General features: G+C 35.7%; 3 protein-coding genes across 6 annotated transcripts; 2 read left to right on the top strand and 1 right to left on the bottom strand.

The window, feature by feature from the left end:
* The first annotated feature begins 872 nt into the window (after positions 1 to 872).
* nms (neuromedin S) lies at positions 873 to 5,984 on the top strand. 4 transcript variants are annotated; one of them, XM_039683363.2, is made up of 8 exons: positions 890 to 1,137; positions 1,773 to 1,825; positions 2,439 to 2,492; positions 2,570 to 2,596; positions 2,681 to 2,734; positions 4,157 to 4,222; positions 4,349 to 4,388; positions 5,692 to 5,982. In XM_039683363.2, exons 1-8 carry the CDS (start codon positions 1,059 to 1,061, stop codon positions 5,730 to 5,732), a joined length of 414 nt encoding a protein of 137 aa, XP_039539297.2. In that variant the 5' UTR covers positions 890 to 1,058; the 3' UTR covers positions 5,733 to 5,982. The 4 variants fall into 4 exon arrangements, 3 of the variants coding, with proteins under 3 accessions (XP_039539296.2, XP_039539297.2, XP_039539298.1); XM_039683364.2 differs by having other exon boundaries at positions 894 to 1,137; positions 4,344 to 4,388; positions 5,692 to 5,984; XR_016169360.1 differs by having other exon boundaries at positions 873 to 1,137; positions 4,157 to 4,388; positions 5,692 to 5,744.
* A 41-nt stretch (positions 5,985 to 6,025) lies between these two features.
* On the bottom strand, positions 6,026 to 12,508 carry pdcl3 (phosducin-like 3). Its single transcript, XM_039683361.2, has 6 exons — positions 12,419 to 12,508; positions 11,337 to 11,457; positions 10,952 to 11,042; positions 9,787 to 9,930; positions 8,184 to 8,392; positions 6,026 to 6,510 (listed from the first exon to the last, which is right to left on the bottom strand). The coding sequence occupies exons 1-6, from the start codon at positions 12,422 to 12,424 to the stop codon at positions 6,362 to 6,364; spliced, it is 720 nt and encodes a 239-aa protein (XP_039539295.2). The 5' UTR covers positions 12,425 to 12,508; the 3' UTR covers positions 6,026 to 6,361.
* Positions 12,509 to 14,740: 2,232 nt separating this feature from the next.
* tbc1d8 (TBC1 domain family member 8) lies at positions 14,741 to 53,187 on the top strand. Its single transcript, XM_039683360.2, has 20 exons — positions 14,741 to 15,234; positions 21,777 to 21,887; positions 21,977 to 22,095; positions 23,362 to 23,590; positions 25,675 to 25,915; positions 31,245 to 31,452; positions 32,649 to 32,846; positions 34,221 to 34,385; positions 36,603 to 36,753; positions 39,214 to 39,428; positions 40,821 to 40,938; positions 42,142 to 42,427; positions 43,758 to 43,863; positions 45,153 to 45,251; positions 45,347 to 45,415; positions 46,577 to 46,820; positions 50,980 to 51,045; positions 51,441 to 51,524; positions 51,601 to 51,701; positions 52,629 to 53,187. The coding sequence occupies exons 1-20, from the start codon at positions 15,108 to 15,110 to the stop codon at positions 52,956 to 52,958; spliced, it is 3,267 nt and encodes a 1,088-aa protein (XP_039539294.2). The 5' UTR covers positions 14,741 to 15,107; the 3' UTR covers positions 52,959 to 53,187.
* The last annotated feature ends 1,485 nt before the right edge of the window (positions 53,188 to 54,672 follow it).

Genomic DNA, 54,672 nt, shown 5'->3' with positions numbered 1-54,672 from the left:
TGTATTATTGTTATATATATTAACAACTCATCAATTAAATATTTATCATTGCATATTCTGCATTATTGGATGTTTTTAAATAAACACTGACCAAAAAAAAAAAAACTATAAAGTTTTAGGGCTGGACGATATATTGGCTATGAAAATATTATAAACTGCGAGAAAACAAACTGATTAGTAACCAATATTTGTTTTACTGAGCAAAAATATCATGCTGTAAAAACATATACACTAAGTCTGCTAACTTGTTGTATTGGGGTTGTACATTTTCACTGATGCTTGTGGATCTTTGGGGATGGCCATTCAAGGTAGAAATACTCAAAACTCTTTTGTGTCTTGTAATTTTAATAAAATAACAATGATAGAATAAAATATAGGCACATTTAGGAAAAGTTAGGGTCCTATATTTGGGTTTTATTTCAACAAAATCATTAGCCTACCGTAGCCTACATTGCAAAATTTTAAAACAGTCAAAATGGCTGCCTTGGGAGTTGTAGTGTGAAACGTAATGGGGATCACCTATGAGGTTTCTAATGGATACAATAATTGAGAAGAACTTTAAAGAAGATTTACAAGGTTACATCGGTCAAAAACAACGAAAACATGAACTTTTTGTGCATTTTGAGAATTCTTAAGATTTGCTCATATCATTCCCGATGTATAGAGCATTGTTACATTTTTTTTTTATATTAATAGGATAAGATAGGAATACAAATGTAAAGTTTGGTGGATGTAAAGATGCTGAAGTAATATACTAATTAAGAAGGTAAGCCCACATGATTGAATGTGGTGTCCCTGTGACGCGTGTCTCTCGATCCGTGATTATTTCCACGTGTGTGTGTGTGTGTGTGTGTGTGTGTGTGTGTGTGTGTGTGACGCGCCCAGGTCCAGAGCGCGCTCTGGTAATGGGTAATGGTGCGCGCGGGACTCAATCTCGGTGTTGATTGGTCGCCTGCTATGAGAGACTTACACCCTTGATCAGCATTCAGCATCAGCAGGACTTCAGTTCTCCAGAACCAGAACATCCTTCAGGGCTCAACCCAACACACACGGATATAATGGGGAGCGCGTGCTATCGGCACTTGTCGGTGTTTTGCTGTTTAGTTTGGTTTATCAGCAGCTTTTATTCCGCTGTGGGTGAGTAACTTCAGCACAATTTCAATTGACATTACATTTCTAAATATTGTGTGTATCGACTAATGACAGGACGTCTCATTTTATAAAGTTAATTAATTATCAGCTTTACGTGGTGTTTGAATTTCTAATGTAATTTGTTCAGGATTACTATTGATCATTTGAAATCAATAATAACGGAATCAAATAAGATGGATACAAATTTAATTAATATTTGATTCACTTTCATGTTTTATCATTATAAATCTATTCCATTAGTTAGTGTTAGTTAACGCATGAACTATGAGAAATAGGTTTATTACAGTAACTATGCATGTTTATTAATGCTAGTTAATAGACATAAAACGTTTAATGTAACTCAGACACATTAAATATTAACAGGTACAACTTCTAATTTTAAAAAATGTAACTGAGATTAATAAATGCTGTAAGTATGTTCTTAGTGTATGGAATATAATGTAATTAACTAATGCTTTTATATTGTAAAGTGTTACCAACAATTTTTGGGGGGCATTTAGTTGAAATCCTGTTATAATAATTATAAAAAGGTTGTTTCAAATGATGATAATCATCAGGATTTTAGAGTGGGATATCTCTGTCTGTTATCAATAACACACATTGTCTTTGTATGATTGCAGAAGGCTATCCTAGACCACAGACAGATTGTGATGATTATGGAGATTATATTCAGGTATGAATTTATTCGTATTGTCTAATAATTGACTCCATAAATAATCGCATCCATCCATCCATCCATCCATCCATCCATCCATCCATCCATCCATCCATCCATCCATCCATCCATCCATCCATCTATCTATCTATCTATCTATCTATCTATCTATCTATCTATCTATCTATCTATCTATCTATCCAAATGTACAAGTTAATTTTAAAGGTGCAGTGTGTAATATTTAGGAGGATCTGTTGACAGAAATGCAATATTATCCATAACTATGTCTTCAGTGGTGTATAAAGAGCTTACATAATGAACCGTTATGTTTTTATTACCTTAGAATGAGCCATTTCTATCTACACACATACACCGGGTCTCCTTACATTGATGTGTTTCTACGGTGGCCCTAAGCGGACAAACGCGTTTCGTCACTATGTTGTTCTTCGTGCAAAGAAGCGAGCTAAAGTAACAATAACATTCGCAATAATGTTTGCAAAGTAAACCAAATTATCTCATTGATTTTTTACTGTTGGTTGCAATTCCTAACCTCGCCACTATGAGCTGCTAAAACTTACACACTGCACCTTTAACTCATAGCTAATCACACTGTACATGTCTGTGTGTTTAGGCTTCGGCTTTACTAAGTTCTCTGTGTGGTGTGGAGTGGAGGAATCAGGACCAGGTGAGTGTGTGAGTGAGTTCATCATCATGACCTTTGACCCCGTGACCCTGTGTCTGAACTCTCATGTGTTCCCACAGGAGCAGATTCAGAATGTTTTTAAGAGGGTAAGTCCATATACTGTAGATCAGCTTCTGCTTTCTGTCCTGTTTCTGATGATGCCAGACTGATGTTTTTCTTCCGCTCTTCAGTTCCTGTTTCATTACTCCAAAGCACACAACTCAGTCGGCGAAGTGGAGAGAGAGGTATCGACATCTCACCTTACTGTATTCAAACATGCTCTCTATATAATACATATATTCCCTGATAACATATAGTAGTGGCTAAAAATCCATCCAATGAAAATTGACCATTTATTGAAATATTCTTGTTGAAATATATTCTTATTGAAATATTGATTGTTTTATTAGTCGTAATGATGCAAATTGTGCAACGTCATTTTTATCCAGACTGTCATGCAAAGAAATTATGAACACATGCAAGAACAATTAACAAACCAACTAAATATGAATATCTGATTATGTTTGCAATGCATTATCCTGTTTTGCATGGTTTAAAAAAACCCTGTAACTGTAGATTGCACAGAAAAAATTATAATTGCATAAGTTTAGTGTTTTGTTCTTCCCTCGTATTTAAAATATTTATCACTGTAAAAAGTGATCAGTTGACTTAACTTTAAAAATTGAAGAAACCTGTTGCTTAAAAAAATTAAGTTATGTGGAATTGTCAAGTTCACATAACTTATTTTTTTTCCAATTAAGTATTACATTTACTTAAAGGAGTAGTTCACTTTAAAAAAAATCTTTTGCTGTTAATTTACGCACCCCCATGTCATCCAAGATGTCCATGTCTTTCTTCAGTCGAAAATAAATGAAGGTTTTTGATGAAAACATTCCAGGATTTTCTCCATATAATGGACTTCAATGGGGTCCAAACAGTTCAAGGTCTGAAAGACAGTTTCAGTGCAGCTTCAAAGGGCTTTAAACGGCACCAGACGATGAATAAGGGTCTTATCAAGCGAAACGATCGCTCATTTAATAAATAAATAACAAAGTTTAAGTTTTATAAGCTCAAATGGTTGCGTTCGAGACTCTCCTGTTCGAACCCGTTCATCAAAATGAACGAATCGTTTTCCGAGTCATTTGGTTGATTCAACGAACGAAATGAACGAATTGACTCGGAAAAAGATTTGTTCATTTTGATGAAGGAGTTCGAACAGGAGAGTCGCGAACGCGGCCATTTGAGCTTATAAAACTTACATATTGATATTTATTTATTAAATAACCGATCGTTTTGCTCGATAAGACCCTTATTCATCGTCTGGTGCCGTTTAAAGCCCTTTGAAGCTGCACTGAAGCTGCTGTCCCCATTGAAGTCCATTATATGGAGAAAATCCTGGAATGATTTCATCAAAAACCTTAATTTCTTTTCCGCTGAAGAAAGAAAGACAAGGACATCTTGAATGACATGGGGGTGAGTAAATTATCAGCAAAAGTCTTTTTAAAAAGTGAACTACTCCTTTAATAATTTTAAGGCAATGGATTTACTAAAAAAATGTAAGTGAACACTTTTTACATTGCATTTTGATGGTTTGATAGAATTTGTAGGGTCATTAAAATGACTTTTGGCCGCTACTGTGTATATGAATGTTTTCTCCTCGTCTTCAGTCTCACTCGGTTCATCCGCTGATGCGTCTCTCGCCGAAACTCTCTCTGCGCAGGAAGAAACAGCAGGTGCGCAGGCCGTCTTCACGCTCGCCGGAGAGCAACCGTGGCATTGTGATTATGAAAGCCCTGTTTAATATGTGCTTTAATTTCCCGTGTCTTTTTTGAGTAACGTGTGTCTTTTTCTTAGAGAAGCTGAAGAACGTTTGCAGCACTTCAGGAAGAAACACGCGAGGTTAGACGCACAATTCAGGGTTAAATTGCATTACGTTTATCAAGAACTTTTAAGGATCTTTCTAAAATATATATTTTTACAATCGCTAGGACACATTTCTCGATACTTTGGTCATTTTTCCAACTTTCAGTTTGACACAGCAGTTCAAAATACACTAAACACTAAAACAGAACACAAGCAAAGTTTGGTAACACTTTATTATTTAACGCATCTGTAAACACCGAATTAACATATTTAAACATTTACCTTGAAAAAAACGTTCATGTCTTAAAATATCTTGACTGTAACTCGACACCATTGCCTCATTTAGAATACGCAATTCTATAAATATCCAAATGAGCCCCGCCTCCACTCAATCACACGTTGATCTGATTGGTTGCAACTTACATGATAGTTTTTAAAATCCAGTTTTTAATGTTGTTTATGTGTGTATGTGGTGTTTTTAATCCGCTTTAACACACACCGTGTGTAAGTTGATAAGTGGACGGCATTGCTGAGTATTTCCTCCTTAAAACTGCAGTGAACCAAAGACAGTCTCAAAAACACGCTTCGTCACAAACCACCTTGTAACCAATCAGATCAACGTGTGATCGTCAACCAGTGGATCTCTGAGGAGAGTGGAGGCGGGGCTCATTTGCCTATTCATAGAACTACAGAACTACGAATATTAAATGAGACGAGGGTGTCGAGTTACATTCAAGATATTTCATGAAGAAAGAAGGAAAAATGTTTAAATATGTAATTTTGGTGATCAAAGATGAGTTTTAAGGGATTAAATTATTAAGACTTTAAGTCTAACAGTTTTTGAAAGAGTATGTAAATGTGCAATGTTTGTTGTTGTATTTTTGTGTGCATTGAATCCATTTTGTGCACATGCAGTGATAAATGACCCCGTTCATCTCACATAAACTGATGTTGTGATGATCACTGTGTGTATTGAGGATTAAAAGTTGTTTTAATGATTGTAAAAACAGTAGGTTTGTATGTAAACGTGCAAATTGGCCTGTAGGTACATTGAGTTTTTGTGGCGTTTTTCATGTAAAATGAATATATTTTGTGCCAAACCAACGATAACTGACCCCTAGTTTAGCTCATGGAGAAAAAGTGACCCAAGTATTGAGAAATGTGTCCTGGTGATTGTGAAAACTGTGACAGAGCACTGCAAAACATTATTTTGCTGTTATTTATGGGACGTGACCGAGAAGGAAATGAGACACAATAGTGAGCATGAGCGACTGTTTAAAGATTTGATTAATTTCCATGTAAATTGCTGGATTTAATAATGATCCTCTCCTCTTTGCAGACGTCCTCTGCTCTTATCTGGGATTCTCTCGGACACCGTAACGCCTATAATGTGTTAAAGCTGCATTATTGATGCTGTCAAGTAGCAGATTTCATTAAAACCTCTTTTAATAAATGTAACCTCATGCTTGCTGATGGTTTACGTATTATTGCTAATACACCAAGCAGACATGAAGCTTTTCAGTGTGTGCAAATCAGAAAGCCTGGGTAATGGCAAAATGCAAAAAGGAAATTGATGGGAAATAGCCTGAAATTGTTCATGACATATCCCTAAATATCACAGCTTGTCCTTAAGCTCGGTTTAGAGGGATGTGGGTACACAAAAGACACTCAAGTCAAATCAATAAACGTTTTTTTTTATATAATAAATGGTGACAAGCGTTGAACTGACGAAGGTTGCGTTATTAGAAATCCAATATAAAACAAAACAATGCACATTTTGAGTGAAAATGATGGCTGGTTTAAAAATGTTTTCGAGTGCAAGATAAGCAGGAGTCGTTCTCTGTGGCAAACCAGAGAGCGGATGTCTTTTAATATGGCAAATATTAGAGTCTGCCCGGCAACGGCTTAAACAGTCTTTTCTGATGTGTTCGAGTCGCCACAAAACGACTGGAGTTTGTGAGACTGGCACCATAGCAGTCCAGCTGTGTGCGTGTGTGTGTGATCTAGTGTCAGTCCTCGTCTGAGTCCTCATCACCGTTTCTGCGGATCGGCGCCGAGCAGCGAATGGACGTCATCATCTGATCCTGGATCTGTTTTCTGGGGTTTTCCTCCAGGTCAGTCTTCACAGCGCCGGTCTCGGATAAACGCCACTCCAGCTCTGAAACACACAGAACGACTCGTTCACACACACATCTCTGGTAAGGAAACGTGAAAAAATTAAAACACAAAAAAATAGGCAAGGCAAGTTTATTCGTACGGCACATTTCATACACTACGGCAAAGTGTGGTTAAAATAACCACACAATAAAAGTTAACAGTTATAAAAGGAATTAAAAGATTAATCGCATCCAAAATAAAAGTCTGTGTTTACATAATATATTTGTGTGTGCTGTATATGATTATTTTGTATATATAAATACACACACATGCATGTATATATTGAAGAAAATGTGTTATTCATATATAAAATATTTATATTTATATAATTTAGATTATGTATTTATATATATACAGAATTTAAGCGCAAATAATTCTTAAATATATACATGCATGCATAGGTATTATACAGCACACACAAAAATATTATGTAAACACAGACTTTTATTTTAGATGTGATTAATCGCAATTCATTTTTGCACAGCCCTAATATACATATATATATATATATATATATATATATAGGGCAACGATTAATCACGATCCATCCAAAATATAAGTTTGTGTATACTTTATCTTTATTAATACATAATATTTTATATATAAATATTTTATATATTAATTTATTAAATGTATACATGCATGTGTGTATTTATATATATATATATATATATATATATATATATATATACACACACAAAATAATTATACACAGTTCACACATTATGTAAACACAAACTTATATTTTGGATGGATCATGATTAATCGTTGCCCTATATATAGGGCTGTCAAACAATTAATCGCATCCAAAATATAAGTTTGTGTTTACATAATATATGTGGGTGCACTGTGAATAATTATTTTGTATATATATATATATATATAAATAAATACACACACATGCATGTTTGAGAATAAAATATTATTTATACATAAATATTTATATTTATATAAAATAAATTATATATAAATCTATGTACAGTATATACATGAAAATATTTCTTAAATGTATACAAGCATGTGTGTGTATTTATATAAATAATTAAACACAGCACACACACATATATTATGTAAACACAAACTTTTATTTTGGATGCGATTAATCGTTTGACAGCCCTAATTTAAACTCATTTAATTATAAGTGAATAATTAGTATACCAATTAGTTATTTACTGTTATTTACTAAAATGAGTAAAAGTAGGTTTTGTGGTGATCATTTGGATTTGTGGATAAGTCATTAAATTTGTTATTATGTAATATTTATATGTATAAATCTTTTCCATGCATGCTGACTATCCAGCACCAAAAATTTTGATTAAAAAGTAAACTAGGAGTTGTGAAAAATATGATACACCAGTATTAACACACTTTTATTTTGGATGCGATTCATCTCAATTAATCGTTGCCCAGCCCTTTAATAACAAAATATATAAATACCAATTTATTTATATTAAATTAATAATAAATGTATTAATTTAGACTCTGCTATAACTAAGCTATAGTTTTTACTACAAAAAGACAGTCAGTTAATTTTATGTGATCAACATTTATTTGTTTATGATTTAACACCATATCAGCACCAATGATATCGTGACCTTTAAAAAAATAATTATGATTACAATCAACAAATAGCATGTGTGTTCATGAGTGTGTGTTAGTTTCAATCCCTCTCACCGTCACACTTCAGGTTCATGCCTCCGAACACCAGCGGGCCGATGAACTGGGCCTTCATCTCGCCCTCGTGGTAGACGAACAGCGTGGGCAGGTTGCGGTCGGGGTAGTTGGGAATGCAGGTGGTGGAAATAGACTTGATGAACTTGGTTTGAGGAAACTTGTGTGCCAGAAGTGACAAATGCTGGTTTATCAGCGTACACAACGGGATCCTGCGGGATAACAACCACATTTATCAGTCAAGATACTGTACGACTCTTTCATTTATATAGTGCACATAATCACTTAAAGGGGCTATATGTAGAATTCAGAAACCCTTGTTATTATTAGCAACACCAATGGCTGTTAATGAACAGTAGTTGCTTATACACTACCGGTCAAAAGTTTTAGATCGGTAAGATTTTTTATGTTTTTAAAAGAAATCTCTTCTGATCACCAAGGCTGCAATTATTTGATAAAAAAATGCAAAAAAAAAAAAAACAGTAATATTGTGAAATATTATTACAATTTAAAACAGCGGTTTTCTATGTGAATATATAGTGAAGTGTAATTTATTCCTGTGATCAAAGCTGAATTTACAGCATCATTACTCCAGTCTTCAGTGTCACATGATCCTACAGAAATTATTATAATATGAGGCTCAAGAAACATTTATGATTATTATCCATGTTGAAAACAGTTTTTACATTTTTATTTCAGGATTCTTTGATGAATAGAAAGTTCAAAAGAACAGAATTGATCTGAAATGGAAATTAAGCTTTTGTAACATTAATCACTACCATTCAAAAGTTTGGGGTCAGTCAGAATTTATTTTTTATTTTTGGGGGAAAGAAATTAGAAAATACTTTTATTCATCAAGGATGAGTTAAACTGATCAAAAGTTACAGTAAAGATTATATTTTAAATAAATGCTGTTCTTTTGAACTTTCTATTCATCATAGAATTTTGGGGTGAAAAAATGGTACACGACTGTTTTCAACATTGAAAATAATAATTGATGTTTTTTGAGCATAAAATCAGCATATTAGAATGATTTCTGAAGGATCATGTGACCCTGAAAACTGATGTGTAATCAGCAACAGTAATGATGTGGAAAATTCAGCTTTCAAATTACAATTTAAAATAGAAAACAGTCATTTTAAATTGTCATAATATTTCACAATATTACTGTTTGTCATTTTTTTCTCATCAAATAATTGCAGCCTTGGTGAGCAGAAGAGACTTTATTTAAAAACATAAAAAATCTTACTGATCTAAAACTTTTGACCGGTAGTGAATGTGTGGAAGTATACTACCGATATACTCACGGCCAAGTTATTTTTTTGTTCTTTGCTTAGTTGTAAAGAAAAAAAGTTGGACATTTCTTGACTCATGATGAAAATGCCAGTGAAACAGACGTTCAGAAAGATCTGATCATAGAGATGTGGATGTTTAGTCATTAAAAGTACACGTATTTGAGACTATATAGATGTGACTATAGTTTGAGTGAATCGATTCCCTATTTTGGTTTTCGAAACTTGTGTTGGTCGGTCCGATCGCTTTTTCGAATGTACAGGGTCAGCCCTAATATAAATGACTGTGTTCAGAGGTGGATGTGTAAAATCACCCCGGTTTGTAGAGATGAAGCACCACCCAGATTCCGGCTCCAGCTTCGTTCACTTCCTTCACGTAATCCTGACCCGAGATCTCGTTCAACTCCCCAAACGCGTTCTTTATCTGGTTCGCTTTCCACTCGGCAAGCCTCTTCTGTCTGTCAGAGAGAGACCGTGCACAATTAGTAACACACAATTAGAGACAATGCACAATAATAAACTCTCATGACTTGAATAGAATAGTGTTTGTGCAGCAACAGTGTAATAGTTGTCAATAGTCACTTATTTGTATGTCAATTTTGGGTTTATCGCATTAAAAATAAAATAAAAAACTGGATGGAAATTCTAAAAATGCTTATTGGACTCATTGAGTCTGTTAAACTTTTAAATTTTAAACGAAAAACTTAAAAAGTACTTGTGACACATCAACACTTATATTATTCATAAGTATGCAGTGTCATAACTACATCTCAGATATTTATAACAAACCAAAACCGTTTGAAAATCAGTAGAAAATTGAGCAAGTTATGGTTATTTAAAAAGTACATGCACCATTAAAACACAATGTTACGAGTGAGCGAGCTGACTGTGGCAAGATGGCCGCCACATGGACATCTAGCCTTTATTATGGATATCTATGGAATCAACCGTTTAAATGAATCGGTTCAATCTAAATGACTCACTCATTACCAGCGACTCGCTGCCACCTACTGGCGGCTTTTATTACTCATGTAAATTGAGTGGAGGTTTGAATATCAATGCATTGCTGTGCAAAAACACTAGGGATGGGCAACGATTAATCGCATCCAAAATAAAAGTTTGTGTTTACATAATATATGTGTGTGTAGTGTGTATAATTAATTTGTATATATAAATACCCACACATGTATGTGTATATTTAAGAAAAATGTGCTATTAATATATCAAATGTTTATATTTTATATAATATAAATTATGTATAAAGTATATACATGCAAATATTTCTTAAATATATACATGCATGTGTGTGTTTTTATATATACAAATTAATTATACACACTCCACACACATATATTATGGAAACATAAACTTTTATTTTGGATGCGATTAATCGTTGCCCATCCCTAAAAACACTGTTCTTTATTATTCTGCCATAGCAGGACTACAACATGCATAATGGTGGATTTCTTCAATATGTACCTGTACATCTCCATGGCGAGTTCATCCTCATCACTAAACTCATCTTCATTTTCCTCCAGCTCCTCTAGAGTCATGCTCTCATACGTCTTCACTGCAAAACAACAGAATATGAGCGCACATATTGAAATGAATGCCTTTATCATTGCACTTAGCTGTACAACTAAATTCTTAAGTGCAACTCGTTGTGGTAAAATTAACACGTTTTATAAGACACAACATACAACTCAACAAAGCGGCAAGAAATAGAAAATAAGTATATTGCACAATCACCACAGTCAATGTATTACACATACACAGGCTTCAGGATAAACAAAACAGATTATCTGATGACGAGAGGAACAAACACAATATTTAGTGTGAAGTGAAGTGTATAAAGTCCTCTTACCGACAGACTGAGGCTGATGAAGCTGCTCGTCCTCCTCCTCCTCCTCCTTCGGGGTTTCTTTAGGAGGCAGAATACCTTTCCTCCGGAGGATGTCATTCCACTCGGTGTCTGCGTTCGGGTCCTGCGTTCACAATAACACACATCCAGAGACGTGGTGTTATCGACCATACGCACAAAACAATACTACTTCAATTCCAGACTTCACATGACTTCAGGTATCATATGAATAACTGGTTTTCAATCAATAATGTATTTAATCGGTGTCTCCAATAAAACCCTCAGTGTTATTTTATATCACATAGTTTTTAATACTTCAAATTATTTTTTTATTTTTCCATTTCGTTTTTTTTTTTTTTTGTCATTAATTATTTTTATTAGTTTTTATTCATTTTTATTTCAGAACATCAATATAAACTAGGAGAAAATCAGAAATGTTGCTTTATTTTTTTTTTTACATAAATAATTTCCACTTAAAGTAATAACCCTGCACTCAAGTTTTAGTCTACTACCGGTAACACTTGATGAAATATGTTAGCGCAAAGCAAAACTACAAACATTTATACTCCTTACAAAAATATTTCATTATTTTACTAATTTATATAGCCTTTTCAGGCCGGGAAACGACATGTACATTTATAATAACCCTTGATATTCCATGTAATCGTCAATATCACAGCGATTTTTTTATTTTAGATCATTTTCACTGAAAGTACAAATACATTTCACGAACAGTTATTAGAAAAGGCAAGCAACACACTGAATTAAACGTGAAATTATTGAAAGTAAAACACATGAAACAGCATTTTCTAATAAAAACGTACTCGTTTTTTTGTTTACAACTTTGTACAAATATTTTTTACTGTGTAATACCAACCCATGTATAACATATACACAATCTAAAAAATACAGATCAATTTTTCTGTTTACAGGAGTAAGTTTAAAACAGGTACTAGTCGAAAGATCTTTACTAAGCTATCATCATCATAACCAGCACCTCCAGACACTGCTTTAAACCATCAAGAGATTCAATATCCAAAATAACGTGAAATAAAACACATATTTTGGTTTTTAATCACACAAACCTGCATCTCTGTGCTATGTGAATCACTCCTCTGCTCTCACAGCGCCGGAAACAGAAGGAGCGCTCCTCATTCTCTTCCGGCCGAACACAAGCTGCATCAGTAACATATAAAAGCAGAAAACATCTTCCTTTTCATCAGTTTTATAAAGAAAACCTGTCTGTTAAATCAGAATATATACTTTAGCGTCACTTTAAAAACATATTTAGAAATAATTTTGCACAAGACGATTGATTCGCACATTTAATCTCGAGCGGAAAAAAAGTATGTAGGATGATAATCAGGGTTGCACCTTTTTCCGCCTTGCTTTTGAATGCCCATATATGGCGTTGTAGTGCAGCTCATTTAATGTCCAGATAGCGCTGTCAATCAAACCACGTGACAGGCGTGACAGACTTGCGTTTACTTTTTTGATTGTGTATAACATTTTTGTAAGAATTGTAATTTTTAAAAGATTGTAATAAATCAGTTTTGGGCTGATTTAAGTTCCTTTATTTTAGTCCTACTGAAGTAAACCACTCATTTGATCGAATAGGTACTTTTATTATGAAAATCCTGATCATTTATCTCTTGAATATGTTGTAGCTAATTTTATCCCCCAGATTTATACACAATACAAAAGTACCTGTTTTTTATGCTTTATGAACTTCTGTTTATAACTTCTATTTATTTACTTCTCTTCTATTTATGTACGTAAATCCATGTGTTTACTTTACTTTGCTTTTATGCTTTTGCAATTGTATCTTCGAGATTGGAATATGTTTTCCTTGTTCATACTTTTAATTTTTAATCTTTCAGTTTGTAAACTTTAGTTCATCCAAAGAGATTGATATTGCCGTCATCTACCAAAACTCTTGTTCACTGAAACCATATTACCCAAAAGCCTGTATTGTATTGTTTCAGAAAACAAAATGAAGCAATTTATCCAAACAAATTTGATTTTTTTGAACGAACTCATAATGAAAGGCAACCATAAAAAAAAAAACATTAATCATAATACAATTTTAGGTAGTGATATATTTCTATTTATAAAATTAGCAAAAGGGTTTTTGTGATACTCATTTAAGGTATTTTGTAATGTTTGTTGTTATGTTTTGTTATTATATAATAAGTAGATATATAGCTAATCCATTTTAAATTGGAGTTGCATTTCAATGTTTAAATTCTTTTTTAACAACAATCTTAATTCACACAAAAATAATTTGGTATAAATAAATACAATCATAAAATGGGCACTTCTCTTGTTTCCCTCTGTTCATTTGCATTTAAATATGATAATAATGTAATTAGTGCTAGGCAATGATGAATCACGGTTAATCTATATTAATGTGTGTGTTCTGTGTATAATTATTTTGTATATATAAATACACACATATACATGTAAATATTTAAGTATTATGTATATACTGTATATTTATACATAATTTGTGTTATATATAAATATTAATATTTTCCCTATATACATGCGTGTGTGTATTTGGTATTTATATATAGGCTACAAAATAACCATACTCAGTACACACACATATTTTTATGTAAACACAAACTTTTATTTTATATATATTTTATATATATATATATATATATATATATATATATATATATTAACTAGATAGTTCACTTTGAAATTAATTTTTTGTATGTTTTATCTTACCGCAAGGGCGTCCAAGATGTAGGTGTCTTTGTTTCCGCAGTAGTTTCAATTTTGATATTTTTAGGTCAAATCAGTCCATCAGCACACACACATAATATGACTGATATCAGTCTGTCAGTCATAATGCAGGTCTATGGTCACCACCTCAAAGAGCATGCACAGAGAAGACCAAATTAAACATGATCTATGACTCGTAAATGAAAGTACACATTGACGGTACACATTTGAGGTGGTGACCATAGACCTCCATTATATGACTGACAGACAGGAAGGGTTTGACATTAAAATAACAAAACTGAAACTACTGCGGAAACAAAGACACCTACATCTTGGATGCCCTTGAGGTAAGCTAAAACATACCAAAAATTAATTTCAAAGTGAACTATCCCTTTAAATATTACACAAAAATTCACCTCTCTCACAGCTGTCATGAAGGGAAAAATAGCTATAGACCAAAAACACTTTTTGCACCAGGCTGTAAACACTTTTTTTTTTGCTGTAAAGAGAGACAGACAGGTTGCCACTTGGTTAAAACCAGATAGATATCATGTGGGTGTCCTTGTGGCTCTGAACGGCTCTAAAACCATAGACTGTGCATCAGTCTATGAAAAGAGTCCCGTTATCGCCCCGCCCTCAGATACAGGTCAGCAAACGCGAGCGCGCAAATGATTGACAGGTAGAGAGTTTTCCTGATTGGAGCCGCGGCGCGCTTTGATTCTCACTGAAGTCTGTCAGGTAATAGTGACAGTATGTTTGTGAAATTTAAGTTAATTATCAGTTAATACAATAAAAAAAGCGTCGAGAATTCCTGTCAGTCTGCACACCGATCAGCAGATACTAGCTTTTCGTGATATATTAATACGTGAAGGAGGACATTCGTGAAATGAAACTTCCTTCGCCGGAACCGCGAGCAGGAAAGGCTGGAAAAAAAGCGGAAATAAACATTCGCCTTAAAGAGGAACTGTAGTTATGGGCGGAATATGAGCCTGCGAGTGTGTACAAGAAACAACAACACAAGCCGTGTGTGTGTGTGTGAGGATGTGGATCACTCCTGAAGAAGTTGTGCTGAAAAACGCGCTCAAGCTTTGGGTTACGGACAAATCCAACGGTTATTTCCAACTGCAGCACCGAAGAGGACACGGAGACACCGGGGGGAAAATCACAGGTGAGTCCGAACATATAGGTGATGATGATAATCATAACATGGCAGAATATGATTGGCGAGAACTGCCTGCTTTGGGCTCATAAACACTCGCTCTAAAGTAAAGTTCAGTCTTTTGTCTAGATCTGAACAGTTGCATCCTGGTTTTCCATCCAGGAGAACTAACGTTACATGGACGATATCAAAACAAACAGTCTATATTTGCACCACATATGAAAAACAGCCATTGTAAATCTTACTTGTCGCTCAAAAAGACGAAATTATGACGCACTAAGTCATAATTTTGATAAAACAAGACGAAATTATAGGTTTCATAATGATGTAAAAAGTCAAAATTATGATAGAAAGTCATACTAATGTCATAATTAGTTTAAAAAGCTGAAATTATGACATACCAAGTCATAATCATTAGATAAAAAGTCGAAATTGTTATATAAAGTTGATAATTTTGGATTTGTATGCCATTAAAATGACTTAGTATGTCTGAGGATGACGTACTAATTAAGTCATAATCATAATAAAGTGCACAAAAAAGTCAAAATTATCACATTCCAAGTAAAAATTATGACATTAATGTGATATAAAATATAATTTTACATTCATTTCATTAAAAGTCTAAGTGATGACATTTAATGACTAATTTAATATCTAACATAAGTCATAATAAAGAGAATTATGATATGAAGTCAAAATGATGACATTATGTCATGATAGTCATCATAATGATGACATAAAAAGCCAAAATTACAACATAAAGTCAAAATGATGATAATTATGAGTTTAAAAAGCTGAAATTATGACATATCAAGTCCTAATCATTAGATAAAAAAGTCAAATTATTAGATACATGTGAAATTATTCTGTTATTTTGGATTTGTATGTCATATATATGACTATTTATGTCCGAATTATGATTTTACAAAAGTTTGCGTGGAAAAGATGTGGGAAGACAGGAAGGCAGATCCATCCAATAAACATTCCCTGTTACAAAACAATAGAGATTTATTCGTTCCTGGAGTTTTCTTTCTTTCCAGTTTTTAAGGTGAAAGGTCTTTGCGACTTCAGGGAGGACACAGATGACTGAAGTTTGGTGGAGCTGAACAACGCTCTCTTGCTTCATGGGTAGCCTAGTTTACTTTATTTAAACCAGTTTAACTTTGAGGAGATCAAACATCAGCTTGTACTTTCACTTTAATGTGTCTGTAGCTGACAGCCATTAAACATGCTCTCTCAGTGATGTTTAATACACTCTTAATAATAAAGGTGCTTTATTGTCATCAATGGGCCGATGTCACACTTCCTGCTTCCGGAACGCGGAGTAGGGATCCAAAACTTCCTCAACAGTATTTCTCGATTAATATTTAGATTACCATCCGAGATAGATTGACTATGAGCTAAAAAAAAACTACATTACCCACAATCCTAAGCGTAGCAGCAACGTCTGCTGATTGGTCCAACTCGCTGTTACCATAGAAACGTTTACCTTACTGGCGAACTGCTAGAGATATAACATATTATCAAAGAATTTTGACTTTCTATCAGAGTTAAAATAAGATAAAGTCCTAATTGTTGGTGATTTTAATATACATGTAGATGATGAAATATATTCTTAAAGCATTAGTTCACTTTTAAAAAAACTTTTGCTGATAATTTACTCATCCCCATGTCATCCAAGATGTCCATGTCTTTCTTTCTTCAGTGGAAAAGAAATTAAGGTTTTTGATGAAAACATTCCAGGATTTTTCTCCATATAATGGACTTCAATGGGAACCAAACGGTTCAAGGTCCAAATGAGAGTTTCAGTGCAGCTTTAAACGACACCCAGATGATCTTTTTTCGAGTCATTTCGTTCATTCAACGAATGAAATTTTAAAATGTCATTTATTCCTGAATTTCAGAAATCCTTCATCATTATATACTTGTAACACAAGCCACTTAGGCCACTTATGTGACTGTCGTGGTTTGTTTTATTGATTTAATGTCACTATCATAGTAGTAGTTTGAGTTTGTTTGACATTTATAAATCAATTAGTGTTCTGTGTTTTAAACTCGTCCATGTCAGATCTGGACGGTATGAGTCACGTGACCCTGAGGACGTTTGTGTTCGGATCAGGGACACATTCCAGGAGAGCCGGTTATTTGTCTTCTTCTCTTTCTCTTTCTCGGAGCAGGAATGGCAAATATTAGGCGCTTATCGAGCGTTTGCAGACTCTTGTGTACACACACAGCGCTGTTGAAAGAGAACTTCACACGCTTCTCAACACGAAATTAGACCTCCGTTCATCTTCAGAACACAAATTATTAAGATATTTTTGTGTGATTTAACCCTTTAAGCATCAGAATAAGGAGTACTTTCTCTGTTCTTGTCTCATTCATGCTCATTACATATTTTGCTGCGCTATATTGCTATATTCATGTTCAGTCAAATGTGCTTTAACAGGTGCTGTTGTTATTCCACACAATAGCTGATACTTCTCTATCGGCTGGGAAATGTCCTGCAGAGAGGAAATTATACATTAAAAGCCGACGCGAGAGCCGTGTGAGAGAATGTGATTTGCATTAGCGTGTTAAAGAGAGATCCTGGGGTTCGTAATTAACTTTATTTTCATTTTGAGTGTGGTGTCATTAACTTGAATGACCCCATTCAAGCATGAAAACCTAATAAGACTTTCTAAAAGGGCATTATATGGCCTCGTTAAGGAGCGTCGACATGTGACATGTGGACATATCTAGTTTCAAAAATGACATTTGTGGAATTTTTCACTGAGGAACGCAATTAGATTTACAATCAGAAACACCATTTTCTTTTTAAGTGCTTCCTATGGGCCTGTAATCATTTGTTTTTGCAAAGTTTATATTTCATTAATATTTTATATTTCTACATTCTTAAGCTAACATTTGGCCAGATGTTCTAAATAAAAGGAGAAAAATGTGGTAAATATAAATATAAACTGTTAATTATTTGAATTTACAGATACTAAAGGTACTATATCATGTTATATATTGTTAGTTTATCCCTGTGAAGCTGCTTTGAAACATTCTGTATTTTATAAAGGTGATTTGATACAGTCAGCGGCCACTTTTCATTCATTTTTTTCAAAATATGAATCAATATAAAGCGTTGTAAGCCATGAACAAAACCAGCCAGCTGCAACTAACCAGATGAAGCAGCAGTTGATTCAAAGCAAAGCAAATGTTTTGTAAGTAAAGGACTTCCTTTAATTATTTTTTTTATTACTGTTATTATTATTGTTTTTCTTTTTTTTTCTCTTGACCGTCTGTAAAACACTTTGGATCAACAAATGTGTTTATGTTGTGCTCTATAAATAAATTGACTTGACTTGACTTGACTTCCTTATTAAGCACTGATTGAAATAATCAATTCACAATCAATGATGCAATTTAAAACCATTGAGTATGTCAAGTCACAGTCTTTTCTATACAATAGAGACTGTTTTAAAGCAGCTTCATAGTAACTAAGTTCAGTAATAAACAAAGTGCAAAGTTCATCAATTGTAAAACGAATTCAATTCAGCTGTAAAGCATCTCTAAAAAAGACAATAGTGCCATTCAGCTTAGTTCACTTCAGTGTTGATTCAATTCAAAGTTCATCAATGAAACAAATTCAATTTTATCTAGCGCTACAGAAGTCAATAGTGCCATAATTCAGTTCAATTCACTTAGTTTTGTTCTCATCTGATGGCGTCAGTGATCGTCAGAATCGATAATATTACTAAATATTAAATGTAACTTCATGGATTATAAAAACAAGTTCCTCTAGTTTTAACTTTTTAGCAAAATATTAATGGATTCAGTGAGTTCATTCAATCAAGGGTTTGTCAGACTGAGTCTTTTAAATGATTCTCTAAAAGAATCAGTTCGTAAGAGTCACTTGACTGCTCGTGCCATGTGTGTTTGTTCGCAGCTCAATAGAAAGCCATGCATTGCCTCTATAATGATGTAAATGTTTTCAGGTTTTTGCACAAGCATAGGTGTTTACTCGAGTGAGCTCAGGCTTTACTCTAATCTGCGGTGTTTCTGAGAGCTATATCTGCGATGTTATCAGCGGCTGCTGCTCCACTCATGTGTTCTTGTCTCGTTTGCATTCGGGTGTGCAGCTCAAATAGGAAAGAGAAACTTTGTCGTGCTGATGTTAAAACAGGTCATGTGAAGTATGACTTAAACTGATAACTCATGCAGTGCACAGGGACGGCCACAGATGTGCACCTGTAAACAGACACAAGCTGCATTAATATAGAAGTTGCATTAATATCATCTGCATTAATATAAAATGCTGATACTGTTTATGTTGTCTTTCTGTGTGTGTGATGCAGGGCTCAAAAGTGCAAGAGTTTCACTTGCATGTGTGATTAGAAATAGGTGTGTGTGTGTGTGTGTGTGTGTGTGTGTGTGTGTGTGTGTGTGTGTGTGTGTGTGTGTGAACTTTCAAATCTATTTAGCAGCATGTGTGCAAATAAAAATAGTTCCTACAGGTCCTTGTGTGTGTGTATATATACCACCCAGAACAAGTCAAGTCATGTTCATTTCTATAGCGCTTTTAACAATGTAGATTATTCCAAAGCTGCTTACCCGAGCACACCCTAGCAACTCCCTAGCAACCACCCAGAACATCTTAGCAATAAAAACTCTATAGTAACCATCTGTGACAACTACCGACCATCTAGTAGTTACACCATTGCAATCACCAAAAATACCTTAGCAACTGCACTAAACCACATAGCAACCGCCTAGAAATGCCTTAGCAACCACCCTAAATACCCTAGCAACCACCAAGAACACCTTAGCAACTTCCTAGCAACCATTCAAAACAAGTCAAGACATCTTCATTTATATAGTGCTTTTAACAATGTAGATTGTTCCAAAGCTGCTTACCCTAGCACCCTAGCAACTCCCTAGCAACCACCCAGAACACCTTAGCATTAAAAACTCCATAGTAACCATCTGTGACAACTACCGACCACCTAGTTACACCATTGCAATCACCAAAATACCTTAGCAACTGCACTAAACCCCCTAGCAACCACCTAGAAACGCCTTAGCAACCACCTTAAATACCCTAGCAACCACCAAGAACATCTTAGCAACTTCCTAGCAACAACTCAGAACAAGTCAAGTCATCTTCATTTATATAGTGGTTTTAACAATGAAGATTTTTCCAAAGCTGCTTACCCTAGCACCCTAGAACACCCTAGCAACCACCCAGAACACCTTAGCAATAAAAACTTCATAGTAACCATCTGTGACAACTACCAACCACCTAGTTACACCATTGCAATCACCAAAAATACCTTAGCAACTGCACTAAACCCCCTAGCAACCACCTAGAAACGCCTTAGCAACCACCTTAAATACCCTAGCAACCACCAAGAACACCTTAGCAACTTCCTAGCAACAACTCGGAACAAGTAAAGTCATCTTCATTTATATAGTGGTTTTAACAATGTAGATTGTTCCAAAGCTGCTTACCCTAGCACCCTAGAACACCCTAGCAACTCCATAGCAACCACCCAGAACACCTTAGCAATAAAAATTCCATAGTAACCATCTGTGACAACTACCGACCACCTAGTAACACCATTGCAATCACCAAAAATACCCTAGCAACTGCACTAAACCCCCTAGCAACTGCCTAGAAACTCCTTAGCAACCACCCTAAATACCCTAGCGAACACCTTAGCAACTGCCTAGCAACCACTCAGAACAAGTCAAGTCATCTTCCTTTATATAGTGCTTTTAACAATGTAGATTGTTCCAAAGCTGCTTACCCTAGCACCCTAAATAGAACACCCTAGCAACTCCCTAGCAACCACCAAGAACACCTTAGCAATAAAAACTCCATAGTAACCTTCTGTGACAACTACCGACCACCTAGTTACAACATTGCAATCACCAAAAATACCTTAGCAACTGCACTAAACCCCCTAGCAACTGCCTAGAAACGCCTTAGCAACCACCCTAAATACCCTAGCAACCACCAAGAACACCTTAGCAACTTCCTAGCAACCACTCAGAACAAGTCAAGTCATCTTCATTTATATAGTGCTTTTAACAATGTAGATTGTTCCAAAGCTGCTTACCCTAGCACCCTAGAACACCCTAGCAACCACCCAGAACACCTTAGCAATAAAAACTTCATAGTAACCATCTGTGACAACTACCGACCACCTAGTTACACCATTGCAATCACCAAAAATACCTTAGCAACTGCACTAAACCCCCTATTAACCGCCTAGAAACGCCTTAGCAACCACCCTAAATACCATAGCAACCACCAAGAACACCTTAGCAACTTCCTAGCAACAACTCAGAACAAGTCAAGTCATCTTCATTTATATAGTCCTTTTAACAATGTAGATTGTTCCAAAGCTGCTTACCCTAGAACACCCTAGCAACTCCCTAGCAACCACCCAAACTACCTTAGGGATTCAATTTTCATTTTTAAACTTAGGATCACATGCTCCTTGGAAGAAAAAAGGGATTAAGCATCAAACCCTTATAATCTATATGGTCTGTGTGTATTGCAGGTTTGCTGGTGGGCGCGTTGGACACTGTGTTGGACTCGAATGCGCGAGCGGCTCCGTTCCGGATTGTTCTGCACGTTCCCGGGTCGCAGGTCAGCTGGGTCATAGCCAGCGGTGAGAGTGTGTTTTCATCTCTCGCACTCGTGTGAAACACTCCCGTCATAAATACGAGCATGTCATGTATTCACTGTGTGTGTTTGCAGGAGCCGCGATAGAGGAGGTGCAGAAACACTGGAGATGGCTGGATCAGAACATTCTGCCGTACATGGCCGTGTTTGAGAACAAAGACGACGCGGCAAGTTTTGTACTGGGCAAAGTGAAGGTACAGTCATGCACAGACCTTGCCATGTTTTTATCATTTCAGATTAAAAGCGAAGGTGAACCCATTTTTGACCTTGTGTGATCTCGAAAAACTTAACATAAATAAGAAAAATTTATTTATAGAAAAACATAAATAAATCATTGATTTATCGCTTACAATTGGTCCAAAATGCAGCTGCGAGAGTTTTGACAGGTACTCGTAAGAGAGAGATCATATTACCCCAGTCTGCATGGCTCGGCTCCATTGGATTTGGTAAATCTGATTAAGAAATATGAACCAAAACGGTCTTTGAGGTCAGCTGACGAGCTGGTTTTAACGACTCCAAGAACAAAACGGAGATTTGGTAATCGAGCTTTTGTAGCGATTGCTCCAAAACTCTGGAATGATGACCTCTTTCTATTAGATTGGAAGCTAAATTAACTGTTTTTAAACAAAAGCTTAAGAAATACCTTTTAGATTTAGCATTTAACGGGGTATAGCAGCTGCTCTTGTAGGCTTTTCTAGCTGAGGTGTTCATTTCGTCGTCACTTAACCGTGGCGTTAATGTCTGTGTGTTTGTGTCTCTCTATTTTTTTTACAGCACTTTGTTTAATGACCAGTTGTGTAAAAGTGCTTAATAAAAAAAAAAAAATTAAATGAAATGAAATGACCTTTCTACCAGGATTGTTGATTAATCATTCGATTGTGGTTATTATTTCCAATCGCAATTATTTGAGATATTTATAACAATAATCTTGCAGTTTAAAGGAGCATTGTGTATTTGTGCTACAAATACGTGGCGAAGTAACATGCCGCTTCAAATAAAGATTGATTACATCATTACACCAGTAGGTGGCGACAAGTGACTGTTAAAAATGAGTCATTGAATCATTCATTCAAGAGAGTCGTTGAAAAACACTGATTTATACAGTATTCAAACAAGTAGTCATTGAATCATTATAATTCAGATTAATTAAACATTTTAAATAGACTGCAGCCATTAACATTTTGTCAGAATTACTAGTTATTCTGGAGAATCGTGATCTCTGTGTGAAACATAATAAATCATAATTCTCAATTTATCCAGAATCGTGCAGCTCTTGTTCACAAACGGTGATTTACTGCAAATGTCACTGCTTCCCATACTGGTGAATTGCCAGAACCAATTTACCGGGATTTTAAAAAAAGGTCCAGTTCACATGTGATCTCTTCACCCAGATCTGGTTCTAGAGACATTCAGTTCAGCCCAGACTCTAATTATCTTGATATTTTGATGCACATTCACAGGGATTAATCGCTGAGGAGGTTCTGGGCGGCCCGGCTGCCGGCGAGGATGATCCGGCACGCTTCCGGGAAGACCTGGCGCGGTTCGAGCAGCGCTTCGGCCTCCCTCAGCGAGAGAAGCTGGTCTCGCATCACTCCTGCTGTTGCTGGAAGGGTCACGTCCCACGCCAGGGCTCGCTTTACCTCACCACCAACCACATCGCCTTCTACTCCTTCCTACTGGGCAAAGAGGGTGAGAACTTCCTGTTCGGCAAAGAATCCTGAAAAATCACATCATTCACTCAGTCAATCACTCACTCACTCACTCTCTCACTCACTGACTCAATCACTGACTCAATCACTCACTCACTCAGTCACTCACTCACTCACTCACTCTCTAACACACTCACTCACTCAGTCAGTCGCTCACTCACTCACTCACTCTCTAACACACTCACTCACTCAGTCACTCACTCACTCACTCACTCTCTAACACACTCACTCACTCAGTCAGTCGCTCACTCACTTACTCACTCACTCTCTCACTCATTCACTCACTCACTCACTCTCTCTCTCACTCACTGACTCTCTCACTCACTCACTCATTCACTCACTCACTCACTCACTCACTCTCTCTCTCACTCACTCACTCACTGACTCTCTCACTCACTCACTGACTCAATCACTCACTCAGTCACTCACTCACTCTCTCTCTCTCTCACTGACTCAATCACTCACTCTCTCTCTCACTCACTCACTCACTCACTCGATCACTCACTCAATCACGCACTCACTCAATCACTCACTCATTCACTCACTCACTCACTCACTCACTCACTCTCTCTCTCACTCACTCACTGACTCAATCACTCACTCAATCACGCACTCACTCAATCACTCACTCAATCACTCACTCATTCACTCACTCACACACACACACACACACACACACACTCACTCACTCACTCACTCACTGACTCTCTCACTCACTCACTGACTCAATCACTCACTCAGTCACTCACTCACTCTCTCTCTCTCTCACTGACTCAATCACTCACTCTCTCTCTCACTCACTCACTCACTCACTCGATCACTCACTCAATCACGCACTCACTCAATCACTCACTCATTCACTCACTCACTCACTCACTCACTCTCTCTCTCACTCACTCACTGACTCAATCACTCACTCAATCACGCACTCACTCAATCACTCACTCAATCACTCACTCATTCACTCACTCACACACACACACACACACACACACACACACACACTCACTCACTCACTCACTGACTCTCTCACTCACTCACTGACTCAATCACTCACTCAGTCACTCATTCACTCACTCTCTCTCACTCACTCACTCACTCACTCGATCACTCACTCAATCACGCACTCACTCAATCACTCACTCATTCACTCACTCACTCACTCTCTCTCTCACTCACTCACTCACTCACTCACTCACTCACACACACACACACACACTCACTCACTCACTCACTCACTCACTGACTCACTCAGTCACTCACTCACTCACACACACACACACACACACACACACACACACTCACTCACTCACACACTCACTCACTCACTCACTCACTCACTCACTCAATAACTCAATCACTCACTCACTCACTCGATCACTCACTCATTCACTCACTCTCTCACTCACTCACTCACTCACTGACTCAATCACTCACTCACTCACACACACACACACACACACACACACACACACACACTCACTCACTCACTCACTGACTCAATCACTCACTCACACACACACACACACACACACACACTCACTCACTCACTCACTCACTGACTCACTCAGTCACTCACTCACTCACTCACACACACACACACACACACACACACACACTCACTCACACACTCACTCACTCACTCACTCACTCACTCACTCAATAACTCAATCACTCACTCACTCACTCATTCACTCACTCTCTCACTCACTCACTCACTCTCTGACTCAATCACTCACTCACTCACTGACTCACTCAGTCACTCACTCACTCACACACACACACACACTCACTCACTGACTCACTCACTCAGTCACTCACACACTCACTCACTCACTCACTCACTCAATAACTCACACACACACACACACACTCACTCACTGACTCACTCACTCAGTCACTCACACACTCACTCACTCACTCACTCACTCACTCAATAACTCACTCACTCACTAACTCACACACTCACTCAATTTTCCTTGCTTTAATTTTGTGATTATTTCCTCTCTATGTAAAGCACTTTGACTCGTGTGCTATTAAATAAACTTGCTGTTTTGTGCGCAGTGAAGCTGCTAGTTCCCTGGGCTGAAGTGACGCGGCTGGAACGCGTGTCGGTGGGTTTGCTGACGGACGTGATCCGCGTTCACACGAGACGGAAACAGAGAGAGTTCTCCATGTTTCTGGAAGTGGACGAGGTGATGAAGGTCATGTGTCAGCTGGCTGATATCGCCCTTCGTCGACTGCTGGACAGTGGAGGACTCACGCTCGACCAATCGCTGCAGGAGTCCACAAACATCACCAAGAGGTTTACATCTGCTTCACATATACACTATATACATTAGCTTAGCACACATTGCACATGTACAGTGGGCTCCAAAAGTCTGAAATCACAGTTACAATTCAATCAAAATTGATAATTCAGATTTTTCATGTAATATTGGTGTATTTATTACAAATAATTTATCTGTGTAATCTTGAATCTAAATAACTTCCCCTCCCTCTTCTCTTCTCTGATGATGTGGGTGAGGGCGGGGCAACCTGTCACTCACATGAGATCCACCAATAGCAGACCACAACCATCCAATCAATTCCCACAGACAAAATCAAGCCCCGCCCACATTTGTTTTGGTTCCCGAAGCCGCTTCACTTGAATATACGACACAACAGGAAAGAAAAAAAAACATTAAAATTCACGTTTCATGCCGACTTGGAAATAAACTAAAGTTTTAGAATTTTGAAACATTGATATAAAATTAATAAAAAATTGTGATATTCTGAATCTGTGACATTTGGGCTGGGGGATGATCCAATATTTATCAGGAAAAAAAGAAAAAACACACTTTTAAGTAATATTTATCGTACATCCAGCGCATCATTCAGGCGCATGCCACGAAAATGTTTGGTTTAAAATGAAATGTTTTTGACAGAAATATATTACTATTGTATAGTAAAATGTACTTCTTAAAGTAATAATTATAATAAATAATATAACAATTTATTAAAACATTAATTAATTATTATACAATTTAGTAAAATATTTCATTATTATTATACAATTTATTAAGATATTTCTGATTTTTTTTTAAGGAATGTCATATAAACAATATATTTTTTTCTTTCATGTTTTAATTTAGACATTTGATATCTTATTATATAGCTTAAATTGTGGAGTTTACTTTTAATTCTCTACCAAGTACCAAATTCTACCGAATACATTTCCTTTCCCAGTAATGTTATGAAATAAATATCATGACAAATATCAATATTTAATGATATGGAAAAACATATTGTGTGATAGTATTTAAGGCCAAATGGCTTCAGAGAGACAGTGAACCATCTGTTGTATCGGCCTCATTTGAATATTTCCTTCCATCCAGCCAATCAGCAGCAGGGTTTTCATTCTAATATACTTCCTCCTCTAAAGGGGAAGTTGATGTGCGAGAAAGACAGTGAAAATAAGTAAAGCGGAACTGAGGATGCCAGAAATATAGATGGTGGTGTTTGTGGTTAAAGTGTCTTTAATGATTTAGATCAGCAGTTGCATTAAAGCTCTTAATGAGTGATTATTAAATGATAATAACAATAAACTGCATTTATAGAGCACCTTTCTTACATACAATGCAGAACACTATGCATAAACATCAAATACATCATGCATAAAAATAACAACGTAAACGCATGAAATACAATATGTCAAGTCTGCTTTATTTCTATAGTGCTTTACTATAAAGATTGTTTCAAAGAAGCATCACAGTAATTAAAGGGAAAATAATGATCAATGATGCAAACTTTATCAAATATGAGACAAATTCAAATTCAGCTGTAAAGCAGCTTTTATAAAGCTATTGTCATTATTCAGTTCGATTCAGTTCAGGGTTGATTCAGTCCAGGGTTGATTGAGTGCAGGGTTGATTCAGTCCAGGGTTGATTTATTTGAGGGTTGATTCGGTCTAGGGTTGATTCAGTTCTGGGTTGATTCAGTTCAGGGTTGATTTAGTTCAGGGTTGATTTAGTTCAGGGTTGATTCAGTTCAGTGTTTATTTAGTTCAGGGTTGATTCAGTTCAGGGTTGATTCAGTTCAGGGTTGATTCAGTTCAGGGTTGATATAGTTCAGTGTTGATTTAGTCCAGGGTTGATTTAGTTCAGGGTTGATTCAGTTCAGGGTTGATATAGTTCAGTGTTGATTTAGTTCAGGGTTGATTCAGTTCAGGGTTGAATCAGTTCAGGGTTGATTCAGTTCAGGGTTGATATAGTTCAGTGTTGATTTAGTTCAGGGTTGATTCAGTTCAGTGTTGATTTAGTTCAGGGTTGATTCAGTTCAGTGTTGATTTAGTTCAGGGTCGATTCAGTTCAGTGTTAATTTAGTTCAGGGTTGATTCAGTTCAGGGTTGATTCAGTTCAGGGTTGAATCAGTTCAGTGTTAATTTAGTTCAGGGTTGATTGATTCATTTCGGTGTTGATTTAGTTCAGTGTTGATTTAGTTCAGGGTTGATTCAGTTCAGGGTTGAATCAGTTCAGGGTTGATTCAGTTCAGGGTTGATATAGTTCAGTGTTGATTTAGTTCAGGGTTGATTCAGTTCAGTGTTGATTTAGTTCAGGGTTGATTCAGTTCAGTGTTGATTTAGTTCAGGGTCGATTCAGTTCAGTGTTAATTTAGTTCAGGGTTGATTTAGTTCAGGGTTGATTCAGTTCAGGGTTGAATCAGTTCAGTGTTAATTTAGTTCAGGGTTGATTGATTCATTTCGGTGTTGATTTAGTTCAGGGTTGATTCAGTTCAGGGTTGATTCAGTTCGGGGTTGATTCAGTTCAGTGTTAATTCAGTTCAGTGTTGATTTAGTCCAGGGTTGATTTAGTTCAGGGTTAATTCAGTTCAGTGTTGATTCAGTTCAGTGTTAATTCAGTTCAGGGTTGATTTAGTCCAGGGTTGATTTAGTTCAGGGTTAATTCAGTTCAGTGTTGATTCAGTTCTGGGTTGATTCAGTTCAGGGTTTATTTAGTCCAGGGTTGATTTAGTTCAGGGTTGATTCAGTTCAGGGTTGATTCAGTTCAGTGTTAATTTAGTTCAGGGTTAATTCAGTTCAGTGTTGATTCAGTTCAGTGTTAATTCAGTTCAGGGTTGATTTAGTCCAGGGTTGATTTAGTTCAGGGTTGATTCAGTTCAGGGTTGATTCAGTTCAGTGTTAATTCAGTTCAGTGTTGATTTAGTCCAGGGTTGATTTAGTTCAGGGTTAATTCAGTTCAGTGTTGATTCAGTTCAGTGTTAATTCAGTTCAGGGTTGATTTAGTCCAGGGTTGATTTAGTCCAGGGTTGATTTAGTTCAGGGTTAATTCAGTTCAGTGTTGATTCAGTTCTGGGTTGATTCAGTTCAGGGTTGATTTAGTCCAGGGTTGATTTAGTTCAGGGTTGATTCAGTTCAGGGTTGATTCAGTTCAGTGTTAATTTAGTTCAGGGTTGATTTAATTCAGGGTTGATTCAGTTCAGTGTTGATTTAGTTCAGGGTTGATTCAGTTCTGGGTTGATTCAGTTCAGGGTTGATTTAGTCCAGGGTTGATTTAGTTCAGGGTTGATTCAGTTCAGGGTTGATTCAGTTCAGTGTTAATTTAGTTCAGGGTTGATTTAATTCAGGGTTGATTCAGTTCAGTGTTGATTTAGTTCAGGGTTGATTCAGTTCAGGGTTGATTCAGTTCAGTGTTAATTTAGTTTAGGGTTGATTCAGTTCAGTGTTAATTTAGTTCAGGGTTGATTTAGTTCAGGGTTGATTCAGTTCAGGGTTGATTCAGTTCAGTGTTAATTTAGTTCAGGGTTGATTTAGTCCAGGGTTGATTTAGTTCAGGGTTAATTCAGTTCAGTGTTGATTCAGTTCAGTGTTAATTCAGTTCAGGGTTGATTTAGTCCAGGGTTGATTTAGTTCAGGGTTGATTCAGTTCAGGGTTGATTCAGTTCAGTGTTAATTCAGTTCAGTGTTGATTTAGTCCAGGGTTGATTTAGTTCAGGGTTAATTCAGTTCAGTGTTGATTCAGTTCAGTGTTAATTCAGTTCAGGGTTGATTTAGTCCAGGGTTGATTTAGTTCAGGGTTAATTCAGTTCAGTGTTGATTCAGTTCTGGGTTGATTCAGTTCAGGGTTTATTTAGTCCAGGGTTGATTTAGTTCAGGGTTGATTCAGTTCAGGGTTGATTCAGTTCAGTGTTAATTTAGTTCAGGGTTAATTCAGTTCAGTGTTGATTCAGTTCAGTGTTAATTCAGTTCAGGGTTGATTTAGTCCAGGGTTGATTTAGTTCAGGGTTGATTCAGTTCAGGGTTGATTCAGTTCAGTGTTAATTCAGTTCAGTGTTGATTTAGTCCAGGGTTGATTTAGTTCAGGGTTAATTCAGTTCAGTGTTGATTCAGTTCAGTGTTAATTCAGTTCAGGGTTGATTTAGTCCAGGGTTGATTTAGTCCAGGGTTGATTTAGTTCAGGGTTAATTCAGTTCAGTGTTGATTCAGTTCTGGGTTGATTCAGTTCAGGGTTGATTTAGTCCAGGGTTGATTTAGTTCAGGGTTGATTCAGTTCAGGGTTGATTCAGTTCAGTGTTAATTTAGTTCAGGGTTGATTTAATTCAGGGTTGATTCAGTTCAGTGTTGATTTAGTTCAGGGTTGATTCAGTTCTGGGTTGATTCAGTTCAGGGTTGATTTAGTCCAGGGTTGATTTAGTTCAGGGTTGATTCAGTTCAGGGTTGATTCAGTTCAGTGTTAATTTAGTTCAGGGTTGATTTAATTCAGGGTTGATTCAGTTCAGTGTTGATTTAGTTCAGGGTTGATTCAGTTCAGGGTTGATTCAGTTCAGTGTTAATTTAGTTTAGGGTTGATTCAGTTCAGTGTTAATTTAGTTCAGGGTTGATTTAGTTCAGGGTTGATTCAGTTCAGGGTTGAATCAGTTCAGTGTTCATTTAGTTCAGGGTTGATTCATTTCGGTGTTGATTTAGTTCAGGGTTGATTCAGTTCAGGGTTGAATCAGTTCAGTGTTGATTTAGTTCAGGGTTGATTCAGTTCAGGGTTGAATCAGTTCAGTGTTAATTTAGTCCAGGGTTGATTTAGTTCAGGGTTGATTCAGTTCACGGTTGAATCAGTTCAGTGTTAATTTAGTTCAGGGTTGATTCAGTTCAGTGTTGATTTAGTTCAGGGTTGATTCAGTTCAGGGTTGAATCAGTTCAGTGTTAATTCAGTTCAGGGTTGAATCAGTTCAGTGTTCATTTAGTTCAGGGTTGATTCAGTTCAGTGTTGATTTAGTTCAGGGTTGATTCAGTTCGGGGTTGATTCAGTCCAGAATTGAGTCAGTTCAGGGTTGATTCAGTTCACAGGGTTGATTCAGTCCAGGCTTGATTCAGTCTGAATGAACTGTCCTTCCTTGATATCTATTGGTGATGTATTCCATAATTTTAAAAGGCATAATTAAGAAAAGCTGCATCCCAAATTTTCTCTCGTCTGTGTCAGGGAACCTCCAATAAACAGCATCATGATGAGCGTTGTGTGATGTGTGTGTTTGTGGGTTGTGTGGTGTGTGTATTTATAGAGCTGCTTTGATGTTCGGAAACTCTCAGATGTGTTGAAGTCTGATGCATGAAGCTACTTCTGTATAATGGTGTCGGTTTCAGGGTTTTGGAGGAACAGGCTCTCCGACAGTACGTGCTCTCTCTCTTTGGCTTGCCCCGGGCCGAGCGCGTACAGGAAGTGATGTCATGCTCGGTTTGGACTCCTCATGCCCGCTGCCACACGCCGGGCACCGTCTACACCACAGACGGGTATTTGTGCTTCAGTAGTCGTGAGGAGGGCCAGTGTACTCTCATCATACCCCTCGCAGAGGTACATCTCCATTACATGTCCTTCACAGCTGATGAACTGCACGGGAACCATGTTAAAGGACAGTTACATGCTAAATGCATGTAAATATAGGAATAGTTCACCCAAAAAAAATTCATTTATGCAGACTGTATTATTTTAGTATTTTTGTGGAAGATGTTCAGTGCTGCTTTTTTCTAGACAACTTTCAAGCTCCAAAAAGACGAAAAATGCACCATAAAAGTATAATATAAATGCCCTTCTGAACTTTTAATGATTCAGCTTATTCAGCAGATATTCTTTCTAATTCATCTATTATTCACTTAATTTGAAAGTGTTGTTTAGAGGTAATTAGCATGCATGTATAGGAAGCATGGTAGTTTCATAAGTTTTAATGATTTATTTGTTTTCTCGATGCATCGATTACATATCCTGCTGATGCATATGTATCAATTTTTGAATCATGGATTTTTTAAAATATTTTTTTTCAATTGTGAATCATTTATTTTAGTCAATGATTTACAATTTCACTGGCATCTAAAGTTACAATCTTGCCATTTCCATCAGAAGTAACTATATATAAATATATATAAATAAATATATATAAATATATATGTATTTAATTATACTTAAGTATATTGTATATATTATGTAATATAGTTATATATATATATATATATATATATATATATAAATAGTTATATATATATATATATATATAAATGTTTTTAAATATACTGTATATATTTTATATATATATATATATATATATATATATATATATATATAAATGTATTTAAATATACTGTATATATTATGTAATATATATATATATATATATACATATGTATATGTATTTAAATATACTGTAATCAAATCTTTTTGTGAATTGAATGGTTCTAAATTTACATAAAACGTTCGGGAAATCGAATCATGAATAATAATAATAAAATTTATGTAGCACCCTTTGTGGAAAGAATAGCATAAATGCGTTTTCTTTACATAAAAACATAAACATCAAATACATAAAAATAGCATAATAAACAATGCATAAAACACAGAGTAGTGACAACACAATACACAGAATACTAGTTAAACGCTAAAGTAAACCGATGCATTGTAGTTTTATTTAAAAAAAATATTGCGCAAACTGGCTTCCTTGATATCAGGTGGTAATGTGATGATGTATTAATAAAGTGTGTGTGTGTGTGCGTGTGCAGATCCTCTCCATTGAGAAGGCTGAGAGCACCAGCGCCCTGCCCAACCCCGTCATCATTAGCGTACGGTGTAAGCGTGCGTTCCAGCTAATCGAGCTGCTTAATCGTGACCTGCTGGTGGAGAACGTCAGAGGTCGACTGCGTGAACTGCACTGGGAACAGAATCTGAAACGTGGACACGACCAACGCAAGAAATCCACGGTACTCTTGACTTGACGTCTGATGGTTCGGTTTAGAGACGCACGAGTATAAGTACTGAAACTTTCTTTTTGTGTGTACCACAGTTTAGTCTGTTAAAGAGGAGTCTTGATTTTGTTTTTGAGCTCTAGAACAGGTTTTCCTGCTTGAATGTTGATAATTCTCCTCATATTCTCCATTGTTGCGGCTCCTCTCTTCCCAGTCTGTCAGTAACGCTCTGTTTACTTCCTGTTTCTATGAAGCCCCTCCTTCTGAAAAGCACACTGTGCTCTGATTGGTGTATTGTGATTGATTGGTCGAGCGCTTCGAGTGTGTTTGGGAAATGTCCCGCCCCTTCCGATGACCGCTAGTTCAACACACTACTAACTAACTCAACCAGGCCCCGCCCCTTTATTATGCGCATTAATTATTATAATGAGGAATATTGTGAGGCTAAAACTCAAGACTACAATGGAGGCGTTTCAGGAGTTCAGAAACACTGATATAGAGCAGAACTCCCGCTGAAGGGACTTTTTCATGCTCAAACTACAACAACACACACTAAAGAGAGATGAACATGACCCTTAAAGAGATATTAGTGAGATGCTCTTGAGCCTGCTGTTCCTACTTCAAACCTTTGTACATATTAGAATAGGTCACTATATATATAATTCATCAGTGCATGGAAGACATGATCACTCGTTCACCTCTGCACATGATACCTGCACATTTAGCAGATAAATATGGAAATTGGCACTGTATATTTTATAGGTGAAACAGTAAGTATTATTAACACCTATACTGTGATATTATGGTGAAACTAAAGCATAATCATTTATTTAAAAATGTGTCTATTGTCACAACATCACATCCTGAGCCTTTCACAATCTTAATCAAACATATTATATAAAGTAAGCGATGTTTTCAGATCAGTTGTTATGCTGCATTAACTCTATAAAATAAGTTGCCAGCCATCGTCACCATTTTATATATTTTTTTCATAAAATATTTTGTTGTATGAACATCCGAACATGCAATTTATCAAAGTACATAGAATTTGCTTTTAAACTACTTTTTTTTATTTTTTATTCTAGCTACATGCGTTAAGTTTTATAAAAAAGCAACAAAAATCTCCGAAAATTGTGTTTTTTTTGGCAAAGACTGCAACGTGCGTAAGCAAAACCTTTATCACTGGTTTCTGCTTTTTTGATCCGGAGATTCTGTACTCTTTCATCACATGTGTAATAGCGCCCCCTATTGTATAACAGTGAAAACATGGAAAGTTGGAAAATTACTTTAATTATTATATATTATTCTCATGCCCTGATCTCATTTTTGATTGCAAAAACTCATTCTGTCTGGCTTTATGATGCGATGCGTGTGTTTTCTGTCTTCCAGATCTCCGCCACACCGTATTACACCTTCTGTTACGACACCGTCCAGTCAGACGAAGAAGACAACAGCATCCTCATCTCTGATAAAGCTCTGCGTCACACGGTCCTCACTGACGCCCTCGTCTCCACATTCCCCGTCAGTCAGTCAGACTCCAAACGCACGATCAGTGTGAGTACACAAACCTGACGCGCTGAGGGTCAGCTACATCACATGACTGAACCTGCTATCTTTCACACGCTTTTTACACATACATCTGAACTTAAAGGGATAGTTCACCCAAAAATGAAAAGTTGTTCCAAACCTGGATGAGTTTTTATTCTTCTGTTTAACACAAAAGAAAATATTTTGAAGAATGTTTGTAACCAGATTTTTGATGGATCCCATAGTATTACTATTATTTTTTCCTACTATGGAAGTCAATGGGGTCCATCAACTGTCTGGTTAACCATATTCTTCAAAATTAATTAATGATTAAAGGTTTGGAACAACAATAGAGTGAGTAAAAAAAAAAAAGGAGAACTATCTATAACTAAAAATGGAGAACTTTTTTGGAGAACTATCCCTTTAAGAACAAGAGGCAGCATGTTTACTGTTTGGCTACTGTCACTTTAAGACCAGCACGCATACACACATCAGATTTTCTTCACTTTAGACATAACCAACTGTGTAAACCATGTGTGAATTTGACAGTATTAGCGCAATAAGACTTGAATGCAAAAGCATTGAAATATAATTTTTCCATCACCATGTCCCTTTAGGGGCCCCATAATATCACAATAATTGTGGTTCCTATAAGATTTTGTTTAGGCTCTATACCAAATATAACTTGGGACAACAAATGGGATTTTTGCGTTCCCATTTCCTTCAATAGCAAAAGGAAAACAACATGAGAGAGTTTCTATAACTTTCTAAAAAAGCTAAAAAATGTTGACCGATTCATTGTTAGTCAGAATAGATTTTTTTTTTATTTGTCATCACATCAGCCGTTTGTATTATAAACACTAGAACTAGTTTACTGTAATTCAATGCTAATGTAAAATAACAGTTGGACTGTGTTACTTTAAAAAAAATGACCATAACACTTTACAATAAGGTTCATCAGTTAACATTAGTTAATGTATGTGAACTAACAATGAGCAATACATTTGTTGCTGTATTAGTTTATCTGAAATACAGTCGTTCATTGTTTCTTCATGTTAGTTCACAGTGCATTAACTAATGCTAACAAGCATAACCTTTGATTTTAATAACGTTTAATGAATATTACTAGGGATGCACGATATATCGGCCACATTATCGGTATCGGCCGATATATCATTATCATTTAATGTTATCGTTATCGGCCCAACAAGTACATTTAGCCGATATCTAAAAGCCGATAAATAATGTATTAGAGCCCGACCGATAAAGGATTTTGAAGGCCGATACGAATACAAATATTTGTTGGTTTTAAAATCCGATATTCCGATATATCGGCCGATATATATATTTTTTCGAACCGCGCAACAAAAAATTAACAGATTTCCCTTAACATTAGTTATTTGTAGTTATTTATGACTTTTAACTAAAATAATATGATAATGCATTTTATAAAGAAACTTGTTTCCTTTATTGTCACAACAGAGCAGACTGATGACTGAGTGCCCTCTGGTGGACAAACTATACAACTCCAACACTCATGACATGGTTCAGACGTGTTTCATCCGTTTTTATTTTATTTTTGAAATATTCATTTATCGGCCATTATAACTGCCGATACCGATAATTCGGAAAATGCCTAATATCGGCCGATAATATCGGCCTAACGATATATCGGTCTGGCTCTGTAATGTATTATATCCTTCACTTTAGATGCACACTGTTCAACATGCTTTTAAATTGCTTGAAATACGATTGAAATCACTTAAAAAAAGTAAAATCCCTTTAAAGTGCAAAATGTGCAGCGCAAGTCTGTCATATCGGCTACACAACAATAAAATAAAAACATCATAATTGTGTTTGTATCTTGGCTTTTAATGAGGAGACTTTTTTTAATAATCAGGCTCTCAAAAATTTTGGATTTAGATTTATCGGCCAATATATCGGTTATCGGCTTTCAAATATGAGAATTATCGGTTATCGTATCGGCCAAAATTGTCTTATCGGTGCATCCCTTAATATTACCTTATATTAATAAATGCTATAGAAGTATTGTTCATTCTTAGTTCATGTTAAACAATGAATCTTATTGTAAAGTGTTACCAAATTAAAATATGAGAATTCTTGGTTCATCACAGTCTGTGAGGAGTACCGGTACGTGGTTTTAAAAATATGCTTTTCATGCAAGTGATTTCCTGTTGAATGTTGGTGTGAAATGTGAGCTGATCATGTTTTTGTCTCCGTCAGAACACAGAGCAAGTCAGAGAGCGTTTATGGGACGATCACTTCACTGAGTTCGGTCGTGGCGTTCACATGTTTCGCACAGATAAGATCCGCACGCTGGTGACGCTGGGGATCCCGGACTCTCTGCGCGGCGAACTCTGGCTCCATTTCTCAGGTGAGAGAGAGAGAGAAGTTGATCGGATTAGACCGAGACACACAACACCATGGAAGTGACTGTTTTTAGTCACTCTATACTTGTGCGCCTCAAGCGTCTGTGCAGCGTCTCACTTCCCCTTCCGTAGAAGTGTTCATATAAACACTCACACAGTTTTATTACATGCAGCCTGATCAGATTGTTTCATGAATTAGTCATTTAGTCAAATAATTGCATTCAAAAATGTGCATAACTCAAGTAGTCATTAATATTTCTCTGCATGTGTGTTTTATAAACCTATGCATCAAAATTCATTCAACTGTTTTTATCCAAGATTTTATCCAGAATATGTGGAAGCCTGGAAAAGTTATGGAAATTAATCAGATCTTACATTATGGGCATTTTTGTTACAAATATGTTTTTTTTTCCCCTCTCAATTGGGTAGAAATGGTGATAAAAATATTTGTATCTTTATTCAGTAAATCACGACTGACCAGAAAAGTTATGGGAAAAACAATCAGAAATTGTACAAACTTGTCTACTTATGGCCATGAAACTTGCTTAACTTGATATAAAAATAGATTTCCGTTCCTATTTCAATTGAATTATAATTTAATCTGATATTTATTAGCACATACATGATGTTGTGATTTTGTTCCTCATATTTTATGGCTTCAGTGATTTATGTGAAAATTCCACGACAGATTTCTGGAGAACAAAACCTTTGTTATTTTTAGATAAACGTATAGTTAATTCTCATAATAAATTTACCACTGAGGGAATCATTTTATTTCAACAATACAGATCATTTCAAAGCAGCTTCACAGTAATAAACGGCAAATAAATGATGCAAACCATCAAATATGAAACAAATTCTGCTGTAAAGCAGCTCTAAGTGTCATTATTCATTATTCAATTCTATGTTAAGTTCAATAATAGTGCAAACTCCATCATCAAATGATGACAAAAGTTGTCTTTAGTGCACTGTTTGTATCTGTCTATGATTTGAATTACAATCTTTAAGCCCAGGATCGCACGGGATTAGTATTACCTGGTGACCTCTAGTCATTTGTAATTTTTTTTTTTTTTAGTTTATTTATGACAAGGACAAGTCAAAATATGCCAGAGTTAGCCAAAAGGCTAGTTTTCATCTGCAGTCCTAGGCCAGATGTACAATAGGCAACCTAAAAATACAATGTAAATACAACAAATATAATTAAAACATGACAAACTACAACAAACACTCAAAAAAAATAAAATAAAAAATCAATGTTGACATATTTGCATGCTAAAAAGCCACGTTTTAACGAAAACGTTAGAACGAAATTCATTATAACTATTTAATTCTCTAACAGACGTTGGGATGTCATTTCATTCTTTTGAGGCTTTAATAATTGCGGAGTTTGTCTGTGATCTTAATCCCGTGCGAATCGGCCATGTCTGTAATTTATAAAGACCGACCATATTTCCTGAACACCGAGGTCCGTGATAACATCAGTCCCGTGCGAATCGGCATCTCTGTGGTTTAGTGGGTCGTATATATTTTTTTCAAGGTTTATTTTTTCATGTGGGTCTTTTTATAAGTAAAATTATAAGTTTTAAAGTACGTTTAAAAGTAATACGTTTAAAAGTACACTACACTACCTGCTACTGTAGCGGAGCGGGTATGTAATTTTTTATTATTTGACATCAAAAAGAATGTATAATAATTCAAATCATGTATTATTAATTTTTTATTAAAAAAAATAATTATTATTTATTTTATTTTATATATTATATATCTGTTATTAAAAATATATAGATGTATGAAAACAATTCACACTAATTCTGTGTTTTTGCTGGTAATAAAATTAAGCCATAAAACACTAATTTTATCATAAACTTTTTGTCAAATAATGTGCTGCACAATGAGCTTTAGTGTTAAGATTAAAACACGGATTATTCCTTAAATTCAGTTTTGTTTAAAAAAATCCATAATTTATTCGTATTAGTGTTAATGTATTATTACATCTGGACATTTCCTATTTCTACTGTACAACAGTAATATATTTCTGTCAAGTTAACCGAACTTTTATTTTGACGGGTTGCCGTGAAGCCCTTTGGAGTTTCTGTGTGTTTGTCATGATCGTCATGATGATTGTTTCACAAATGAAGCGGTTAAATGATCACGAAGTGACTTTCAGAGTCAAGTTCATTAATTTCTGCACTTCATATAGGCAAAAAAACACCGCAAGCGTATTTGTGGTTTAATATTCACACACACTAGTCTATATCGCGATTTTTATTTCAAGTGTACTGAACCGCTTTCTATTTATTCCTCGAAAATTTCTAAATTTTCTAATTTAAAAATCCATTTCTAAATCACACGAGGTCGCCAGAAAATATTAATGCCGTGCGAATAGGGCTTTTGTTTTACTTTTCATTGGATTTATACTTTGATTTGGCACTTTATTCTGTGTGTGTGTGACGTCCCGTCCACAGACGCGAGTTCCTCGCTGGCCGCTCATCCACACTACTACGCTGATCTGCTGGAGAAATGCAGGGGCGAAACGAACATCGCTACCGAGGAGATAGAGCGAGATCTTCATCGCTCGCTCCCGGAGCATCCGGCGTTTCAGAACGACACGGGAATCTCTGCCCTGCGCCGGGTCCTCACCGCCTACGCCTACCGAAACCCCGCCATCGGCTACTGTCAGGTGAGGCCCACCCCAGACTACTGAGAGAGAAACCGGCCCAGTTGAAATGCTCTGTAATAGATGTTACATAAACCTTGTGCTTTAACCCTTCGGAGTCTTGGGATATTTTGGCCCTTTTTGAGTACTTTTTTATTTTTTTTTAATTTTGCGACATAAACAAATGTTTACCATACCAATTTTTGGTATCATTTTTTTTCAGCACAACATCACCTATATGACCAGACAATTAGTTTATCACTTTGATGTACTGTATCAACATACTGGACCCAAAATCACACAAAAAAAACACAAAATCCGAATAGAAATATTATAGCTTTTCTTCTACAAAAAACACAAACATGCTCAATGAAGCATTTTAAAAGGTTTAAAATGTAAACACAAGTTGTAAAAGTCAAAATATACAGGTAAAATTCAGATATAAGCAAGCTATATACAAAAAAAATATGATTTGCAAAAAAAGCGAGTGTAGCCATTTTTTTCATTTTAGCTTTGCCACTTTTTAAAAAAAAAAAAAGCGTTTGAGGAACTCCGTGACGTGTCATTGGTCGCTTTGGCCAGGTGGTGTTTATAGAGGGGCGGAGCTTTAGATTTTAGAGAGTATTTGATTGGACTGAAGATGTGACGAGAAGCTAAAGTGAGAGATTATGAGTTTTGAATGCTTATATCTCCTAAATGTGAATTTTCTCATTGTTTTAAAGCACACTAGCTTATTCATAACCTTCAGGCTGATCATACTAAAGCTAAAAATGTACATATTGATTTCAGGGGGCCTTTAACCCTAAAACCGTATTCTGGACAAATGTGGAAAAAATAGTTTTGATTTATTTTTAAAAAATCCTTCCCTTGATCTGAGCGGTACAAGTTTGCCTCCTGAACACACACAATTTTTTTTTTTTTACTAAATTCTACAATGTTAAGTGGGTGAAAAAAATAAAATCCTTAATCTTGTATTTGGGTCAAAAATGGGCACCCATAGAAATGAAATGAATGGGGAAAACTGTAATTTAGAGCATTCTAAAATAAGCCAAAATAACAGCAAAGTCACTTCATCTTTAGGTTTTAGCTCTAAGAACTTATTGGAATGATATTTTAATGTAGTTAAAAATTAAAAAAAAAATAAAACATAAAAATAAGATAATAATTTATATAGAAAATATGGTACTTTTTGAAGTAAATAAATTCAAAAATACCCCCAAAATAAAAAAAACACACCATAAATGGATAGACAAAACTTTATCGAAGACAGTGATATAACATTTATAATAAATAAATATTAGGATCACACTTGAGTCCTCTGTGCCCACATTTGTCCACAATTACAGGATTAAGGACTATAAAGTGAATACGGTTTGAGGGTTAACTATGCTTTGTTTGTGTTTGTCTTTTCTGTAGTCCATGAACATCTTGGCATCTGTGATGCTCTTGTACACCAAAGAAGAAGAAGCTTTCTGGCTGCTGGTCACTGTGTGTGAGCGGATGCTGCCCGACTACTTCAACCGCAGAGTCATCGGTGTGTGTGTGATTTAATATCACGCTGTTTTACTTCTAAATGTCTTTGCTCTGCCTCAGTTTTTTACAGTATTATGATGTAAATGTTGTGATTCAGATTCAGATTAGTCAAGGCTGTCTCAAAAAAATTTGTCCAGATCAATTTCATTAAAAGGGGGTTTTATAGTTAACTAAAACTAAATTAATTTTAATTTATTTTTTACTTATAATAAATTAAAATGAACTTACATAGAAATATAACTTGAAATACAATTTACTGAAATAAAATATTTAAATTCAGCTGGTTGCCAAATATACATTTCTCATTTAAATTTAGCTGATGTACTGAAAATACTAAAATAAAGTAATAAAAACTATAAAGACCTATTTAAAAAAAAAAGACTAAAAACGATTCAGAAACAGGGTTTTTATAGGTATTTAATAAGAAATATTTGATGACTTGAAATGAAATAAAATTAACTTAAAATATTAGAAAATTAAGTGTATTTAATTTCACCTGCCAAATAAAAATTTCTCATTTTAATTGAGTTGATGTACTAGAAATACTAAAATAAAATGAATAAACACTGTGACAGTTTTTGTTACCTATTACCAAAAAAGACAAAAATGTAAAACTAAAAAACAAATTGTGAAAACACAACAAAATTACTAAAATGTTAACTTAAAATGAGAACGAAAAAGAAAAACAGAAAAAAATAACATTTATGTATTGAGTATAGTAGTGTCTCAATAATCCTATAGTGGCATTTTTGAATAAATAAAAAAGAAATAATTAAATTAAATAAATAAAAAAACTAAAATGATTAATCCAGAAGAGGTAATAGAAATCAAATAAAAGTAAAAAGCGGGAAAAAAAGAAAACAACAACACATGGATCAAATGTACAGTTTTACAATAAGCACCATGCTCTCATCTGGCAGCAATGTATTGCACATATTTTCCAGATACAGTCTTGGAAGCCTGGAAAAGTTATGGAAATTAATAAAATAATATATATCGAATATATGCATCCCCCCCCCCCAGTCTCGTTAAGCTCTCAGTTGAGTAGAAATTGTGATTACATATTTTTTTGTTGTGAAAATCCTTCTCTTTAATCTCAGAGAACCAGACAAACAAAAACAAATGTTAGAGCTTATAAAAATTATGATGAAACTAGAAGTGTCCATTACACGAGGCTCTATGATGATGTCACTTCCTGTCTCAGGAGCTCAGGTGGATCAGTCGGTGTTCGAGGAGTTGGTTCGGGAGCGTCTGCCGGAGCTGTCGGCCCTGGTCCCGGACCTGGCTCCGCTGGCCTCGGCGTCGCTCACGTGGTTCCTGACGCTGTTCGTGAGTGTGTTGCCGTTCCGCAGCGCGCTGTGTGTCCTCGACTGCTTCTTCTACAACGGCATCAGGTCCATCTTCCAGATCGGCCTGGCGGTGCTGGACGCCAGCGCAGGAGAGCTGAGCTCGTGCAGCGATGATGGACACGCGCTGATGATACTGACCGGGTGAATCACCGACACATCACATATGAGCTTCACATGCTTATATTCATTCATCGCTTTATGATTCCTGTCAAAGGAAGCTTTTGAATTAATCACTGTATTCAAGCAGATTCAAAATGTAAAATACAGTAAAATTTAATCATTTTCATTTATATGCACTAATATTTCATATTTAAGTTTATATCTTACATATTTACCGGTAATTATATTTTTCCAAAAAATGAAAAATCATTGAATATTTCATATTTATCATTTTCACTGGTTCCAATATTTTATATTTAATCATGTTTTCGTTAATCATTTAAATTAATCATTTAATATTTCATGTTTAATCATTTTCATTTATATGCACCGTTATTTCATATTTAAGTTCATATCTTACATATTTACCGGTAATCATATTTTTCCATAAAAAAAATAAAATAATCCATTTCAGTTAATCTTTGAATATTTCATATTTATCATTTTCACTGGTTTGCACCAATATTTTATATTTAATCACGTTTTCTTTAATCATTTAAATTAATCATTTAATATTTCATGTTTAATCATTTTCATTTATATGCACCGTTATTTCATATTTAATCATTTTCATTAATCATTTCAATCAATGAATCATTCATTATTTCATTTTTAATAATTTTTTTATTCATTATTTCATATTTAATCATTTTCATTTATATGCCCCAATATTCCATATTTAATCATTTTAATTAATCATTAAATATTTAATTTTTAATCAATTTCATTTATATGCGTCAACATTTTAGATAGTTTTCATTCATCATTTTATTAAATATTAAATTTTTAATCATTTCATTTATATGCACCAATATTTCATATTTCATTATTTTAGTCATTTCAATTAATCATTAAATAATTCACATTTAATCACTTTCATTTATATGCACTAATATTTTATATTTAATCATATTTATTATTCATTTTAGTTATTCATTAAACATTTAATATGTATTAATCTTTCATCAAATATTTAACAATTATCATTTAAATGCAACTATATCTAATATTTTGTCTTTCATTAACATTTCAATAAGTCATTATTTAATTTAACCATTTTAATTGACATTCATTATTTTAATAAATGAAAAATGTGAACAAATCATTTAACCAGAGTTATGAACCAATTCATTAAAATGGACATTTTGAAATAATTCACACAGTTAACTCTCCATCTTTCAGATAAATACAAATATAAGTGTAATATTTAGAGTGTAGCTTCCCTTCATCTGTTCTTCATTTGATTGTAGGTTTAAACATTGAGACATTTCATCTCGTTCTGGTGACTTGACTGTGTGTGTGTGTGTGTTAGTTTCCTCGAGCAGGTCCGACACGAGGAGGAGTCACATGACTGTCCTGAGGACACAGGAGCTTCTCAGCATCTACACATCACCACTCTCATCACTGATGCGTTTGAGGTGTGTGTGTGTGCCTTAATTCAGCTCAATTCTTTTCAGTGTTGATCCAGTTCAGTTCAATATTTGTAGAATTCACGAGTTATGAAACGAGTTCACTTCAGCGATAAAGAACATTAACATTGGACAATACTGTCATTATTCAGCTCGATTCAGTTCAAGTGTTCTCATCCAATAGTGTCAGTCAAATCAGTAATATTGATGAATATTAGTCATAATATAATTTTTGCCATTTTTTTTCCAAAAATTCTTACTAGACAAAAACTTACTAAACAATGTAGATAATTTCTGAACTGCTTGGTTTTTCCCACCTTGTAACACTCGTGGTGTTCCCACATGTTTATAAATCTCCTTTTATGCTTTGTTATTGCCAAATATTGGATTCACGTATTGGTCGTATTGGATGCATAATCTCAGATAAATGAGGCCTACACTAAAAAAGGCTGGGTTGTTTTAACCCAAATTTGGGTCAAATATGGACAAACCCAACCATTGGGTTACATTTAACATTTTGTCCATATTTGACCCAAAATTGGGTTAAAACAACCCAGCATTTTTTAGAGTGTATGAACAGTCAGTTCCAAAAAGAAATACAAAGCCTGTGCTAATTGAAAGAAAACTACATACTGGATTAAATCCAGTATTTGGTGATAGTTTATCATAACGAGAGGAATTATTATGTGTGGGATTATTCAACTGTTTTTAGTGTGTGTAATGTTACTGTTTGAGCATTAAAACGCTCTCTAAAATCCCAGTTCATCTCTATATATGAGTGTCAGTGTTTCTGAAACGTCATTGTAGTCTTGAGTTTCTCCCGGGAACACGTCACAATATTCCTCATTATCATAATTAATGCGCAGAATAAAGGGGCGGGGCCTTGTTGAGTTAGTTAGTAGTGTGTTAAACTGGCGGTTATGGCAAGGGGCGGGACATTTCCCAAACACACTCAAAGCGCTCGACCAATCACAACACACTGATCCAGTCGACCAATCAGAGCACAGTGTGCTTTTCAGAAGGAGGGGCTTCAGGAAGTTAACAGAGCGTTACTGACAGACTGGGAAGAGAGGAGCCGCAACAATGGAGAATATGAGGAGAATAATCAACATTCAAACCTGTTTTAAAACAACATCAAGAATTTAAAAAAGGGCATAATAAGTCATTTTTACTGTTAGGAACATTCCCGCTGCTTAAATGATGAAACCAATCAGCTCTGGATCCTCTGATGTCATCATCTGCTCATTCTGTCAGTAAAACCTCACTAATTCTTCATCTTCCTCTTCGTTTCTTGCTAGAAATTTGGGAGTGTGACGGTGAAGCATTTGGAGATGCTGCGGTGCCGCCACCGTGTCCAGGTCCTGCAGGCTCATGAAGACACCACCAAAGACAATGCAGTGAGACCTTCATCCGCCTCCTGTCTCTCTCTCTCTCTCAAATGCTTCTGCACGTGTTTTTACTGCGGTTTCATTTTTTTGTGGTGTGTTTTCAGTTGCGATTGGTCACCCCAGACGTGTCACTGTCACAGGAAAACCTGTCGGAGCTCTACGACCTCTTCAAGGTGTGTGGGATCACATATATTGAGTCTGAGTAGAATAAAACATGTTTTCATATATATATATATATATATATATACACACTACCGGTCAAAAGTTTTAGATCAGTAAGATTTTTTATGTTTTTAAAAGAAGTCTCTTCTGCTCACCAAGGCTGAAATTATTTGATAAAAAATACAAAAAAACAGTAATATTGTGAAATATTATTACAATTTAAAACAGCGGTTTTCTATGTGAATATATAGTGAAGTGTAATTTATTCCTGTGATCAAAGCTGAATTTACAGCATCATTACTCCAGTCTTCAGTGTCACATGATCCTACAGAAATTATTATAATATGAGGCTCAAGAAACATTTATGATTATTATCCATGTTGAAAACAGTTTTTTGCATTTTTATTTCAGGATTCTTTGATGAATGAATAGAAAGTTCAAAAGAACAGAATTGATCTGAAATGCAAATTAAGCTTTTGTAACATTAATCACTACCATTCAAAAGTTTGGGGTCAGTAAGAATTTATTTTTTATTTTTTGGGGGAAAGAAATTAGAAAATACTTTTATTCATCAAGGATGAGTTAAATTGATCAAAAGTTACAGTAAAGATTATATTTTAAATTAATGCTGTTCTTTTGAACTTTCTGTTCATCATAGAATTTTTTTTTGGGGGGGGGGGGGGGATGGTCCACGACTGTTTTCAACATTGAAAATAATAATTGATGTTTTTTGAGCATAAAATCAGCATATTAGAATGATTTCTGAAGGATCATGTGACATTGAAAACTGATGTGCAATCAGCAACAGTAATGATGTGGAAAATTCAGCTTTCAAATTACATTTTAAAATAGAAAATTAAAATTTTAAATTGTCATAATATTTCACAATATTACTGTTTGTCATTTTTTTTTTCATCAAATAAAGCAGCCTTGGTGAGCAGAAGAGACTTCATTTAAAATCTTCTTACTGATCTAAAACTTTTGACCGGTAGAGTATATATAAATAAAAGATGAGGGAAGAACAAAACGCTAAACTTCTTAGTCAAAATAGTCACACTACAGGAACAGGTTTTATTTTACTATGCATAAAAATGCATAGAAAACAAAAAAGTATGCACGCAAAAGCAGCATCTTGCCATGGTTTATAACGGATTCTGAATTGTGTGGTTCAGACAGAGCATTTCATCAGTCTGTACTGGGGTGACGGCGTGTGCAGTTCCTCTGGGGTTTCTCCTGCGATGGGCGTCTGTGCCGAACGCTACTTCGTGGACCGAGCTCAGTTCAAGAGCCTGTTTGAGCTGCTGACGCCCTGGATCTGTGGCACACACACCGATACTGTCGCCCAGCGCACCTTCACACTGCTGGACCAGGACAGAGACAACCTGCTAAACTTCTCTCAGTTCGTTCAGATGCTGGGTAAGACTGTGTGTGTGTGTGGCTTATTCACCATATACATTTGAATATCGTGCAAAAGTTCATTTATTTCAGTAATTCAACTTAAAAGGTGAAACTAATATATTATATAGACTGTATACTAGATATTTCAAGTCTTTATTTGTTATAATTTTGATGATTATGGATAACAGATATGAAAACCCCAAATTCAAAATTAGAATATTGTGAAAGGGGTTTTCATAACTGTAATCCATAATCATCAAAATTATAACAAATAAAGGCTTAAAATATCTAGTAATGAGTCTATATAATATATTAGTTATTACTGAAATAAATTAAAGGAGTAGTTCACTTTTGAAAAAAACATTTGCTGATAATTCACTCACCCCCATGTCATCCAAGATGTCCATGTCTTTCTTTCTTCAGTCGAAAAGAAATTAAGGTTTTTGATGAAAACATTCCAGGATTTTTCTCCATATAATGGACTTCAATGGGGTCCAAACGGTTCAAGGTCCAAAAGACAGTTTCAGATGCCGCTTCAAATGTCTTTAAGCGACACCAGACGATGAATAAGGGTCTTATCATGCGAAACGATCGGTTATTAGGCGCGTTTGTAACGTCACGTAATACGTAATTACGTTCAAAAGGTCACGGGCGACGTAGCCGGAAGTACAGAATCAAAATCGTCCGACATCGTTGTTTTACCTTTTAATTCCTTTTTTTGTAAACGGCGTTTGAGTTAGTTTGCACGTTCAACCTATGCGTTCAACTTGTAAACACTCTGTACTTCCGGCTACGTCGCCCGTGACCTTTTGAACGTAATTACGTATTACGTGACGTTACAAACGCGCCTCACAGAATAGAGCAAGGCTAGCATTTGTCCTTAGAAAAGTTACATTTTTGGAATAAGTTTTGAAATAACCGATCGTTTCGCATGATAAGACCCTTATTCATCGTCTGGTGTCGTTTAAAGACATTTGAAGCTGCACTGAAACTCTCATTTGGACCTTGAACCGTTTGGACCCCATTGAAGTCCATTATATGGAGAAAGATCCAGAAATGTTTTCATCAAAAACCTTAATTTCTTTTCGACTGAGGAAAGAAAGACATGGACATCTTGGATGACATGGGGGAGAGTAAATTATCAGCTAAAGTTTTTTCAAAAGTGAACTACTCCTTTAACTTTAGCACCATATTCTAATTTTTCGAGTTTCAAGTTTTGACCCTGGGCCACAAAAAATGAAATTGAGATTTATACATCACCCAAAAGCTGATTAAATAAGCTTTCCATTGATGTGTGTTTGTTATGATAGGGCACTATATGAAGAGTTTGGTTCCAAAACGCGATAAACGCCATTTTTAAAAAAAATGAGTTACTGCAAAAATCTGACTTTTCAATACCGACCAGATACAAAACAATGTTTAATTTTACGTAAAATGGGATATCCGCCGTGTTATTATGTAATGTTTTCTCCCTTTCTTTCCAAACCGCGACAAACGCCAGTCTCCCTTTTCTGCAAAATGCCACATATCCGCTTAACCAATCGCAACGCACCATTCCACGCAATGTAAACAGTAACGGCAGCGCTTTAACTAACCCGGCTTCCTAGGTTTTCTCTATTTTGTCCTTTCGATCAACAAACAAACAAAAAAATGAACAATTTTGACAGCATTGGTGAACCTGCGGAGGGTAAGGCATCCTGCATGGGTAAACGTGACCTCGAAATCGAATCATTTACGTGAGGAAGAAGATGGACTCGGGAGGAGGAAATGCCGGCTGTTGCTTGTTCTCACACGACAGCATCAAACTTTTGTCACGCTGACACACTGACCCCAGAGGATCTTTCGGAAAACTTTCAGTTGTTTTATTCAAAGTCGACGAAAACCGAGCAGGACCAAGCCAGTTTACAGCTGATCGCCGTCAAAAAAGTTCAGCCGCGACGTCCCAAGGTTGACAACAGCAATATGCATAACGTTAGATCATGCTTAATAAATCATAATTCATGATGATGTGCTCGTCTTAGTTAATGTTTTAATTAAGGTTTTGTTCATCCATGAAGTCATGAATGAAAAACGTTGATCTGTTAAAAAAAACGTTGTTAGTTCCTGATGATATTAATATGAATTAATGCATAATTAATTTATCCATGAATTCATGATAATTCATGACATGAACCCTTAAAGTGTTACCGAATATTGTTATATTAAAGCAATGGATTTATAGTATGCACAAGAAATTCAATGTGTAACAAAATTTTATTTTGATTAATTGCATTTTGAAAAAAATAAATTATTGGATTTATTGCATTTTGGGGGAAAAAACGTTTTTATAATAAATCTTTGGAAATCAAAACCTGGATTTCATTTTTTATTGTTATTATAACCTACAAATGCTATGTGAAAATTTGAAACCGAAAATAGTGGTTTTCATCTTCCCATTTTCTTGCTAAAGAAAACACAGTTTTACTCAAATTCATCAAAATGGATTTATAGCGTTTTGGAACCAAACTCTTCATATGGCTGAGATGTAACTATATGAAAATCTGTAATCTCAGGGTGCAAAAATAATCAAAACATTTACAAAATTGCTTTTAAAGTTGTCCATTTATGTTCGCTATAGTGCAGCATTCACTCACAAAAATAAAAGTTTTGTATATTTACGGTAGAAAATGTACAAAATATCTTCATGGAACATGATCTTTACTTAATATCCTAATCATTTTTGGCATAAAATAATTATTTATTACCCATTCAATGTATTATTGCCACAAATATACCAGTGCGACTCTGGTTTTGTGATCCCAATAGTATCCAGCTGCACACCAGTTTCAGAACCGGAAGTAAGGGGCGGAGCTTACATTCTAACCAACACCAGCGCCAGGGTCGTAAGTGAGGGGCGGAGCTTAGGTTCGAAACTTAATAACGCCATCTAACGTAATTTGGAGGATATTTTACACATGAAACAGCTTTTATTAAACATGAAACGTCCTACTCTCTACGTCTACGTATGTTATGATGCTACAATAAGCATTTTGAAAAACATTGATTTTGTGTAATATAATCGTATATTGTTTCAGTTATTATTATGAGTTACTTCCTGATCATGATGGTGAAAAAATAATACTTGAAACTAATGGCCATTTTAATGTATAACAGTTTAATAATTTTAGCTAAGCAGTTTATACATTTATGAAGGTAAGACCTTTGCTTTTTGTTTTTTTATGAAGGAGTTAACTTTGTATAATAAAGCTTTGAAAGAAATAAAACAAGACAAGCATTGGAGGTTTTCAAAATTATTCACAAACTATACACAAAATTCACAAACTGATTAGACCTCTGTGATATTTTATATTCTATTTAGGCCTATTTATTTATTTATTGTGTTTACAAAAATCTTAAATTTTTATGTATTTGTAAGATGATTTTTATTGTTTAATAAAAAAATAAAATAAAATAAACGCATAGGTATTTTTATAAAATATACTTTATTTCACAAGAACATGTGCAGCATGCATTTTTTTTCTTGTGTAAAATACTAATGTCAAATCTAAAAGAGAGAGAGAAATTTCGGCATTGTTTTAAACGAATCAATGTATACAAAATGACCAATTCAACCCTAGCAGGCCTGTTTTATCACAACAATCTTGTATACATTTAACTTACAATGTATCAAATGAGGAACTCACTCTCAGGCCCATTTTGTCCTTACATTCTTGCTAAAATAACTATAATGCAATAATAATAATTGCGCCCCTCCCTCACTTCCGGTTCTGAAACAATACTTTCATGGATTATAGATTGATTACTTATTTAGATTTTTATTTATTTATTTTTTTAGGTATTTGTTTAAATATGGTATAAAGGGGTAGGAGTACATACGTTTTACTTCTTCCTACTCCTTTTTGCACATGTAAATAGAGGGTTGGTTTTTTTGTTTTTTGTTTGTTTTGTTTTTCTTCAAGTATTGGAAAGTTTGGATTTTTTTTTTTACTTTGTTCATTTTTGTTTTGTTTCTTTTGTTTCATTGATTAATAATTGTATTTTTATTTATTATTTACATGTTCAAAATAAAGATCTCAAATCAAATCAAATGAAACTGGTGGTGCTGCGGGTCTGCAGCTGGATATATCTCTGTGATCCAGGGTCCTCATTGACGATTCGTGACTCTCTCTCTCTGCAGATGTCCTGTACTGTGAGGAGCTGAACGAGAAGATCCGGCTCCTGTATCGACTGCACATCCCACCAGGTTCATCACTACTGACCGTTATAATAATTATCATCATGGTCTTGTTTTCCAGTACAAATTAATCAACTTGAGGAACAAACAGACTTTTTCAGTCTTAATTTAGTGTCTACTAGAACAGGTTTTCCTGCTTGAATGTTCATTATTCTCCTCATATTCTCCATTGTTGCGGCTCCTCTCTTCCCAGTCTGTCAGTAACTGTTGGAAAACAAGATGTAAATACTGAGGAAAAGCGTCATTTTTGCATCAATTTCAAAGCAATTCACCCTTATTTCTATAACGCATTACACAATAGAGTCATTATTCAAGTTCAAGTTTAGCCGTCATCTGTCAGCTGTCAAGTGCTAGCGGTGATTCTCATTAGCATGATTAGCTCATGATTGTGGTTTCCTTCACAGCGTTGAGTGAGAACGCAGAAGACTCGTCTCCTCTGAGTCCACTGCTGTCCAGCACCAGACCGCTCTACGTCAACCTGCCCAACGGTAGGTGTGTGTCCTGTGTGTGGCTCGTGTGTTCGGCTCAGTGCACCCGTGATGATGTTTGATCATGTGTTTGCAGGTGAGACTAAGAGTTATGAAGAGCAGCTGCGGCAGATGCTTCAGGACTTGAGCAAAGGCAAAGACAAGGATGAGGAGAAGCCTCTTCCTCACATGAACCAGGTGAACTAAGTCCATAAACCTGTGTGTGTTTAGGATATTTAGTCACAAAACTCATCCGAAACCAAACTCGCTCATGTGGAAGAGATGGTCCTCGCACAACACAATCCTGAATAAAGTCGTAGTTTTTGTTATTTTTGGACCAAAATGTATTTTCAATCTAATTGAAGAGAATTGGCACTGGCTGCAGTAACACGTCTGTCCATGCGGGGGCGCTCGCGGTCGAGTGCAGAATGAATGGGAGTCAATGGGGTTTCACCCCCAGAAATCCACTTTTCTCAGGATGTAATTTTTTGTCAAGTAATTTGAAAGTTGCAAGGGCTAAGATAATACACTCAGCTGAAAATTGCATTTTTAAGTTCACTTATCGGTTCTAAAAATCCGTTCAAAACTGTGATGATGTCACACAATAGCAGAATGCTAGCGTGTTCCTAACCTGTAAAAAATCAAAAGGACATAAGTACTCGTTCACTCGACTTTTGGCCTATAATCTATATTGAACGTGCGGAATCAACAATAAAATCTATGTTAATTTAACGACAAGCAGGTGAAAGAGACATTTAGCCGTTTAGCCCCATAGACTCCCATTCATTCTGCTCTCGCCCGTGATCACCCCCAGTGGAATTCTAATGGAACTGCAACCAGGATGATACACAACGGGGCTAACGGCTCTCCGTTAGACGGGCTCTGATGTCACATGGTCTACTTTGATGATGTCTTTATGTCCTTTCTGGACAAGGACAGTACACCGTACACACACAGAAAGCTCTCGGACTAAGCCTTCCCTAAAAAACAATCCTCAACAAACTACTTGTCCGGCCTCAAAATTTCTAATACAGAATTGAATCGCTTCGGCGTTACCGTAATTATCCCGACAGCGATTGTCTAATAACTCACGAGTGTCTTGTTGTGTGTGATTTGTCTCATCAGCGGGAGTTCATCCAGTTTTGTAAGACGCTGTACAGCATGTTTCAAGGCGAGCCGTGTGAGGCCGAGCTCTTCCAGGCCATCGGGATGGTCACCAGTCTGGTTCTGCAGATCGGGGAGGCTGGGAACCACACGGAGGACGCCTCCAGAGACTCGGACGCCCACTGGTCCGTCAGCTTCGAGCAGATCCTGGCCTCTCTCCTGACCGAGCAGGTTCTGGTCAACTTCCTGGAGCGGCCCGTCGACCTGAGCGCAAAGATCGCGTCTGCGAAGGCACGGCAGTATCAGGAGCGCGCCGGTCTGCTCATGATCCAGCATGCAACGAGAAGCTGACGAGGTCCAGGCGACGCTTTCACACGTGCCTTGATCTCGGACCAAACCACATGACGCATTTCTGTCACCGACATCTAAACATTCTTAAATCAAGAGACGTTTACTGGAGAACAAGTGATGAAAATGAGTTTATAGTTAAAACAAGAACAAATATCTGACAATGGGGTCAGAAAAATAATCTTGATGAATTAAAGGAGTAGTTCACTTTTAAAAAACTTTTGCTGATAATTTACTCACCCCCATGTCATCCAAGATATCCACGTCTTTCTTTCTTCAGTCGAAAAGAAATTAAGGTTTTTAGTGAAAACGTTCCAGGATTTTCTCCATATAATGGACTTCAATGGGGTCCAAACGGTTCAAGGTCCAAATGAGAGTTTCAGCGCAAGCTGTTCAGGGCTTTAAACGACTCCAGACGATGAATAAGGGTCTTATCAAGCGAAACGATCGCTCATTTAATAAATAAATATCAAAGTTTAAGTTTTATAAGCTGAAATGCTCGCCTTGCTCTGTTCTGTGATGCGCGTTCGTGACTCTCCTGTTCATCAAAATGAACAAATCTTTTTCTTTTCAGTCATTTGGTTAATTCAACGAACGAAATGAACGAATTGACTCCGAAAAAGATTCCTTATTTTGATGAACGTGTTCGAACAGGAGAGTCACGAACGCTCATCACAGAGCAGAGCAAGGCGAGCATTTGAGCTTATAAAACTTAAACTTTGTTATTTATTTATTAAATGAGCGATCGTTTCGCTTGATAAGACCCTTATTCATCGTCTGGAGTCGTTTAAAGCCCTTTGAACAGTTTGCACTGATACTCTCATTTGGACCTTGAACCGTTTGGTCCCCATTGAAATCCATTATATGGAGAAAAATCCTGGAATGTTTTCATCAAAAACCTTCATTTCTTTTCGACTGAAGAAAAGAAAGACATGGACATCTTGGATGACATGGGGGTGCGTAAATTATCAGCAAAAGTTTTTTGAAAAGTGAACTACTCCTTTAAGTTGATTTTTCGGACACCATTAGTTCTTGTTTAAAGCACAAATCACTTCATTTTGATTTTTTCTGACTTTGCTTGTTCACCCAAAAATGAAAATAATGTAATTATTTACTGTTCTAACCCCGCATGAAGTGTTCATCTGTTGAACATGAAGATTTTTGTGAGGAATGTTAGTTTCACAGTTTTTGGTCCCCATTGACTTCCATAGTGTTATTATTTTGTTCTATATGGGGACCAGCAACTGTTTGAACACCAACAATCATCACAATATATTCCTTTATATTCAACAGTGGAAAACTTCATGCAGGTTTAGAACAGCAAATACATGCAAAAGTTCCTTTATTTCAGTAATTCAACAGGTCAAACTAATATATACACTCTTTACATGCAAAGTGAAATATTTCAAGCCTTGATTTAGTCATAATTTTGATGATTATGAATTATGAAAACCTTTTAACAAAATATTCTAATTTTGAATTTGGGGTTTTCATAAGCTGTAAACTATTGAAATATCTCACTTTGCATGTAATGAGTCTATATAATATATTAGTTTCACCTTTTAAGCTGAATTACTGAAATAAATGAACTTTTGCACCATATTCTAATTTTTCAAGTTTCACCTGTAAGTACATTATTTTACTTTTTGGGTGAACTGTCATTTTTCTTCTCTAGTAAATATATCTTGATTTTCTGGAAACCAAGGCAAAAGCCTTT

The sequence above is a fragment of the Pimephales promelas genome, chromosome 7, assembly GCF_988280905.1.
Source record: "Pimephales promelas chromosome 7, fPimPro1.hap1.1, whole genome shotgun sequence".
Classification (NCBI taxonomy): Eukaryota; Metazoa; Chordata; class Actinopteri; order Cypriniformes; family Leuciscidae; genus Pimephales; species Pimephales promelas.
Note: the sequence above shows the minus strand (reverse complement) of the source record. Positions and strands in the feature narration are given on the sequence as shown.

What these genes read in the sequence shown, in the direction of transcription:
- nms (XM_039683362.2), top strand. Translation starts at nt 1,059, where the DNA reads ATGGGGAGCGCGTGCTATCGGCACTTGTCGGTGTTTTGCTGTTTAGTT. An exon ending in ATTATGGAGATTATATTCAG is followed by an intron (nt 1,826 to 2,438) that starts GTATGAATTTAT and finishes CTGTGTGTTTAG; the next exon opens with GCTTCGGCTTTACTAAGTTC. An exon ending in AGTGGAGGAATCAGGACCAG is followed by an intron (nt 2,493 to 2,569) that starts GTGAGTGTGTGA and finishes GTGTTCCCACAG; the next exon opens with GAGCAGATTCAGAATGTTTT.
- pdcl3 (XM_039683361.2), bottom strand. An exon ending in CTCGCCATGGAGATGTACAG is followed by an intron (nt 9,931 to 10,951) that starts GTACATATTGAA and finishes TCTCTCTGACAG; the next exon opens with ACAGAAGAGGCTTGCCGAGT. An exon ending in CATGAACCTGAAGTGTGACG is followed by an intron (nt 6,511 to 8,183) that starts GTGAGAGGGATT and finishes TGTGTGTTTCAG; the next exon opens with AGCTGGAGTGGCGTTTATCC.
- tbc1d8 (XM_039683360.2), top strand. Translation starts at nt 15,108, where the DNA reads ATGTGGATCACTCCTGAAGAAGTTGTGCTGAAAAACGCGCTCAAGCTT. An exon ending in GCGCTGATGATACTGACCGG is followed by an intron (nt 42,428 to 43,757) that starts GTGAATCACCGA and finishes TGTGTGTGTTAG; the next exon opens with TTTCCTCGAGCAGGTCCGAC. An exon ending in AGCTCTACGACCTCTTCAAG is followed by an intron (nt 45,416 to 46,576) that starts GTGTGTGGGATC and finishes TGTGTGGTTCAG; the next exon opens with ACAGAGCATTTCATCAGTCT.